At 56.3% G+C, this 69524-nt stretch overlaps 1 protein-coding gene across 2 annotated transcripts; it reads right to left on the minus strand.

Moving 5' to 3' along the window:
• Positions 1-7649: 7649 nt before the first annotated feature.
• On the minus strand, positions 7650-59516 carry FOXP4 (forkhead box P4). Of its 2 annotated transcripts, none has more exons than XM_060111612.1 (17): positions 59037-59516; positions 40099-40339; positions 28595-28690; positions 22228-22350; positions 21642-21728; positions 19922-20069; positions 19567-19777; positions 19184-19288; positions 18349-18436; positions 17219-17302; positions 16909-17080; positions 16752-16828; positions 15856-15957; positions 12066-12187; positions 10587-10653; positions 10022-10191; positions 7650-9585 (listed from the first exon to the last, which is right to left on the minus strand). In XM_060111612.1, the coding sequence occupies exons 2-17, from the start codon at positions 40321-40323 to the stop codon at positions 9438-9440; spliced, it is 2025 nt and encodes a 674-aa protein (XP_059967595.1). In that variant the 5' UTR covers positions 40324-40339; positions 59037-59516; the 3' UTR covers positions 7650-9437. The 2 variants fall into 2 exon arrangements, with proteins under 2 accessions (XP_059967595.1, XP_059967593.1); XM_060111610.1 differs by having other exon boundaries at positions 16909-17113.
• Between the last annotated feature and the right edge of the window lie 10008 nt (positions 59517-69524).

A 69524-nucleotide genomic window follows, 5' to 3' on the forward strand; every position in this document is an offset into this window, starting at 1 on the left:
CTTACATATCTGTCTCTCTTTGGGGTTCTCTGAGGGGAGGGACTGTGTCTTATCCATCTTGTACATTCAGGGCTTAGCTTGGTGCCTTGTATACATTAAGTTCTCAATAAATGTTGAATGTATGAATGATTGACATTATAGTTATACTTCATTATTTGTGTCTATTCTTTTCTATGCTGCTGCCTTCATTATCACCATATTAATAACCCTTTGATAGGAAGATCGTTTTAATAATTAAACTCCCTGCAAGTGTCCTTAGAAGGGCCTTCTTTGTACCAAAGATTGCTCACAGCAAAAGGGGAAAGAGTATGTTCTTTTTGCATGTCGCCTAGCTTCAGTTATTATTTTACTTCTTTACATATCCATGTTCTTTCTCCAGCTGCTCTGTAAGCCTCCCGAGGGCGGGGCCTGTGCCTAGCTCTTCCTTCCAGCATTCTCCATAGCACCCAGCACCAGCCTAGGTAGAGAGGAGGGGCTCAGTGAGGATTTGTAGATGGAACGCGTGTGCTCTGAGGTCGGGGAGGATAAGTGGGCTGGTCTGGGGTGACTCTCTGATGTGGAAGCAAAATCAGGAAGCCCAGCTGGGCCTGGGTCAGGCCTGGGAGGAGGGAGATGGCAAGGACCAGTGTGGACTATGGAAGAAGGAACAGCCCATCACAGCCAAGTGTTCTCTGGGAAGCAGGGAGAAGAGGAAGATGAGGAAGGAGGGAGGGGGAGGGAGGAGAGGAATGTGTGTGAAGAGAGTGGCAGCGGGGTGGGAGGTGGCCAGTGCAGTGGGGGAGGAGCTAAGTGGGTGGGAAGGCCTCCAGGGTCAAGGCCTCAGGGCAATTTCTTCACTCTAGGGGCTGATCAGCCCCGGTCCCCCCACTCCCCTGCCTCCCGTTCGCCTCCGGAGCCCCACTTTGTAGTGTGGGCATCAGAGCCACCTTCAACTTCATTGCTGCTGAACCTTCCCTCCCTGAAGTGAGCACCACCAGGCCCAGGCCTCTGCTCGGGGATGGTGTGCCCTGCTCCCTCCCTCCTCCCCTCCCTCCCTCCCCTGGTGGGTCCCATGACCATTCCAGACTCTCCCTCCCAAAGGGGGCCCCACCCCTCTTCCTGAGCAGCTGTGGTCGAGTCCTGGGGGAGATCCTGAGAAAGGAGATGTGAGAAACACCTAATCTGATGGCGCAGGGAGGGTCCACTCACAGACACTCATGGGAGAATCAACCTGAACCTCTGCTGCACTCTCCCCACCCCACTTAAATATGTATCAGAAAACACAAAATCATTACAGCCGAGAAGACTAATAGCAAAACCTTTTCTTGACATTCCATGGCGCTGTCTCCTCCCCTCCACCTCTGGGGTCCTTCTTCTCTCTCTCCCTTTGCTGCTAAACTCAGTGAGAGAGAGATTCCCCCCTCGCCTCTGTTTCTGCTTCACACAGGGACTCCTTCACGCAGCTCTCCTGTGCTCCTCCTCTCCTCGGAAACTATGCTGTCCTAGGGTGTCAGGGGCCTCCTGTTGCCAAGTCCATGTTGGTGGCGGTGGCATGGAGCCTGAAGGTGTCCCTGGCCTTGCCTTCCGTGAGCACTGCGGCCCTGCCACTGCAGAGCCCCTGCTTCGGTCTCGGGACCACCTTCTCACCAGTTCTCCTCCCTCCTTGCCCCCTGACTATCTCTGCCTTCCTTCACAGCCATGCCTCTTGCCCCACGACCAGATGTGGGCCCAGATGTGCTTCACCAAGGTCCATCTCTCCAGCCCCTCTGCACAGGGCCAGCTGGCTGTCCTGCCCCTCCCTGCAGGCCCAGTTGAACATCGAACTTCTTCCTTGGCTCTGTCTTGAGCCCAGAGGGGCTGAAAGCATGAGATTTCTTCCTCTGGCCCAGGACCCAAACCTTGGAATCATTCCTCTTTTGTTTTTAAATGAAATATTCCAGCCACACAAAGGTACAGGGAATAATGGAATGAACCCCTGTGTTCCCACCAGCTGGCTGAAGAATAAACCATTATCGATATACTTGAAGCCCCTTGAGTACCCCTCCCCATCGCATCTCCCCTTCCCCAAAGAGGCAGCCACCATCCTGAATTTGTTATTTATCATTCCTACAAATTCTTTAAATGTTCGCTGCATGTGTATGTGCCTTACATGATATATAGCTTTCATAGGCATGGCTTTATGCATTATGTAAATGGCAGCACTATGTATCTTTCTTCCATTTTCTCCCCTTCAAATGTACCCAGCTGATGACAAGTAGCTCTGGTGTATCCCTTTTCTTTGCAGTCTAATATTCCATTGTGAAAATGTGCCACACTTGACGTCCCCCCGTCCTGTGAATAGACATTTCAGATAACACTCAGCTGAGGTCATTCTGGACCTCTCTTCTCTTGTGCAGTCACCCGGTCCCAGTTTCTACTCTGTTGTTCAAAAAACCTCCTGATATCATTTTCCAAAGCAACCTCCCTATTTGGGACTCCTTCGCCCATCCCCTGGACAACCCCAGTAGCCACCTAATGGCCCCCGCAGCCCCAGCTTAGCCCACTCGCCCCACGGCTACTTTCTCCCCGCACCTGATGTCAGTCGGTTCCCCTCTGCTCTAAACCCTCTCCTGAGTGCTACCCCTGGCCCCCCAGCCTGGACTCCCAGCTTGCCTTTGGACCCTCCAACAGTCACTCCCACTGGCTTTCCAGTATCATCTCCCAGTCCTCCAGCCTCTCTGCCCTTCTTTTTTTTTTTTTTTTTTTTGCTGTATACGGGCCTCTCACTGCTGTCCTCTCGTGTTGCGGAGCACAGGCTCCGGACACACAGGCTCAGCGGCCATGGCTCACGGGCCCAGCTGCTCCGCGGCATGTGGGATCTTCCCGGACCGGGGCACGAACCCGTGTCCCCTGCATTGGCAGGCGGACTCTCAACCACCACGCCACCAGGGAAGCCCTCTCTGGCCTTCTTGACTCTCCCCTAAATGCCCTAACCCATCCCACCCCTCTTTCTCTGGGTGGTTGCCCTGCTTGCCAGGCTCTCCTACTGAGCCTCATCTTTCCCTCGAGGCTACTACAGTGCCGTATCTTCTCCGAGAAGCCTGCTCTGGACACCTCTGCAGGCCACAGCATGGCGTGATGGAATCACGGATTTCACCCCTGCCAAGCTCACTTATGTATTTATTGAAGTACCAGACTGTCCCCCTCTGATGTAAACTCCTCGGTGACATGGGCCACAAGTTTGAATCTTCAGCAGCAGCACCAGCAGCATCGCTGCTGACAGGGTATCAGCAGGCGTGGGCCCGTGTGCATGCTTCACATCCACCGTTCCGTTTGATTCTCCCCTTGATCTTCTGAGGAGTCAGGGATTCTGATCACCACTTTATAGATAAGGAGACTGCACCACAATTCACATGCCAGGGGCCTAGCCCGGTGCCAGAGGAGGTAAATGTGGGGCGGCAATGATAGCGGTGGGCTGGGTTTCTGTCAGTCCACTGGCTTCCGGGCCCCTGCCTCTCTCTCCTCACTCAGCCCCTTGTTTTCTGCCACGTGAACCTTCCCAAAGCTCCATCTAGGTCTACCTACAAGCTTAGAACGTTTCTCCTCTCCCCACTTCCTACCCAAGTTTCCCCCTCCCAGCTGCAGCCTCTCTTCCAGGGAGTCCTCCAGGAGTGCACCGGTCCCCTCACCCCCATGGTAATTGGCATCCAAGACCACATTTTGTTAACAGCTATTATGTGCTGTGGGCCTAATATGCACTAGACATGTTTTGATATGCTGTATAATTAATCTTCTCAACAAGCCAGTGATGATCGCCCCACCCCAGTCTACAGACGAGGAAACTGAAGCCCAGAGAGGTCAAGAAGTTGTCCCAAGGCCACAGAGTCAGCAAGTAGCAGAGGCAGGGGCTGAACCCCTGCAGGCCCTGAGTTTTCTCCCCTGCAGTTCTCGGCACTTGGCTGATCACCGTCAGTTTCCCAGCCAGAGAACCAGCTCTCTGAGAGCTGAGTCCCGTGCGTCTCTGGTGTCTGCCCACCTGTGTTCCTGCATTTGGCCTGCTCCTGAGCCCAGGCAGTGCCCTATGGAGACAGTCTGAGTTCCAGGTATGAGAGCAGGAGGGGCCCTGACCCCTAGCAGGGGTAGAAGTCTTCTACTCAGGGCCAGGAGCTCCAGAATGCCCACCCCACCCTGTACCAATCTTGCTAATTCGACCCATCTCCCAAAGGTGGCCAGTGCCCCCTCCCCACACCCCCTCCCCGGACCCTCTTGGGTAGGACAGAGGGCCTTTCAGCCTTGGCTGCCACCGTGACCATCTTCTTGGGAGGGGCTGTTTTTCTAAACTTTTGAACCTGAGGTGGAGGCAGACCGCAGGCGTGGAGGGGACCTGGGCCTGTGTGATGGCATGTCACTGTGACTACCGTGTGGTATGTGTCCCTGCCGTGGCTGGCCACAGGATAATAGCAGGCTTTCAAGATGGAAGGGACCTCTTGGTGTAAACGTAGCTAGCTAATTAGCAGCACGTGTGTGTGTGTGTGTGTGTGTGTGTGTGTGTGTGTGTGTGTGTCTGTGTGTGTGTCTGTGTGTCTGTGCGCGCGCGCGCGCCTTGTGAATCTGCACCCACTCCCACCCCTGCCCAGGGGCCTCTTTGCCTTCACTGCTCAGACTCACTCCGTTTTCCAGCAGAAGGCCCCCCAGTACCCCGCTCCCACCCTCATTAGTTTTATAGAGCGTTTCAGCCTTCTTTCTCCGGTTCCCTCTGTCCCTTAGTGACATTCCAAGCCCCAACTTACCTCATTCTGCCTAGAGAAGAGCAGCATCTGGGGAACTCTGAATTCAGGGCCTGATTCCTGGCTCTGAGGCACTCTGTACCTCAGTTTCCCCTTTGGGAGTCTCCAACAAGGGGTGGGGGGAAAGCCAAAGTGTATAGCGTCACTAGAAAGCTGAGACTAAGGCACGGAGCCGCTGTCTTCCCTTCCCCCACTGCAAACCAGATTCCTCATTCTTAATGCTTTATCTGTTAGCCTCTGAGTCCCTGAGTCTCAGTTTCCTCATCTGTCAAATGGGGATAATAACAGTATCTAACTCAGAGCTGTTGTGAGGATTACACAGAATATAGGGCTTCTAGAATAGTGTGTGGTATGAGATAGGGACATTAAATGTTAGTAATTATTGTTACAATTAAAAATCTTTACTGAGCCCTTTGTGGTGAGCAGTGTACTAGGCTCCAGAGGCGTCATCTCTCCAGATCACGCTCATCTCTCTTCTCCTATTTCTACTCGGGGTGCTTCATACGTCACAAGTTGGAGGGGGTCTGGAAGCTCCGAGAAACAGCAGGAGGAACCCTTTTCTGCCCGAGGCTAGAGACTGTTCTCAGGGACATGAGGTTGTAGGGCTGTGGTTGTCACAGGAAGCTGAGCGCCCTCTCCCCACACCCCCACCTCCCATCCTCCCCTGGAGGGCAAATTTGCCCAAAGAGGAGCAGAAGCTCGGCTTTGTCTGAAGCGCCCTCTGCTGGCCATCGGCGAAGGCCTTGGGCAAGGGCGGCGAGTTAAATAGAAGGTTGGGGGAGGAGAGCCTTCTGAATGTGAGGGGGAGGGGACTTCTGCCCGATGCGGAGCCCACAGTTTCACCTTCTCACCCTCAAAATGCCTGGCTTGGAGTTGTTGTTGTTTTTTTTTTTAACCAGCCTGAGAACAGTTTCCAAAGACAGTTTCTCTCTCCCCTGGTAAATGCTGAAATAGACCAGGGCAAGCAGCCAGCCAGAGCTAACAACCTGCCCCCCACCAGCTGCACAGAACAGTAGGAAGGATAGCAGCTAGACAGCATGCAGAACTTCCTGACAGCAAAACATGATTGGGGGCGGGATGTGGGAGGCGGTTCTTATTTAGAAGAAGGTAACGATGTAATGACGGGGAGGAGTGTCCCGCGTGGGATCTGTCAGATCAGAAAGGAAATTATTGAGTCTGTGCTCAGAAGATGGAGGCCCACAGCAGCCTCCTGTTTCTCATATTGTAAGACCTTCTTCTCTGCCAACACCTGGGATAGATCTTCACCCCATGTCCAAATGTACTGACCAGACATTTGCCGGATCCCTGTGGGGAGGAATCAAAAAAAAAGGACTCAAGTTTGAAGCAGGAGTTAGATCACTGGACGGACTGCCCTGGAAGTGAGGCTGGGTGTACCCTTGTCCCTCTAGTCTCCCATGTGGGAAGGATGCTCCCAGGGCCAGCCTAGAAAACAAATCTTCTTCCGTGGGTGGAGTAGGGAGTTTGGCAGCCAACACCTCTGGATTTTCTAGAAGGCTGGTGGGTTCCAAGGGGAAGGGGGGAGGGGAAGCGGCGGCTGCAGTGAAGCTGAGGGTAACTGCTTTATTGCGTTGTAGAGAATGCCGTTGTCCACACCAACTATTCTGTTCTACCGTACAGAACCCTGGCGGCCTCCACGGAGAGCGAGGTGGGGCAATTATTATCAGTGCCACTTGTTCATGGCGTCTCGTGGGCGAGCTGGTGGGTGGAGGGTGGGGATTCTGAGCCCCCAGGCTGAACTCCCCTGGCCTGACCTGGCCGGGCCCCTCCTGAGATGCCCTCTGAAAGGAGGGACAGGGTATTCACCCTGGGCTCTACAACAATGTCCGGAGGCTTCGAGCAGGGGGAGGAGGCAGGGTGGACAGAAAGTGGGGAGAGTGAGACAGGACACAGATGATGGCTGACAGGAGTAGGAAGGGCCTGAGACCCGTCAGTCAGCGGAGACTCCACCTCCGGCTCCTGCTGGCTCTCTTCTGCTCGACTTCCCTCAAGCTTGGCTTTCAGAAAGTTCCAGCAGTTTGGTGATTTGTGGGGTTACTGATTCCAGTTCTGCTGCTCTCTCAACATCTTCCCCCCTCTCTCCGCACTTCCGCCAAGTACACACACTCCTTCCTGCGCCCTGCTCTGGAGGAGGGAGTGTCTGGAAGGTGAACACAGTGCGGGGAGTAGAGAACTGGCCGATAACCCAGTAACGGCACTGGGGTCTGAGGAAGGCGGAGGGGGCTCCCTTGTTGGGGTGGGGCAGCAGATGGGGAGCCAGGACTTAATGTGGGCTGGTGTGGTGGTGCCCCCCACCCCACCCCGCCTTTAACAGCCTGCACCTTTTCCTCCCCCAGTTGTCGGGGTCCAGATTGCATGGGCTAGAATAACCTCTTTTTCAACCTGAGCCCACCAGTGCTATGACATTGCACACAGGGGTGGGTGAGCATTTCAATGCCCCCCCCACACCTATCCAGGTAGCCCCCAGGAAGACACGGGTGATGGGCCCAGAGGCCACCTGGGCATGCGGTCCTGCAGCAGGAACCCTCTCCATCCCTAGAGGAAATCTACTCCCTGATGAAAACATCCAGGCCAGGAACCTGGATTTCAAACCCACGAAGGAACCGGGGCAAGGAGCTGTGACTTTGAGAGAAAACAGGAGAACGATGGAGAGACCTGGTTTGAAATTTCCGAGAATACTAAGATGACGGATGGAAAAGGGAGCCAGGCAGAACAGAGAGGAGCCAGAGCCCTGGCTGGGATGAACGTGGAGGTGCCGGTGCCCGGGGCTCAAGCCCACTCCTGTACGTGCAGGAAGTGCCCCTTCAGGAGCCCCCAACTGTCCAGAGCCATCTTTGTGCTTCCACGCCCCTGCCCTCCCTCCCCTTGCTGACACACGCAGGGCCCTGTGAATAGAGGACGTTTAATATTTCTGTGCTGGTCAAACAGAACACAGGTGGGGAGTACACAGGGGAGGGGGCGGGGGGCCCCCTGCCTCTTGGGAGGGGTGGCTTGTGAAGGGGTGCATGTGGGGGGTTTCTTGGGAAATAGTCCAAGGAGTCTTCTCAGCAAAGGGGCCTGGCCTGGGGTGTCATAAGCATCAAATACACCCAGTCCTTGGCCTTAAGTTGGGGTCCCCCATAGGGGGTCTGTGGAGAGTCTCACTTTTTTTCCAGCTCCTTCGCTGGAATCCACACTCCCAGTGTGATGGGGGACTTGGTCCTGGAGAGAGGGGTCTGGAGAGCCCCCAGTAAGCAGCCCAGGGTTGGGAAGAGGGCTCCCGTGCCCACCGCCCAAGGGGCCGAGAACCCCGCGGGGTGCCGAGGGCTGCCCATCTCCTCCTCTCTGCCTGCTTTCCTTCCCCCCGGCTGGGCAAGAGCAGAGGGGAGGTGAGTAGGGCCGCCAACCTCTACTGAGTCCCAGGGTCCTCAGGGTGGGGTGGAGGGAGGGTGGAGAGAGAGGGTCTTGGCCACCAACAGACACTGTAAACTTTGGTTTAAAACAATAACTTAAGTTGGGGAGGGCTTCCAGCCTGGGGCCGGGATGGGAAGCGGGATGAGCAGGGGGTATGGGAGGCGACAAAGGAAAAAGCCAACAAAAAGTTTTGGTTTTTGCTTCCGGCATAAGAAAGGTCTTTGGTCATCTGTGTAACTGGGGGGAGGGGGGCACAGGGAAGGGGTGCTGAGGGCGGGTGAGGGAAGACTGCGATGGGGGAACCTGAAGGCTGGGATGGGAGTGACCTGTCGGGTCACAGCAGCCACCGTATTCATCCCACCCGCCCCTCAAGCCTGGTTTCAGCCTGGCCTTTCCCTGGGACACAGGCAGATGCTTCCCGCAGTCCTGGCACCACCTGGTGCCCCAACTCCAGCCTCAAGGGCAGCTCGGCCGCCTTCAGCGGGTCCACTTCCACGAGTGCACCGGGCCACTTCCTATGCTCCCTGGCCTGGGGGGCAGCACCCAGCAAATGGGGGTGGAGGCCCCGTTCGGCCCTGTGGGGGGGGACCTGGAACCAGGCATCCCTGCTCCCACGGAGCCCCCCAGGGCACTCCACTTGTCCCCCCCACCACCACCAGCTGTGGCTCTTGATCGGGCACAGCTGAGGAGCTGGTTTTTTCTGAGGCTGCTCTGAGACTTTAGCTGCCCCCAACCCAGGCCAGGGCAGGGGTAGGAGCGGGGGTGGAGCTACTTCACAGTAAGGACAAGAAGGTGGAAGGGAGCACAAATTACGGAAACGGGGGCCTCTGGCCAGAGAGTACTGCCAGAGCAAGATTGGGGGGCCCTGGGTGTGAGAGGGTGGCTCAGCCCCGCCTGCGGGTCTCCATGGCACTGAGGGGCCCTGCGGGGGCGAGCTGGTGGGGGAGGAGGGCCCTGCTGCTGCTGCTGGTGGTTGGGGGGCGGGGGAGGCAGGATTCGGATGTGGGCGGGGGAGTCTGAGGAGGGGTCTGGGCCCTCCGTGTCCTCTGCCAGTCCCAGACCAGGGGTTCTGTGTCCCCTCGGGGGGCGGCCGGTCCCTGCCCCCCCCCCCACGACTCCAAGCGTCGTCAGGTCAAGTCACCTTGGGAGTTGCTGGCCCAGCCCCCCATCTGAGTCCTGGAAGTGCCTTGAGGTTGGGCGGGGCGAGGAGTCGGGGTAGGTGGGGCCTGGCTTCCGGGAGGGAGGGGTCTCACCCCCTGCCCTGCCTGCCCCTAGAGGCCCTTAGGACAGTTCCTCTCCAGGCAGCTCCTCCTCCAGGTCCCTGTCTTCTGGAGGCCCCGAGGTGCTGGGGTTAGGGGGCCCCAGGGGGGGTCCCGGCCGCCTGTCTTCCTCCGCCTCAGCTGGCTCCTCTTTCACCTGCACCTGGTGGCTGTGACAGAAGGGATGATGTGGGCACCCTTGAGGTCCTCTCCTGCCGGCCCCAGCCCAAAATGCATCCAGGATCTGGGGGCGCAGGGATGTGTCCAGAGCTTGCCTCCCCAGGACCCCCTCATCTCTGAGCCGCTGGGGCCTGACGTCTCAGGTCTGGTCTCCCTTCAAAGGAAAGGAGGTCTTGGGATGGACAGAGATTGCCTTTGGTTGGGAAGGAGAGAAGAAGGGAGATGACAGAGGATGGAGAAGGGAGGGAAATACAGAGGATACGGGGGGCGGGGCGGGGAGCAATAAGGTGGGGGCCACCTGCCCTGGGAAGAGAGCTGTGCTGAAGGCGACAAGATGGGGATCCCAGCTGCAGGGGGAGAAGACTCTGCCTTCCTGATGTTTGCGGGGGGCACGGCGGTGGGCTGGGGTCCATGCCATGGGCTCACCTGTACTGGGGTGGGGAGAGGCGAGGGGGGCTGCTGCTGCCATTGCTGGGCAGCGGCTCCATGGGGGCGCCCATGTCGTCATGGCTGAGGGGCAGGAGGCTGCTGGCGGAGCCAGGGTTCAGCATGCCAGGGCTGTTGAGGAGGGGGAAGCTGCTCTCGGCCAGGGCAGCCTGGAGGGCACAGAGTTGGGGCCTGTCAGCGGGCTCCACCCAGTCAAGTACTGTCCCTTCCCCAGCCCTAGAGCACCTCCCATGTGTCCACGGGCTGGCAGATCTCTGGCACCCCCTCCCAAGGCCAGAGCTCCGAAGCTGAGCTGCCTCCCAGCCTTCCTGAGAACCTGGGCCTGACTTCTTCCCTTCCCGGGAGACAGAGGACCCCCACTCCCTGCCCCCGCTGCCACCCCAGATCTGTAAGCCAGGGAAGGGATCACCACTGGCTATGCCAACCTACCCGCTCTGTGTCCCGTCTCTGTCAGGGAGGGTGGGGGAATGTCTCTTCTGAAGACCAGTGTGCTGGAGGGAAAGTGAGGGGGTGGGAGGGCACTGGGCGGGGACCAGTCCACTACCTGGTAGCTGGCGTTAAGTGCTCCATAACTGAGGCCCGAAATCATGTTCTTCACCAGGGTGGGGCTCCTGGAGGAGAAAGAAGGCAGCGTCTGCTTCATTCATTCGCTTGTTCCTCACTCAGGCCTTGACCCCAACTGAGGGTGTGCTCTGTGCCAGGGACTATTCCGTTCATTATCCTGGGAAGCCAGAGTTGGCTGTGCCCCATCTTATTCAATCCTCCCACTGACCTGGCACATCTGGGACCGAAAGCCCCCTTCACAGGTGAGCTGCCGGGACTCCTAGGGGCCCTGGAATGTGCCCAGGGTCTCAGGGCTGAGAAGTAGGACCCAGATCCCTCCCTGTGTCTGTCTCCACGTCAGGTGGCCCAGTATTTTCTCTCCAGTCTAGATTTCTCGATGTCTGGCAAGGTCTGAGTGATAACCTCCATAGTCCCCTACTATAAAATCCACTTTCTTGCCATCCTGAATTTTGGGACACCCAATAAGCCGTGTGCTCAGCCTGTCCCCACATGCTCCACACCAAAGGCTTTTCCGCACAAAAAAGTGTTCAGGAGTTGGGTCAGGAAAAGCAACGGCTTAAGGCCATCCTTCCACAGTGACTACCCCCAGTTTAGAGGGTGTCTCAGAGAGGTTAAGGAACTGGCCCAAGGTCACACGGCTGGTGAGAAGCAGAGGTGTAATTTGAGCCCAGGTCTTCTGATTCCAAGTTGATAACAGGATATAAAGATTCCAAGCATTGTGACTGGCACATGGGGGTACTCAGAAGGGAATGGCTTTCCTTTTCGGGTCCCAACCCTGCCCCAGCACCCACAGCTGCCTGAGGGTAGAGAGGCTCTTGTCTGGGGTGAAGGAATCTTTGAGGGGCACAGGCAGCCACAGAGAGCCATCTAACTTGCTTCAGAGGCCCAAGATACACAGGCAAGCCCATGTGGGGTGCTCAGAGTGGGGAGGTGGTGGCGCTGGAAGGGAAGCTGAAAGAGGAAACCTCCCCCAGGTTCCTCAGTTTCCACTGGAAGCGCTGCGTGGTAGAGGTCAGAGACCCAGCTCTGCCAGGAATCTGCTGTGTGACCACCCTCCAGCCCCTTGTCCTCTCTGGGCCTCCTCTCCCTGTAAAGTGAAGAGGTGGGGCCTGGAGATCTCACAGACTGGCTCATCCTGCAATAAGATGGGGGAGAGTGGCCCTGGGGATGGCAGCCCCCTCCCCAGCGGCCACACTGGCTGCCATCTGCCCATGCCCCAGCTCCGGCCGGGGCTACTTTGGGCTTCTGTCTCTCTCTGGTGCCAGGTTCCCCTCAGCTCCTTCCCTCAGTCAGAAGCAGAAGACAGAAATGTCCTCTTCCTAATCAACTGTCACTTCCAGATTCCAGGCTCTCCTGGGCTCCTTCAGCCCTTTTCTCCCCCGCCCCCAACCCCACAGTGGGAAGGATCCGGGGCAGAGAGGTACCCTGGAGAGGTATGGGGGGGTGTGGGCCCACGTACCCCGTCATCTTTGGTGGTCTCCGCTTCTGGTATTCCCGCTCGTCCACAGTCCACACGGCACCCTTGACGTTCTCCACACGCACAAAGCACTTGTGCAGGCTGAGGTTGTGTCGCACTGCATTCTGGGGGTGCAGTGACAAGAAGCAGATGCTCAGAGGTGGCCCCTCCTCCACTCAGGGGAGCACAGACAAGAGGGTCCTCAAGTCCCACCTGGTCCCACCTTCCCCAGCAACAAGCAAGGGGAGGGCCGGGCAGGAGAAGATGCAGCCGGAGCCGAGGGAAGACCCCTCTCGGCCCTTGGAGCCAGGGGCTCCGGCATCCTCACCACCGCCAGCCCGTTGTATTGTCTGCTCCCTTCTCCCTGCCACGTTTTGGAAAACTCTGTCTACCAAGTGAATGATACCTCATTAGCAATAATCTGTTTTCTCAACATCATTAGTCAGATGCATGTAGCTGTTAGGGCTTCTGAGCGGCACGAGACCATACTCAGGTCCTGGCACCTCAGTGAGCCTGGGACACCTTACCTCAGGTGCACACAGAGTTCCCATTAAGCCTTTAAAAGTTTTGGAAGTAACTCAGGAAGCCTCACTGCAACCTTCCTTGACCACCTTGGAGCGTGGGAGCCTTGACTTTGGGCTGTGGCTCAGAACAGACGGCTTATTGAGAGCATGAGGTATACAGTAGAGGCCTAATACATACTTGTTAACATAAAGAAGCTGAGAGAAAGGAGAGCCCGGGTTTAGTGGCTGTACAGCAGGAAGAGGAGGGAAAAGTCACCTTGTCGGTCCCACCTCCTCCCAGCAGGATAACTTCAGGAATTGAGGTCATGCAGTTTGTAGGACACTTGGGTGGGGGCAGGGGTGCTTGGCCCAATCCCCCCACCCCGGGAACCTGGGCCAGGGCCCTAATCCACCCCACCACCGCCCACCATGTGCTTCGCTCCTGTCCCCACGCTCTCCTCTCGCAACTTCACAGCCCCAAACCGTCCCTGTCCCTGTTACCTGTCCCCCCCTCAGCCTCCCACACCTCATCTCCAGCCTTGTCTCCTCTTTACATTTCTAAACGGGGAAGAAAGCAGGCTGGGCAGGCAGCCCATGCCCCTGGAGATCGATCCCCTCTCCCTTTCTCCCTTCCAACTCTTGCCACTTGCAACTGGCCCGATTTCATTACCAATTTTAATTTGCCTCTAATTAAATCCTGTGTATTTTTCCGACTCGCTTGCTAATCCACGAGGGAGGCGGGCGGCTGGAGTGGAATCTCTTGGAGCGATAATTACAAAGGGCCTAATCACGCCGGGGCTCCTGCCTTGGAATAAATTTGCCCGCATTACGGGGCTCCGATCCTCTGCTTTGCAAATGAGAATGACCCCAATTTCCGAGGATGGCCTCACTGGGGCTTTTTTCCCTCATTTCGAAGCCTGATTCGTGATGAGAGACTAATTCGTTACGCTGAAACATTAACGGCAATTTAAGGGGTCTGGCAGGGGCTGCGTAAACAAAAGGACAGGCCCACAACATGGGCCCTGGGAGGGGACAGACACAGGGGAGGGCTGGCGAGGACCATCAGCTTGGCAGATGGCAGCTCTGTCCCCGGATGAACGGCAGCTGGCCTGGCCCACGCCGGCTCCCAACCCTTCTGCCCTGGTCTGAAGTGGACAGCATCCCAGGGTGGGGGCCCAAGAGAGTAAAGGAGGAGGAAGGAAAGGGAGCTGAAATAGTTGAGGAGAAGAGGAGGGACCTCAAGGGGCCGATAAACAGGTCGGAAGCGGGGGTGGAAAGAAAATAGAATTGGGAGTAGACAGGGTGCATTTCCCAAGTGACATGAATGGAAGCTTGGCGGCAAAAAATCCTGAAGGTCAGAGTGGTCCGCAAGCTGAGGTGAATTCTGCTGGGCCACAGGGAGGGCGCAGGCAGTGCCCCCAGTGGCAGAAACAGCAGCAGAGCACAGTTAAATGGGAAGGTCACTCAATGAGCTGGCTTCTTGCTGGGACCTAGACTAGGGGAGGGGAGATGGAGGTGAAGACCTGGGAGGGAGGCACGCCGCTGAGATGACCAAGGCTGGGCCACCAGTCAAAGGTGGTAAGAAGGCCTAAGGGGGCTGGGCTACAGGAGAGGTGGCTTCATGATGGTCATCGAGGGGTTTAAGAAAGTCACCTAAACCAGCTCCTCCCGACCTCACGAAAGGAGAGAAGTAGAGATTGCAGAGGGTGATGCAGTTAAGAGAGAACAAGAATAGAGAGTAGGTGGATGAGAGGCACTCTGCCCCCAAGGAGGAGGTTGCCTAGGGCAGTGAGGCTCCACATTGACTCCCCTAAAGGTAGAGGGTTAATATACAATATTAAAGTGAACATTACGTAACAATTGTAATGATCCCTAAAGTTTGTATAGGACTCTATCATTAAGAAACCTGGTATCCAAACTGGCCTGCAGGTTGGAGACTGAACCAGGTGGCTCCAAGAAGGCTCTGATGGCTCAGAGAGAGGGCAGGACTGTGGTTGGCAGGAAATGACATCACTCGCAGCCAATCACAGCAGCTGTCCCAGCCTTGCAGCCTCTTTGCCAAGCTTTGGGAATTGGGCACGGGGATACAGAAGGTCACGGAGCAGTCTCTCCTGCTGCACTTAGCACAGAGAAGGCAGAGAAGGCTGGGCCCTTACAGAGCCCACCTTGTCCTGGTCGCTGGTAGGGAGGGAGCCCTAGTGACACTTGTTGAAACCTGGTGGGATCGGGGAGGTACAGGCTGTTTAACTGCAGCTTCTGCACTGGCCAGCAGAGGGACTCAAGAACCAGGGATCCAACTCAGATCCTGAGATGTGGGGGACTCCTTCCCGGTGTCCATCCTACCCGACACTCCCTTCTCCTTCCCCTCACCCCCTCCCACCCTGCTGCACAGAACCGAATATTCTCACCCATCAGACAGCCAGACAGACTCATACCCCCCATGCTGGCTCTAGAAAAACAAATGGCTTAGTGTCCCAGCCCACAACTCTTGTGTCCCATTTTCCTAGGTTCCCTCCCTTGTCTGTTTCTGATCCCCCAGGAAAACTCTTATGGCTGAAGGTGTTAAAATGACTAATTGGATGAAGACAATTATCTTCCTGCTACTGATGGCAGAACTGGGGAGAGTGTGAGCGTCTCTGTTTGTGCCCCAGTGTATTACAGTCCAGGGTCTTGGTCCACCCACGTGTCCAGGCCTGTGAGCCCCCTCTCTCCACCGATCCTGGGCTTCAGAGCATGCGCCTTTAGGCGAGGACTCTGAACCCTGAGGGTCTCCTGTGAATGTAACCCAGGCCTCCCTACCAGGCTCAGGCACTACCGACTCCTGCAGGCCCTACTTCAGGGGGCTGGGGTTTTTGGGCCCATGGGGGGAGTGCTCCAGAGAGGTGGAGGTAGAGGGGCCCAGGGCCCAGAGCCCAGCCTGGAACCTGGTGGGGCCACTTCTATAGAACTGCCTCCCCGAGGGGACTGTTAGGCAGCCTTGGTCTCAAACAGATCTGGAGGGGCTTCCCTGGTGGCGCAGTGGTTGGGAGTCCGCCTGCCGATGCAGGGGACACGGGTTCGTGTCCCGGTCCGGGAAGATCCCACATGCCGCGGAGCGGCTGGGCCCGTGAGCCATGGCCACTGAGCCTGCGCGTCCGGAGTCTATGCTCCGCAACGGAAGAGGACACAACAGTGAGAGGTCCGCGTACCGCAAAACAAAAACAAAAACAAAAAAACAAACAAAAACAAAGAGATCTGGAGATGTCCAAGGCCGCCTGGGACCCTGGCAAGGAGGAACGGGCATGCCTCACCTTCCAGGTGGCCGTGTTTCTCCGGAAATAGGCGAACATCCTGGTGAACCAGTTATAGATCTCATTCAGGGTCAGCTGCCTGTCGGGGGTTTCCAGGATGGCCTGTGGACAAGGAAGAAGTATGGGGACCCTCTGTCTGGGCCTGCAAGGGCCACAGGCCTGTGTGCTGTGCTCCAGCTCCCCTCAGCCTGGCCCCTAACTCATCTGAGAGCAGAGGAGACCCGCTGCGGAAGCACGTGGACAAGGCTGGGGGTGCTCGATGGTCCCCTGAGAGGGGCAGGCTGGTTACAGCCCAGCCAGAAGCTAAAGGGAACACGAGCCTCGAGGGCCATGCACTTGTGCGAGCAGCACGTGAACTTCTGCTGGAGGGAAAATGGCTCCAAGGGCCCCTGCCCTAGACTGGGAAGGAAAGCAGTATTCTTGGGAGAAAGAGGTCCGGGGGTGGGGGATGTTTGGAATTTGTCCTGGTTTTTGTAAAGGGCACCCTAAACATGAGATGGCGTGTGTGTGTGTGTGTGTGTGTGTGTGTGTGTGTGGGTGTGGGTGTGGGTGTGTGTGTGCGCATCTGAGAGAGACAGAGAAAAGGAAACAGACTACAAGTGACCATAAGTCTATCAGAAAATTGTCTCATGGGAGTGTGTGTACGTGGAAATGAGGGTATGGATGACACAGGGGGTGTAAGTGGCATCAACAGTGTGTATGCTCCCACACAGGTCTGAGTGACCAGCAGGATGGCTCAGCCGAAGCCCACGTGAGGGGCCGTCTGGCTGAGAAGGAAAACGCAGGTGTGAGTGGGAGATGGAAAGTTACGTTCTCTGGTCCCAGGACCCTGAGAGAGGGGTGCAGACTGTGTGCCTCCCCCCACCCCCCGACTCCGTCTACCTTCCCACGCTCACCTGGCGGATGAGGGAGGCGTAGGTGAAGGGGGGCCGGACGTCGGCATTCTTGTAGAACTCGTGATTCTGGGCCAGCTCTGGGGGAGACAGGCAGAGGCTGAGGTAGCCAGAAGGGGGGTCCAGCTTGGGGAAAGACGCCCCTCCCCACGGCCCTTACCTGAGGAGATGGGGGAGCAGAACTTGTCGCTGGCCCTCCGCCGGGCGGGTCCCCCACTGTGCAGGGAGGCAGAGCCGAGGCCAGGGGGCCGTAGTGGGGTGACAGGGGCAGCGGCCGAGGTGGGGGGGTGTACGAGACCATCTGGGAATGAGTCCGCCGCGGAGACGGTCACCTTGGAGAATGAGGAGCCGGAAACTGGGTTTAGCTGTGAGCAACGGGGAGGATGCTGAGACCAGTGCCGACAGGATGAGGGGTCCGGGGTGGGGGGGCGCGGTTCTTGGAGGGCCGCAGGGAGGGGAGAGTCACTCACTGGCTGGCTGAAGGGCTTGGGCTCCGAGGGCCGCATGTGCAGATGGGCCATCATGGCCTGTAGCCGCTCGCTCTCCTTGGCGAGCTGTGGAGAGGTGGGAGGTAAGCAGGGGTTGTGCCTGGTGTCGGGGAGCGGGCGGGCGCAGCCGGGCCCTCCTCCTCCACATACCAAGCCCGTCACCACCACGCGCCCCCGCCCTTGGCACTCCAGCTCCCTCCGTCCCTTGCTCCTGGAGGACCTCGGCTTTTCCCTGCCCCTCTGGCCCCTCACACCTGAAAGCCAGGACTGGGGGCTGCCTGCTCCATGAAGCCCTCCCCGCTTCTCCAGACTGTGTGTCCCCAGCCTAGACCCCCGCACAGCCGCTGCACTCTGGGGGGCCTTCTTCCCAACAGCACACGCCTTTCCTCCCCATCAAGAGCAGAGGCTGTGGCTGAACAACACCCAAGTTCAGAGGCACTTGTGTGTGAGAGTGCCCTCACATACTGAATGGAGATGCAGGAATGGATGAATGATTCATTCACCTCTATTCATAAATTCAATAGATCTTTTACAACCACCCTCTCATGCAGGGAGCTCTGCTAGGTGCCAGAGGGAAATGGGTAAATATTGATTGGCTGCCTGATGGACTGTCCTGAGGAGCCTCCTGAGTATTCCGTGCTGTAGAGTGTAGACTCCGGAGCCAGACTGCCCTGGTTCCAATCCCAGCTCTGCCACCCACTGGCTGAGTGATCAGAGGCAAGTTACTTCACCTCTCTAGGCCTCTGCTTTCTGTATCTGTAAACTGGGCATAATAATAGTACCTACCAACCATATAAGGTTGTTCAGAGGATCCCTTGAGTCACATAGGTATTTAGTATAGCACAAGGTGAGGGCTCAGTATGTTAGCTATGCATACCATTTTTGTTGTTTGTATGAGTCTCTTCAGGACCTCGCATCAGAGAGGCCCCCAACCCTGGTTTCCCCCTCAGAATCTGGCTGCCCTCACCTTACAACCATGGTAACAAGGACCTAGAAAGCATTAGGTGACCCTTCCATGAGACCCCCCCTAAATCCCTCCTGGAAAGTCAGTGCTGTGGGTGAGGCAGGGGTGGGAGCCCCCCACGCCCCTCTCCCGCAGCCTGAGGCCACACCTGGATCTCCAGCTGCTGCACCACCTGCATCTGCACGCGGCACTGGGCTGTGCTCCGGTCGTCCAGGGCGTGCTCTGTGTTGAGGTGTCTTCCGGGGGAGGAGGGGGTGGAGAAGAGAAAGTTGGCCCTGGTTCTCCTGCTGTCACCACCCACCCCATCCCATCCTCTAATCCCGCCCACAGCCTGGAAAGCAGACAGACCAAGAGATACAAAGAAGGGAAAGAGATGGGGAAAAAAACAAACACAAAAACGGGGCAACGGAGGAAGCCGCCTTCTCGTCAGCCTCCTTTGATGTCTTTGCTAAAACCCCAGCTACAGAGAGATCTAACTGCAAATGAACTAATTAAGTAAACCTCTGACGAAGCGTGAAAACAATTTGTTTGACCCTGATGCTGCAAGGGTCTGGGAGACAGTGGAGTTAATCAGTCAGTGACAGAGCCTGGCACGGCTATGGCAGCTGGCCGCCTGCTGCCAGCCGCCTGTCCGCCAGGCCTGGAGGCCGTCGCTCTCCGGGGCTGGGGCTGGGGGAAGCCGGGGAGGGCGGTGGGGGAAGTCTTCTCCTTCTCCTCACACCCCCAACCTGCTGGGCTCAGCAGCCTGGGGTCGGGGTTGGGAGGCTGCTGGCCCAGGAAATACAGAATGCAGACGGGGTAGGAGTGACCGGGGAGTTGATGGGGGGCAGAGAAGGATCGAGGTCCCCCCCTGGGGTGAGGATGGCAGGACAGCTGGTGGCTGAAGGTGCAAGAAGTGGCAAGCTAGGTGGTAGGCTGGGGGATGAGGGGCCCTGTTAGGGGAGGCAGGCTGGGGGGCAAAGGAGAGTGGGGCTGACACCTACTTGATAAACTGGCCCAGGTCTTCACACAGGGTCTCACAGCCTGGCCACTTGCACTCTCCGTGTCCGTAGAGGGGGTGGGAGCCGGGCGTCTCCTCGTGGGAGGAGCTGCGAGGGCAGGAGGGAGATGGTGGTCAGGGACCCTGAGGACCCCGGCAGCCCTGGGTCCCGCCCAGCCCCAGCTCCCCTACTGATGATGACGCTTCTGTCCCTAATACAGGTTCCCCAGAGGCCAGGCACAGCTGTGCGTGCCCCGGGAGAGGCAAACCTGCGGGTCCCTGAGCCGCACAACCCCACCCCAGCCTCTACCACGGGTGCCAGCCTTCAGGGTCAAGGCCAGTCCCCGGGCAGGTCTGCAGCACCTCCTCCCAGCCGGAGCCCCGTACCTGTCTCTCCGAGGTGTGAGCACAGTGGGCTGTCCGTTGGGCAGGGTGTGGTGGGAGAGGGGGGGTGAGACTTTGGGGGGGGCGGCGAACGAGGTAGCGGTGGTGGCCGTGCCGGTGAGGTCCAGCCCCTCCTGCTTGACGCTGTCCTCGGCGGGCTGCCCGGGGGCACCCTCACCCTTCCACAGCTGGGGCAGGTCCGTCGGGCACACGGCTGCGATGGGAGGGAGAGAGAGGGGAGGCTGGCCGGGCCCCAGGAATGCATGGGGCCCCCACCTCACTCCTGGGAGCAGGGGCTGCCAGCCTGCGGGGACAGCGAGGGCGTGGGGCTGGGGCTGGCTGAGGGGTGGGCACTCACCTTGCGGGAGGGTCTGGAGGGGCCCCGAGGCTTGGCTGGGCTGCAGGCTGACCAGCCCCTGTCTCTGCAGGTTGAGCAGGTGCTGTTGCTGCAGCTGTTGCATTTGCAGGAGCTGTTGCTGGAAGGCCAGCTGCTTGTTCCCCAGGGCCTGGTGGGGGGCCCGAGGGGGCGGGCAGAGAGGGGTGCCATCAGCCTCAGGTGTGCCATCTGGCCCCCACCCTGCGGCCACCCCTTCCCAGGGCCTGTCGGCCCCCGGAGCTGTCGTGGTGGTGTCAGCAGCTGCAGCCTCCCTGCTCCCGGCCCAGCTTCCATAGGGCTGCATGCCTCCTCGCAGGAAACACACACGCACACACACACGCACACGCGTAGGCACGCACGCGCGCAGACACACACGGCCAGACCCAGACACGCAGCACGACGCCCTCCCCGCTCCCGCCTCCCTCCTTCTGCTGCTTCGGCTCGGCTCCCGCACCACAGCTGTGCTCGCCTGGGGGGCGCGGGGGGCTCTCATCACAATGATGGATGAGCCTGTCAGACTCCAGGGGCCACTCCCGCCTGGCGGGCACCCTTCCCACGTGCCCGGGGTGCCCCCCTTCCGCTCTCAGGAGGGGGCCTTCTCCCCTCCAGCTCCTCTCCTCTCTTGCTTCTTAGATACAGAGAATCAAGGCATTTGATGGGATTTTAAAAGATCAGCATCGACAGGTCATCAGGACCCAGGCTAGGGAACAGTCACATCACTACTGCCCAGATGCCCACCGCCTGCCCGCACTTGCTCACTCTGCTCTTGGTGGCTCCCTCTCTCCTGCTCTGGCCCCGCTCCCCCCGCCCGCCCCTCCCCCCCTCCAGATTCAGTACTTCACACAAGCACTGACAGTCAGCCTGTCAGCAAGCCTCTTCAGAGCCCCAGGAGCCAAGCATGTCCCAGGCACTCTGGAGGCAGGGATGGCTCAGCCCACCTGCCCTGGAGGTGGGGTGGTGGGCTGGCTATTCAGCCTAGAGACAATGCAGAGAAGGAAGCAAATAGGAGACCTTTGAGGGGGAGGCTGAGGGCGGGAGGGAATGACTGGGTGTCAGCAGGGCAGCCTCCTGGGAAGAGGCAACTTGACCTCGGCTGTGGTCTGGCCAGCAGGAGAGAAGTGCGTGTCTGGGACATGGGGTGGGGGGCACTGCAGGGCCTGGTATGGAAGCTCAGAAGGCACTGTGGCCCAGATGGGGCAGGGGGTGCAGGCTGGGGAGTTCTCTGCAGAGGCAGGGCAGGATGTTACAAGAAGCAACAGAAGTTGGGGCAGGGCTGAGGGGAGGGACTGCAAGATTTTCAGGACCAGGCTAGAGGGCTGACGTGCTGGGACACTAACAGACAAGCAGGCAGGAAGAGGGCATGACCACGAGGCAGCCGCTCGTGAGTGCGGACCATCCGACACTCACATACCCGTCTACGCGTATGTGCTCAGATGACACAGGGCTCAGCCCTTCTGCTCCCCTAATCCAACACCACGAGGCGAGGAGAGGAGGACTGAATGCGGCTGAGGGGAGGTGCTGGAATGTGGGCCTCCATCCCCCCATCCCGCCCCCCAGCCTTTGCTGGTTTTTCTACTATCCCAAGGCCATTCTGTCCTGACCACTTTGGGACTCCCAGCCCCTGGCTAGGAGAGGGCTGCCGCTGCAGGTGAGGGGCTGGGGTCCTTTGAGGGGCACATCCGGCCCTGCCTGAGCCCCTTACCTCTTTGGGTTGCTGCTTCCCAGCCTGCTGTTGCGTGAGGAGCTGTAAGTGGAGTTGCTCTTGCTGTTTCTTGTAATATTCCTGCAGCTGGGGGTCGACAGCAGAGCGGGAGTGGGTTAGCGCAGGCGGGGGACTGCTGACCCCAAAGCAACGGCCAGCCCTCTTGTGACTGGGCTGCCGTCACACAGATGGTCCAGCAGGGAGATGTCTGCTCCGAGAGAGGCTCTCCCAGAGCAGAGCCTGGACGGAGAGGGGAGAGGGGAGCCTCCCCCTCCCTTGGTGGGGGAGGATGAAGTGCCAGGATGTTCTTTGTCCTTCCCCGGGGTTTGGAGATACAGGTGGGGCGCTGTGAGGGCGCATGGGGGTGTGTGGGAGTCTGCTGTGGGACAGGCCTGACCTCTGACCCCTCCCCAGCTGTCTTGGAGGAATGCAGGTCAGTCCGGCCAGAGCGGTCTCTCTGGTTTTTGCCACTGCTTTGGCCTTTGGTGATGTTGGTAGTAAACAGGGTGGGAGTGGGGAGGCCAGTGCCTGGAACACCTCGCCCTCCTCTCCCTGCCCTTCCGGGCGGCCCCGGGGCCAGACTCACCTGCTGCAGCATGAGCGCCTGCTGCTGCTGGAGCAAGGCCTGCAGCTGTGGGGGTGACAGGATCTGCTGCATCTGCTGGGGGGTGAGCATCTGCGGCGACATCATGGCCACCGACACGGGCACCTGTGAGATTCGCCCCGTCAGCCCCTCACCTCTTCCCCACCCCGGGGGAGGGTCCGCGCCCAAGCCCCTGCCCACAGCGGGGCACAGCGGCTGCGCAGTGAGCTGCCTGGGCTCACATTCTGGCTCTGCCACCTGCTAGCTGTGCATCTCTGGACAAGTGACTCACCTCCCCTGTTCTTGGTTTTCTTGTCTCTGAAATGGAAGTAGCGATAGCGCCTGCCTCTTAAGGTCATCACGAGGGCTAATGAGTTAGTACTTAGAACAGAGCCTGCAGGCGGCTGGACATTACTGCAGGATGCGCTGTCTCTGGCACAGGAAGGTTAGACCCCAGTGACACTGGTTAGTAGAATCCATGCTTTGCAGGGTGTCTCCCCCAGTGATGGGGAGGGGCAGCACCTAGCCACTGCTGACTCCTGCTCGGTCTGTTCTGAGAACACGATCCACAAGGTGGGCCTGGCCAGGAGGGCAGCCTGCAGCCATGGGAAGGTTTCAAAATGTAGCCCACATGGCGTGAGGACCTGGACTTTGGCCCCTCTCACACGCGTGTCACGTACTCCAGCACACCTGTCTAGACGGCACACACAGTGACCGGGAGCTGACGGCCAGGGAGCACCATGAGGGCCACCCTGTGTGAGTGTGTACGTGTAATCACCTAACTAGGTCCAAGTGGGGTGGAAAGAACACCACGCAGAGACGCGGGGAGAGGCAGGCTGCTCCTCCTCGCTCTGCAATGAACTTGCCAAGTGACCTCCAGCCATTCACTGGCTGTCTCTGGGGTCAGTTTCCTCCACCATAAAACAGAGATGCCTCCTTCCAGCTGGAACTTGCAGGATTCTCATAGTAGGGCAGCTTTCTGCCCTCTGCCCTGGGTGAGGCCTCTATAGGAGGCCCAGAAATCTAGCTACAGGGCTTCCCTGGTGGCGCAGTGGTTGAGAGTCCGCCTGCCGATGCAGGGGACACGGGTTCGTGCACCGGTCCGGGAAGATCCCACATGCCGCGGAGTGGCAGGGCCCGTGAGCCATGGCTGCTGAGCCTGTGCGTCCGGAGCCTGTGCTCCGCAGCGGGAGAGGCCACAACAGTGAGAGGCCCGCGTACCGCAAAAAAAAAAAAAAAAAAAAAAAAAAATCTAGCTACAGGCAAAAGGTTCAGGGAAAAGCAGTATCATCATTCTTTCCCCAGTTCCCACCTCCCCTGAAACCCCTAGCCTGTGCAGTCACAGCCTGGGTAGTCCAAGTTGCAGTACTGTCTTGATGCCCAGGACAGGTGTCCTGACAGGGCAATTGGCCATCCCCATCACTCTTCAAGCTCCATGTGCACAAGTCTCTAATCTCCCATCTCACTCCCCAGCCCAAGCAGAGCTGACACATGGCAGGCACTCACTAAGTGTGTGCTCCCCCCAGTTGAGTTACCTTCCTGGCAGATCAACCTTGGGGCAGGGAGGGAGGGGTGCTGGTGGGCCAGTCCAGGGGGAGTGTCTTGCAAGAGACTTGTCCTGGTCAGGACAGCACAGGTTATGTCCCCAGCAGATTCCTGGGCCCTTTCACCTTCCCCCAGCCCCACAGGCGGGGCAGAAGAGGAGGAGTTGGTTCCATTCAGGATCCTTGGCAGGGGCAAGGCTCAGCCTCCAGCCACCAGTGAGGGCATCCCCAGGCAGAGGAGCAACGGGGGGAAGTGCAGTGGCTCCAGGGACATCGGTAGGTCTCACTGCCCCCACCTCTTCTTGCCCCCCTTCACTAGTGGCTGAGCCCCAGCCCTGGGCTCCCCTCCTTTACTGCAGGCATCTCTGTGCAAACATCCCTGGAAGGGGCACCTAGCTTTTTAGCCACGGCCACACCGTGTGAATGAAGGCTCTGAGGGGCCTCTAACGAGGAGCCCTAAGCGCCAGGGTTGGGACTCATGCCCAGGTCTGTGTGCTCTGCAGTTCCCGCTGTTCCCACATCCCGCACCGCCTGCCCACACCCCGCCGCCCAGGGCAGGTCTTGAGAAGGGTTAGGAGAGTGTGTGGAAATGGAACCGTCCAGGGAGCTCAGGGGTTCAATGAAGCCAGAGATCCCCAAGGCCAACCTCTCTCTTTACAACTGTCTCCTGGGGAGGCTCGGGAAAGTCAGGCTGCAGGGCTGTTCTGGTCCCCACTCTTGGAGGGTCAGGCCATGGCACGGATCCAGCCCCCCCCCCCCCCCCGTGCAGAGCCAGCCTGTATCCTTTGCTGGGTGCCCCCGAGGCAGCTGCATACCTGTCCTTTGACATGGGGGCCCCCAACATGGTGGAGCTCAGAGCCCTGGATTTCTGAGTCAGATGACCCAGGTTCTTATCCCTGACATTGACTATCCCTTTGAAATCGCCAAGCCTCACTTTCTGCATCTGCTAACTGGGTTTGGCACAGCTGCCCTCCCCGCTTCACAGGACTACTCAAGATGACGTTGGTGGCGGCTGATTACATGCCAGGCGTGCCAGGTGCTTGGCTAAGCCCTTCATGTGTATTATCTCCCTGAATCCTCACAGCAGCCCTGGGAGGAGGGTACCATCATCGTCACCATTTTAGAGGTGAGAAAACCGAGGCCTAGAGGGACAGTGGGGGAAGAAGTAAGTGAAGGTGATTTGTATGGCCATGAAATTCTACACAAATGTAAAGAAAATTACTTTTTAAAACATTCTGGATTCTCCTTTTCCCTTCTTTCTCTCCCCTCCTCCACGAGTGCACCTTAGGCACGCCAGGGGCCCAACGTTCCGGCCCCAGGGGCATTACGTGGCAAGGGTCACTTTGGGCAAAAGCTCTGGGCCTCCCATGCTCGTGGCTGTGAGAACTGAACTAGAGGAGATGGACAGGGCCCCCAGCCGAGGAGACTGAGCCTAGACACCCAGGAGGTCTTTCCAGGCACCAGGGGTGTGAGTCACTGCGAGTGGCCTGCAGGAAAGGATGTGGTATGTCCTTCCTTGGGGCTTTCCTACTTGGAGGCAGGGGAATGGAAGAGATGACCTTGGAAGGCCTCCCCGGCCCCTGCTGTTCCTGCCAGTTGGCTGAGCCGCAGGCTGGAGAGGTGGCCGCAGTGATCTGGATGGATTACCTTGTGTGTACTTGTCTTGAAGGTGGCCCAGCAGGGTCAAGAAAGGTCAGTGAAGTGGCAGCTGCCTGCTATCTCCTGAGCTGCCCATCCCTTCCCCTCACATCCCTTGGGGGTTCTGAGGACTGAGCTGGAGCTCCCCTGGTGTCCCCACTGACCCCTCACCAGGCTGGGATGTGTCAGGATGGGCACCGTCGGCTAGTCAGCCCAGCGAGGCCCGTGAGTCACCATCTGGAGGGCGGCCAGGGCAGCTAAATGCTTACAAAAGCCCTGGCAGTGTGAGCCCCAGGCAAAATGCCGACAGCTGCCTCCAGCCCCTCCCTCGGGGACCCTGCTCAGGCCTGGAGCCCTCCAACCACCACGTAAATCACCGTGGGGCAGACACTAGGTGATTTACAAAATCATCTCGTTTTATCTTCACCATCCTACGGGATAGATGCTGTTATTAGCCCCATTTTGCAGATGAGGCAAACTCAGGCCCAGAAAGGTTAAGAAACTTGTCCAGAGTCACACAGCTGACAAAGGGCAGAGCCAGGATTTTAACCCGAACAACTAGCTTCAGGACTCACACTTCCCTGCATACACTCTGATGCTGCCGCGTGCTTAGCACAGTGAACTGCAGTCCCCAGTACAGAGCCCTGGCCTGATGGTTCTCTGGGGGTGGGGAGATGGGGGTTCTTGGGGCCATGTCTGAACTTCTCCAGGAGCCTGGAGCCCCAAACCCTGGATACCTTCCTTGCCTCTCATCCCCACCCTCAGGTTCAACATCTCCAAGGAAGTGGGGCTTCTGACCCCGCGTGGGGTCCAGGGCCTAGAAATAGCTTTTCTAAGAACTCAAGGCTGGTGGTGGGATAGGGGAGAGCGTATTTTGTTGGTCTGGAGCCTGAATCAAGTGGGTAATGCAGATCTATGGCAGCCTCTTTCCCAGTGGTCCCCAACTCAAGGCAGGATTGCCTGCCCACTCACCTCCCAGCCATGTTCACCACCCCTCTCTTAGAGCCAGCTTCAGAAGAGTTTCTAAAACCATATTAGGTCTCCAGCTCCAGCCTGGAGATTGCCTGGCTTGTGCCTGGGCCTGGGCCCCAGGCAGGGAGAGCTCAATCACAGAAGGCAGCACAGGTATCTGGGAGTTTGGGCAGAAGGTTGGTTAGAGCAGGCCCCTTAGCTGGGCCCAGCCTTCGGCTCACCTTCTCAGCCCCCTTGCCATTTCTAGAAGTTCTTCTTGGTGTCTCACCACGATCTTTCTTGCTGCAGCTCCAGCCAGGACTGAGGACTACCTTCTGGTCATTTGCAAGGGAGTTTAACCTAAACTAAGCTCTGGCCTAGTCTCCCCACTCACCCAGGGACCCCGATCCCCATACTTAAGAGGTTGAGTTTGGGTCCTTGATTCTGGCACCAAATTGTATCCATCCCAACCTGAGGGAACCTCTAAATAGGCTTCCTCTGTGTCCGGTACCATCCCTGCTCCTCCCAGCCCAGCATACATGGTAAGCACTCTGCAAATGTTGTCAGTTTAGGAAGTACTGAGTAAGCTTTGTTGAGCGACCCCTCTCGTTTTTGGGGGGTGCGGGTGATCTCCGAAGGAAGATTCCACAGCCTCTTTTCCTTTCTTAATTACTTCAGATCCTACCCTTCTTACCCTGCTGCAAAGTCCTTCCTGATGTCTGACCTCAGTCCCTCCAACCACCATCCAGCGCCCTCCCTCTTACTTGGGTCAGGAGACCCTCTCTGGGTTGGGGAACATTCCTACTGGTCCCCAGCCTACCCCTCCCTGTTCTTAGAAGGGGGTACTAGGCTGGGCCCAGGGTAGAAAATTCAGAACAGATTCAGAACAGTAGCCCGAGGGCCACTCCAGACCCAGGGAGTGTATGGGGGGCTCCTGAATTCAAAGAGACCCAGTCCTGACACTACGGGGGCATGAGAACCTACCACCTCATTCCAGTGTGAGAACTTTCTCTTCCAGTTCGTGGCTCTCCGAACTGTCCTCCCCTTCCCCGCCCAGGGCACTACCCCTCTTTGCCCAACTCCTCCCCCTGAGGCCTGTCTCATTAGGTTGGAGACTTTTAAAAGAGGGTCACTGCTCAGGCCCCACAACTGTCCGGTCCGGCACCTTCAACTTCTTGAAAGCACTTTCGGAATGTAAGCTTGTTTCACAGAAAACCCAGATATGCCCTCGGAGCCGCAGAGCACTGGAATCTGCCCCAGGACAAACCCAGTCCCGGGTCCTTCTCTGGCCACCCTGTACCCCCTCCCCGCCCTGCTCCTCTCGTCCCCCCACTCCCTCAGCACCCCACCCTTCAGGCTTCAGCGCTTTGCGGATCTGATCAGTGCTCACCCTTCCTCCCTTAGATAAACTTCCTTCCAAAGCCCCGCTTAGTCCCCTCCCCAATTTGGAGCCACCACCCCTCCCCCCGCCCCCCCCAAAAGGGGTGGGGAGAGCGAGGAAGCCCGGCTGCCGGGGGGGAGGGGGAGGGGAGCCGGGGGGAGGGGAGCAGGCTGCCCGCGGAGCTGCGACCCACCCCGACTCAGACGGCAATTCTCCCAAGTTCTTTGTGACACAAAAGGTAAACAGAAGGCCTGGCTTACCCCTGCCCCCAACCCCGTCTCCCCTCCCCTCCCCTCCCCCAGCCAGCCAGATGGGCCGGCACGCTGCGGGGAAGGGACAGGGGGACAAAAAGGGCAGATTGTGCAAAGGAAAACAAAAGAGACAGAGAGACATCAAGAGACAGGAAATGTGGGGAGACAGAGAGAGTTGGTGGGTGAGAGACGAGGAGGTGGGGGGAGGGCATAGTGGCCTCAGCAAGTGAGAGCGCCTGGGAGGGGAGCAGAGAGGGACGGGCCCAGTGACCCAGAAGTGCCAGGGAGAGACCCTGAGCGCAGAGCCAGGGAAGAGGAGGCAGGCAGACACGTACAGAGACAGAGGGCTCAGACAGACTCAAACTCTGGGCGACAGACGCGAGGCTTGGTGGAGGAAGGGCTGGGCGGTCAGGTGCAGATGAGAAGGTGGTGTTTCTTCACCTGCCCCTGCAGTGACTGCAATCCCCTCTGGAAAGCCGCCCCCTCTCTGGCACTGGGGATGGGGCCAGAGCAGTTCTCCAGCCGGTCCTTCCCCTCCCTCGGTGCCAAGCCCACCCTCCGACCTGGCCCCAGCCCAGCCCAGTACAGCAGGGCATCCTCCTCACCTGCACGGCAGAGGCCGACTGCTTGCTGTCATTGTTCCCTGGGGAGCTCAGGCCTGAGGCCTGCTGCAGCAGGAACTGCCGGGCCACTTGGAGAGCCTGCAAGACAGGGACGAATCAGTGCTCCGAGCAGACGTGGGGGGCCAAGGGTCAGTGCAGGATCCTGGATTCAGGGAGCGTTTGGAGAGAATAAAGGGGAGGAGGTCAGGGTCATGTAGAAGGTCTTCGGGATGAGTGAGAGGGTCACAGGGTCCACCTGGGCTAGGGGATAAGGATAAAGGTAGGAGTCACTGAGAGAAGCTGCCAGGCTTTGGGGATCAGAACCTGTAGGGACTCACTCTGGGACCTGGGGAGGTTTTGTTGGGACTCAATGGGGTCAGCAAATGGGTCAGCGGTCAAAACAAGGACGCAGGAGAAAGTCGTGGTGGACTCAGGCTATTAATAGTAGGTACAATTTGTCGAGCATCTACTATGTGTCAGGCACTTTACAGGCAAGATGTCATTTAATCCTCTCCTGGGAGGGTGTGAGGTAGGGATTATCAGTCCCATTTTGCAGAGGAGGAAGCTGAAGTAATACGCCCAAGGTCACACAGCTAGGAAGCGTCAGAGCCAGGATTTGAGGCCAAGAAGCCTGGCTCCAGGCCATCTGCCTTACTAGGTGGTCGGTCTGGGGGCTATGGGAGTAGCATTCACTTGGAGTCAAAGCACACAGTTGGGGGGATGAGGGTGGAGTCTCAGGGTCTCAGGGTCTGAGCGCTATGTGGCTTTATGAGTCAGTGCAGGAAGTCTGGGAGCAGGGCCTTGTGGCACTGGGGGAATTGGATCAAGTCCTGAAGGGAGTGTGAACTATCAGTGAGTTACACCGACTGTAGTGGTCGGGGCTTGGAAGCCACGGTGGCTCAGACTGGACTCTGAGCCAGTGGGATCATGAGAATGGGAGGTGCATGGAGTCTGCAGGAGGAGCCTCTCCGGCCAGGCAGTGGGCCTAGGAGGTGGGCGGATGAGCAGTGAGAGGTTGAGAAGGAGAGGTCAGGTAGGAGACAGAGGCCAGGAAGTTCTCTGTAAGGTCAGCCAAGCAAGCCCTCCATCCCCCGCCACTCCAGATCAGTAGAGGGCTCAGAGGCAGGGGATGTGGGGACCTGTCCTGAATCCACATTTCAGGAACACAAAATATACCCAGGTTCCTCAAAGATCTCCTTGGGGGCCAGAGCAGTTGTGTCCAGGCCTTTGAAGGGGGGCCAGGCATCAGGTAGACCTGGCTTTGAAGCCCAGTTGTGCCGCCTACTGGTAGTGTGACCTTGGGCAAGTTATCCCCTACCTTTGTGCTCCAGTCTGCTCTGCAAAACTGGGCCACTACCTAACTCTGAAATACGTGCGGGTGGGGGTGGGGTGTTAAAGGACCAATGCTTGGCACTTGGTCGGCATTCGAGGAGCGTATCCTGAATCTCTCACCTCCTCCGGCCTCTCCCCAGCGCACCTATTAAATGCCACAGGCCACCTGCGGCTTCCTCGCACATCTATCCACACACACTTGTCTGTCCTCACGTGGACTTCCACTCTCCTACCCACCGTGAGCACCACCAAGGCAGACCTATAAGGTGGGACACGGATGCACTCATAGCCCCCCACCCTGCCACTCAGCAAACACTTAGGGGACGCCCACTGTACACCAAGCATACATACACACCCCCTTCGCAGCCCTTTCATTGAATAGCTGAGCCTCCCTGAGGCTTAGACCTAGTTTACCTTAGGACAGTACCTAAATACACCCTGGTGTATCTATGGGAGCGTGTCCCAGGGCAGAACTGGCGTCCAGATTGGCACGCCCCTCACCAGCGCCCCAGATCCTAGGCCTCTTCCACACCCCTCCTCCCCAGGACCTCACACTGGGAGGAGTGGCCCGGGGTTGCTTCTCTTCAAGATTCACATCAGAAAGCAGAAATCTGACCTGAGTCAAGGGCTCTGAGAGGCTGTGGGAGGAGGTGCAGGGTGAAGAAGAGGGGAAGGAGGTGGCCAGCTGGTCATCCGGAAGGGGCCCTGCCTCTATGTGCCTCGTTTTTTAGGGACCCCGCCCCAGGTCTAATGACACGGGCTGGACAGATGCTCTTTGTCCTCCAAAGGTAGAGATGGGGTAGAGGGGTCAGAGATCAGGGGGCAAGGTGGGTGAAGGATGGCTCAGAGGGGCTGGCAGCCCAGGTGACCCAGAGGGGATGCTGGTCAGGGTGGGGGGGAGGAAGCCCCCGCCCAATCCCTGGTGGGAAGAGGGGAGCCACAGGGGAGGGTTTTCCAGGGGATGTTGGAGGGAGTCCCGAGCAGTCTCCTGGTGGGGGGAGTGGCCTGGGGGGCTGGATTCTCTCCCCACTGACTCACTTACTTGGTGGTCCCCTGGAGCATGAAATTACAAGATTTACAGGAAAAAAAATGACAGGGCCTTGCAATCTCATTCCTGTGAGACCTCCCTGCGACAGGCCCCGCCCCTCCTATCACTCTGAGCCTTTCCTCCCCCCCGTTAGGCCAGGTGACAGGGGACCAGGTGGGACTCTAGGCCTGGCCAGGTTGTCACCTCCTCTGACCTCCCACCCTTCCCGCCACACTCCTTCCTTCCGTTTCCTACGTGCCAGGGATGGTGCTGGGTGCTGGGCATACAGAGAAACAGAACTTGGCCCCTGCCCCAGGGCTCAGGGCCTGTGCTGTGATGAGACGCCCGTCACAGACTGAGGTGGAGGTGGACACCAGCACCGGGGCCCAGACGAGGTGGTAGCACTAACCGGAGGCTGGAAGGGCAGGTTCACCAAGTGGACCAGGAGGGCGAAGGGTTCAGGGCGCTCCAGGCGCAGCGACCCTCACACCACAGACTGAAATAGCTGGTGAGTCTGGGGACCTGGAAACCACTTGCAGGGACAGAAAATTGAGCTGTGCTGGAGGCGAGTAGCCAGAGAGGCTGGAGGAGCCCACGGGGCCTGCTCCTCTAGGCACTTCATTCGTTCATCCTTCACTCATTCCTTCATTCACTTTCATGGCCACCCACCTCATACTGGCTTGGAGAAGATGGGGAGGTGACAGTGGGCAGCACACGCTCATTTCATGGACTTTACTTACAGCCCAGCCTTGACCCAATTAGGGACTTGGTACCACCTGAAGATCACCCTATAGGTGCCCAGTGGTGAGGGTGATGGGCAGACCCTGGGTTTGGGGCCCAATCTCCTCTCCCCAGATGGCCTGGACATGTCACTGACTGCTCAGTGCCCTGTAATGCTGCTCCATCCCCCACCCCCATCTGGACCCCTAACCAGGGATGGTGCTCTGGGAGGAGGGGCGGGGGAGGCCCTCTGGCCTAGGATGTCCTCCTCCAGGGTGGTCACCCAAGGGATCAGGTAGGTCTAAGACTTTCTAAAGCCCCATCCGAGTCACAGTCGCCACTCTGGCGGCACCAGGCATGTGTCTGCACTGCCTGCTGTGGCTGGGGACTGATACACGGGGTTCAGTTTCTCTTCCTTGTGGGCCAGATACAGCTTTGAGTAGGAAGAGGCATTGAGAATCCCACCAGGGAGAAGGCATGGGGGGGCTCAGGGTAGAATGGGAAATTGGGAGCCATCTGGCCTTTTAAACCTTATTTTCCTGCTCCCTCCACCCTTCAGACTGAAAACCAAATGCCCAGCTCTGTGGTTTGGGGAATGAAGTCTAGTTTTCCTCTAAAGGAAGCAGTACTGGTCCATTCAGGGCCCGGACCCTGGTCAAAGGGATCTGGATCCAAATCCTGGCTCCACCAAACACTGAGTGACCTTGGGTAAGTCACATCACTGCTCTGAGCCTCAGTTTCTTCCTGTGTAAAATGGGAATAACCCTGTAGTCGGCTCACAGGTTTGCTGTGAAGAATACAGGTGACAGTGTACATGGAGTACTCAGCACAGTGCTGGCAGTGGGTCCTGGATGGACATTAACTCTTGTGATTGTGATTATTGATCTTTCACCTTCCCAGGCAGCTCCTGATCATTTGTCCAATGCCACCCAGAAGGACTTGTTAACCAAGCCCTCTTCCGTCTACACCCACCCCCATTCCCCCTCAAGCCTAAGAACTCAGTCTCGCTAATGAAGCCGAACTCTCCTCCCCCAACCGCCCATTCAGAAGTCATTAGCAGGAGCTTCACAATTAGGAACAAATGGCTTATAACGGATGGCATCCAGGGAGGGCGGCAGGGTTGGAGGGGAATGAAGCTAGTGCTTTGAGGGCAACAGGGAGCTGCTATGAAAAGAAAAACAAGTCTTGGGGCAGATGCATCTCTCATCTTCGGGATGAGACTACACCCTCATTTCTGTCTTGGAGAATTTGGGGGAGGACCAGCATCCTCTCTGTGGAGGCCAGGTGCAGGGCTGTTCACTGGTTCTTTCTCCAGGCTGGAGGATCCCAGGTCTGTGTCGGGGTCCCAGCCTTACTCTGTGCGTTTGGGAGGGCGGGGACGTGGTGCTCAGGGAGACAAGCACGAAGGGCTGAACTCTGAGAACAGAGAAGCAGAGTCACGCAGGTCACAGACCTGGTGAGCTGGAGTGTTAGAGGGTATCTAGTCTAGTGTTTTCCCAATTGCTGGTCATGAGCTAATGGTGGGTCATATAATATCAACTTAGATGGTCAAAAAAATAGGAAAAAATACACACACACACACACACACACACACGAAAACATCAGAGTTACTAGGTAAGCATAAGCATTGTTTCGTGAAACTCTTGTGCGCTGCCACTCCAAATAAAAGGCATTTCTTACGGCAGATCTCCAGCAAAAAGATGTGTGAAACACTTATCTAGTTCACTTTATCGATAAGGAAACGGAGATCCGAAGAGGGGCAGCGAAGCGCCCAAAGTCACACAGCGGCAGAAGCAGAACCTGAGTCCCCCGGGGCCTGACACAGGGCTCTGCACAGGGACGAGGAGCCAGGAGCTGGGCAGACAGGATGGAGGAACCCCCGCCCCAGCAAACTCTGGTCTGATCCCGATGGTGGTAAAGAGCAGCCAAAATAAACAAAACCCAAGCTTCTTTTGTCTGCATCTAGCTAATTTTGGCAAAATTGGGATCTCAATTGTCATGATAATTTCAACTGGGAGCTGTGGCTAGATTTAGGGGAAGGGGCCCTAGAAGGGTGTTTGGTGGGCCGGCCCACCCCAAACCTGAAAAGCCTTCCCAGGAAGGCCCATCACCTGCCCCCACCCCCCCGGAATATGACTTTTGATTCATTTATCTATAATTCATTTTTGTGAAGCCCCACAGGGCACTCACACTGTCCTAGACACTGGGGACATGGCGTATTTGCTTTAATGGAGCTCATGTTCTAATGGGATGAGAGACCCTACAACAAAGCGAAGCGAGCTGTGAGAGACGGTGGCCAGCGTTACGCAAAGGACGGCTGGCCGGTTACTTAGATTGTGTGGCCAGGGAAGGCCTCTCCGAGGACGCATTTAGGATTAGGGGGCTACTTTTTCAAGGGAGGGTATTCACGGCTGGAAGGAGCTGGTGCAAGAGCCCGGAGGTGGGCATATAAGGTTGGAGCATTATGAACCAGAAAGGCTAGTGTGGCCAAGCTGAGTGGCCTGAGAAGAAGTCCCAGGGGTGAGCAGCAGCCACATCACTGGGACGATGGCTTTTTATTGCCTTCTACACTCAAGGAAAAACAACTGGTGGATTTTAAGCAGGAATTGATACAATCTCTGAGAGGAGATACCCAACCCACTGCTAGTAAACAGTAGGTACCTAATAAGTATTTGTTGACTTGAATTAAACAGGAAATGTCTCTCCATCTACCCCTTGAAATATAAGTCCTCTGGGACCAGAGTGTGGAGGGAAGGGGTGCAGGGAGAAGGGTCAGGGGTCCCCACCACTAAGGGTGCTGACCTGAGGAGATCCAGGTTCTCCACCCGCCAGGCTTTATCCTCCAGCAAAGAGACATAAAAATGAAATTACACAGAGAAGGGGGGCAAGGAGGATGGGGGAGAGGAGACCATAAAACCCCCGAAGTGATTCTACACCTTTTTCCCTTGGAAAAAAAAAAAGCTTTTTGGAAAAGGCTGTAAATTTTTTTTACACCAACCTCGTAAAAATGACATCGGCGCATTCTCAAATTAGAACCATTAAAATGAAAACCAGCAACGCGCAGATACAGACAGGCCCACGTGGGTGGGAGACGCACAGACCGGTTTTAGGACCCCTTCACCGCCAAGCGAGCGTCTTGAGAATGCCTCCTCTCCACAGAACAGAAGAATTAACAAATGAACCCAACAGTGCCCAAAAGGGCAAGGCCCTCCCCAGAGGCTCCTTCCTTCCCTCCCTTCGTGCCCCCAGCGGGGAGCAGCCCCAGGCCCATCCAGCCCCTCTGGGCCAAAACCGGCTCCACCAGAAAGGTCCAGCAGTGGCATCTGGGAAGGAGCTGAAACAGTGCGGGGCAGTCGCGGGATGGTGGCGCTTCCCCTCAGAGAGACTCCTCCCAGATGCGTCCCAGTAACTGGAGTTCTCCAGAAGGGTGTCTATTCCCAGGCCTGGGTTCAGCGCCACCCTCACGCTCGCCATTCCGCAGGGGCTGTAAGTGTGGGGTTTAGAGTGGGGACTGTGGGGGGCATGCAGTTCCCTCCCCACTGATTCCCACAGGGGCTCCTCAGAATGAAGGGGCTCCAGTAGGAGAAAACCTAGCTCACCCGCTGGGCGGTGGCCCTGGGATGCGGCCTGTCCCGCTTCAATCCTTCACCCTCAGAAGCGGAAACACTCACTCCCTTTCCCCAATTCTCCCCAGTCCCCGAACTCCTATCAGGAAGGACAAGAACTCTGGTAATAAAAAGGGGGTGAGAGGGGGAAAAAAGAGGGGGTGTCAGAACTCCACAGCAGAAGGGAAACCTGGGAGCACAGTGGACTTGCTCTTCCCTAGTCCCAAGGAAGCAGGGGCCTGAGCATCCCTTTCCCAGGCCCCAGGCCCTCTCCTTGACCTTTCTCTCCCCTCTCAGGGAAACTTCCTTTTTTGTTGGACTAGGGGGCAGACACACAAAACAGGGTGGCCTTTGGTTTAGTAACCCAGGAAGGGTAAGAGAAGGGGGGTTAGGTCCTCCCCCCTGAGGCATCCTCTCAGGACCCTGTCACCTTACTACCTGGGCCCACCTCTCACCTGCTCTCTGTTCCCAAGCAGGAGGGAGCGGTCGGTCTTGTCTAACACTACCCCACAGCTGTCCCAGGTCAGGGACCTCACCCACGGGAACTTTCTAAGTCTCGCCTCTGAGGAGTTCGGGTCCCAGCTCTCCCTCCAGGCCCCCAGCACTTCCTTGGAAGGGGCTGATTCTACGGAAAGAAAAGGGGAGTTTGGAGGGTGTAGGACTAGAGATGAAGGAGCAGAATCTGGGGCAGGAGGGTGGGAGTCCCAAAGACTGAAGAAACGGGCCCCAGACCTGAAGACGAAACGCAACCGTTGACAGCGTGTGTGAGGTGTCTGGGCTAATTCACCTCTGAAGCCTCCCCTTTCCACCCCCTCCCCCCAGAGGAGAGCCAGATGGGGGAGGAGAACAGAAATCTCTTCCATTCTTCTTTCCCCAGCTCCCTGACACTCCCCTCGCTCCATCTCTACGGAGGGGGGTGAGTTAGAAGCCCATGGATGTGCAGAGCCCCCAAACCATTTTGAATCTCCTCACAGGATGTGAACAGGGTGGGATTTGGCCCCAGTTGCCAAGGCAACTGCGGTGGGAGTTCCCAGACGCTAGGCAACCCTCCTGTGACCCCCGCTGACCTGTCACCCCCGCAACCAGAGGACAATAGCAGTGCAGGCTCCGGAGGCCCAGGACGCCTTTCAGCTCAGCGCAGAGCCAGCAGCCCTGCCCGCCCCCACTGTCTGGCCCAGCCCTCCTGGCCCCAAGTCCAGCGAGCATCCAGCCTGGCCCCCAAAACCTCCCCAGGCCCTCCACCTCACCTCCCCAGAGCTGGCACACACTTCTCCCAGCCCTGGCTGCCCCCCATCAGGGATATTTGTGGAGTCTATGCGGAAAGCCCTACACACTGGGAACCTTTTCATACAGGTGAAATTAGATTAGGAGAAAATGCAGGGGCGACCTTCAAAGAAAAAAGCCATCCTAGAGGGGAAATATGTGGCCGGGGGCCACTGAGGAAGGAGACTTTGTCTTGGTGAAGGAAGGGAGGGGGTTGATGGGCAGCTGGCACGCCTGTTCGGTCCAAGGCATTCTTTAACAGCAGCTGGGGATCACCAACTCCAGCGGGCCAGCAGGGTGCCAGGTGCAAAATAAGGTTCGATGCGTGTTTGCTGAGTGAATGCACGCTCCAGGGCCCACAGCGCTCTCCTCTCCACGCTTCCTTCTCAGGGGTGAGTCTCCAGGAGACTGGAGACCAGATGAAAGCCCCAAGGACAGAGTGGAGGCGGTGTGGCTCTGTCACTCACCAAAGAGAGGACTGGGAGGAGGGAGCGGGAAGCTGGGGCCTTGACTGCTGAAATGGGGCAGCCAGAGGGGGACCCTCTCTCCAGTCAGACAAGAGCCTGGCAGCTGAGCCCTGTCTCCCCTACCCCGCCTCTGTTTAAACAAGCTCCCGGCCTGCTGTTGCATGGAAACAGGCGCCTGCTCTTGTTCCAAAGTGACGTGGCTGCCCTCTTCAGCACTGTTTGTTTCAGCCTAAAGTCCTGTCACCAGCCTGACTTCTGACTCGCCCTGTTTATCTCTCTCTCTCCTTTGTCAACTCATTACTCCCAAAGGCCAAGACTGCATTTCCAGGGCTTGTTTATCCAGAGCAGAGGGGCAGGGACCAACAGACCGTCTGACGGACAAAGAGGAGCCACGGAGGCACAAGGAGGAGGGACCAGGGCATTGCCCGAAGACCCACTCACACCCTCTGCCTCTGGAGTGGCCACTTAGAGCCGGCGGCCATTGCTGCTTTTGTTGATTTGTTTTAAGAGCGCTTTTAGATTGGGAGTGGAGTGCTCTCATTCACTCACCAGCAGCGGTTAATTTAGCACCTACTAGGCGCCAGGCCTTGCTGCCTCCATTACCCTCAGGGGACTGTGAGTGTGGTGGGAGCTGAGCCCTGCACTAGGAACCGGGAGACCTGAGATCTAGCCTTTCCCGTGTCACCTGGACAAGTCAGTGCTACCTCTGGCTGCCCCCTCGTTGTGACATGGGAATAATAACACCCATCTCCCCAGGATGGTGAAGCAATTAAAGACCCAAAGCACCAAACAGAGGCAAGGTGTTTGTTTGTCCTCGAAGGACTTCCTGGTGGGGGTCGAGGAGGAGGGGGCACTCGCTGGGCCACGGCCCTCTTTCCTACATTCGCTCTACCCCACAAACAGTCAGAGACACTTGTTGGGGGGGACCAGAAAGTGTTACCCTCAAGCTCCCCCCAAAGCCTCGCTCATATATTGGAAGGAGAAGGACAGCCCATAGACTGTTTCCTTTTAATTGAAAATTTTGTAATTTTAATTTTGCAGGGTTCTTTTCATAGTTTGGAGCCAAGAAAACCTTTTTTAAGTCTCAAATATTTTCCTTGGCCCCAGGCACTACGCCCATAGTGAGCCCAAATGGATAAAACAGCCCTCCCTCCACCTGCCTCCAAATCTCCACCCCAGTTTATTTGTGAAACAGATATAGGATTTTCCAGGACTTTGGGATATTCACCAAAACAAACAGGGATAACTGGAACGTGGAATATAGATGGTAAAACATGGCCTGAGCGCGACGCAGAACAGAGAAACCTGATCGGTACAGACAGTTCCGTCCCTCCCCACCCCACACCTCTCCCCACTTATCCTGATATCTGCGTTCAGTCTTCTCTTTAAATAATTTTTTTAAAGAAACTTTCCAGTTTCAGTATTCCTCCCAGCCCTCCCCCCCGACATTCAAACTTTTTCATAGCTCTGTCTGCATAGAGGTGCAGGAGGGGAAGAGTTTTCACCCATACAAAATGGGTGGCCTTGGAGATTCCTGGTGGGGTGTGTCCTATTATTATTTTGATGAAGGGCAGGGTTCTGCCCTTTGACCTTCTGTCCCCCGTAGGTGGTACAGATTCTGTGGGTCTCTTCCCCAGACAACCTGTTTAGGAGGGCTTGGGAGATACCAGCAAACTCCCAAGGACCATCTCCCTGGAGAAAGGAGACAGGCCCTTACTGCTCAAGTTTCCACTGTTTGCAAGAGGAAGGAATTTTTTAAAGTCCTCAATTCTGTTCACATCTGTACTGACCAGGGATTTTACCCCAAACTGCATCTGATCCTAACAACTCCTGTACTTTAGGTGCCAAGAGGTAAGGGAAGCCCAGGACTGGCCAAGGTTGACTGCTGGAAAGGGGCAGGCTGGGACTTAACCTGGGTTTGTTCAGTTCCTGCATCAGTGCTGGCTGACCAGCTCAGTGCAGAGCGCGGGGCCGAGCTTCTGTCGGTGCTGCTTCCAGTCTGACCTCTAGCTTCAAGAAGTGTGGTGGTAAAGGACCCCTTAGGGGCTATAGAGTCGGGGGAGGAGCCCCAGGGCAAACCTGGGAGAGAGCATGAGGGCGATGTGGGTACACACATCTGTGTGCACGAGGCAGGGGTGGGGTACGGGCAGGGAGGAACATGCAGTACCCGAATTTTCCACATTCCCAGCAGAGCCCCCAAGGGGCAATGCCACCAGCAGTGATTCGAGGAGCAAAGTCAAATAAGAGAAGGAGCATCCCAAGGCCAGGGCTGGCTGGGCCGGTTCTCCTGAACTTGTCAGGCACGATTCTCCCTTTTTCCCAGGTGGGGCCGGGACCTGGGGCCCCTGCTCTGTCATAACCCAGCTAGGCTTCCCCACCCCCTAAGGCCTCTCGATCCTCAGAGACGCTGGTCTTGGACTCCTGAACTCTGCAGTTTAAGGTGGGAATGATGAAGGGGAAGAGGGCGGGGGACACAGACAGGGCTTCCAGTCTGAGCGCTGAAAATGGAGGCCTGCCTCTGCCTACTGCTCTTGACCTTTTCCCAGCTGCCTTGACCCTTGGTGCCTGGAAGTTTAATCTCACAGCTAGCTTGCATCAGGGCCCCAGGCAGAGGTGGAGGTGGGGAACATTTTATAATACAAATAAAATGAAGATACCACTGTGCACAGCCCCCCTCCCCCAAAGAGCACACACCTAGAGCAGGGTCTCCCTACCCCAACCCTGTTTGTTAACTTAGTGGGAGTGCGGGAGGAGAGCCCAGGCGCCCACCCACCCAAGACGCACACCCTCAAGCCTGCCGCCCAGGCGTCTGTCTGCCCTTGTGGGCGTTTCTGAGGCTGCCCTAAGGTCCATGATCTCAGGGCGCCCAGCCCCACTTCTCTTTCTGGGAGGGCGGCTCTCCCCCTGCCTTAGTGACCACTCGAATGGGAGCGCACAGAGGGGGTCCCTGCAGGCTGGACCTTCTCAAGAATGTTAAAGTGAGGCTGCGTGGCAGGGAGCTGTGGCCCCCAGGTGGCCAGGGTGTAGTGGGAAGAGAGGCCTGGCGCCCCTCTCCCCTCTCCTGGGTTGCTGGGGAGAGGCGCCAGCTCCTACCTGTTGCTGCTGGAAGTGGAGCAGCTCCGCAGGGCTCATCTCGCCGTTGCTGTCTGCGCCCGCGGCCGCATCCCTGCCTGCGCTGCCTCCGGCGGGGCCCGCAGTCCCGGCCCCGCCGCCACCGCCGCCGCCGCCGCCGCCATCGGCCTGCCCGGAGAGGCTGCCCACGCCGTTCTGACCAGACGGAGCCGACCTGATTGTCTCCGAGGCGGATTCCACCATCATGTCGCTCTAGCGGGACCTGGAGCAGGGAGGAGAGACACGGGGGAGGGGCTGAGGCTGGACAGGCAGGGCGGGTTCCACCCGAGGAAGCAGGCGGTGCCCCTCAACACCCCATCCCTAAACAACACAACCCCCACCAAGTCCTGGGGCGGCTTCTCCCTCTCAGTTTCCTGGAGGCTGATCCCCGGACCCCTGTTGCGGTGCAGACCCTCCCTCCTAAGGTCAACCTCCGCCCCAGGCAAGGGAAGCTCCAGACTAAAGCGGAGGCCGCCCCGTTGCCCCCGCCCCCATTTCCGCAAGGAGGCGCTCCCCCCACAACCCCCCCACACACCCAAACCGGTTCAGGCCTCTCCCTCCAGGCTAGTGTGTAGGGAAGAGCGAGGAGGGGGCGGGGGTCCTGCAAGGACTTGAAAGCAGGTGAGCTAGTCCCCGAACCACCATATTGCCCGCCCCCGCCCACACGCACCTGTAATGGCCTTTGTGTTTGTCCCCCCCCAGATGGGGAGTTCCCCAAGAGAAGGGCCTCCTTCCCGTACCCCCCACCCCCCCACACACACAGCAAAAGCCGCTGCCATTTTCCCAGCAACTATTGGGTGCCAGACCCTCCGCTGGGCCTGGAGCTGTGCAGGGAAGGCAGCTGGTGGTCCGACTTCTCTGACCTTCCATTCTAAGGCCCTCAGACCAGCACCTGGCCCAAAGCAGACACTCAATATTTACTGTCTCTACAGGCAGCAAGATCCCTTCTCACAAGAATTGTGGGAGAATAGTTTTTTGGGGTTTTTTAAAATTTTATTTATTTATTTTTGGCTGCGTTGGGTCTTCGTTGCTGCACAAGGGCTTTCTCTAGTTGCGGAGAGCGGGGGCTACTCTTCGTTGCGGTGCGCCGGCTTCTCATTGCAGTGGCTTCTCTTGCTGTGGAGCACGGGCTCTAGGCGCGCGGGCTTCAGTAGTTGTGGCACGTGGGCTCAGTAGTTGTGGCTCGTGGGCTCTAGAGCGCAGGCTCAGCAGTTGTGGTGCACGGGCTTAGCTGCTCCACGGCATGTGGGATCTTCCTGGACCAGGGCTCAAACCTGTGTCCCCTGCATTGGCAGGTGGATTCTTAACAACTGCACCACCAGGGAAGTCCCGGGAAATATAATCTTGATTTAACAGATAGGAAACTGAGGGTCCAGAGAGTCAGAGGATTTACCCAAGGCAAAGTCAAGGCCTGAATCCTGTATCTTCCCCCATCTCCCCCAATTGCCTCTCAAGGAGTGGCTGAAACATGCTCAGAAAGAGAGAGGGTATGACTGGGATAGTTATGGTTATAGCGAGGAGAAGGCCTGGGTTTCCTTCTACAACTCACGGAGGCTGTACTATCTCAGGTACTTGTACACAGACTATGAAGGAGATGGGGGACTTCAGCATGCAGAGCTGTTCTCAAAGTCTGGGGTCTCCAGCTATCCCTAGATTCACAGCCCCTTGAGAGGAACAAAAATTTCAGCCAAACAGGACAGTTGGTATTCCCCACTGATCTCTGACATGAGTCTTAAAACTCCCTAAACCTCAGTTTCTTTGTTTGTATAAGTAATGACTCCAAGCCTCTCAGATCCTGTGAGGAATAAATAAAATAGCACATACAAACCACCCGGCAGAGTAAGCGCCAATAATGATGAGTCCCTTCTTCACCTGCCCTATTTGTAAGGCTGAACACCCTGGGCTCAGAGAGGTCAAAGACTTGGCCCAGATCACACAGCGATCGGGCTGGAAGTCAGCCAGCGTTCTTTCCTCCCTTCTTGATTACCTTTTGGCCTTGGCAGACCGCACAACCACACGGTGTCCCTGACCCAATAAATAGGTGCGGGAGGGCCTTAATAGAGAAACTGCTGGAAGGATTATTTCCCGAGTTCCTTCTCCGAGGTGGAAGCTCCCCAATTCTCTTTCACTCTGGAAGAACTCTTTGCTCCTCACTCTATTGGGCCACTTGCTGTTTTTGTCCCTGCTGTCAGCAGAGTGGGCAAGACAGTGAGGGTATCTAGGTGTGTGAAAGGCCCGTGGGGAGGCCACTAGTTCACGTGTGTGCCGTATCACCCTGTTCTTGTGACTCTAGGTGTCTGTCCCAGTGGACCTGTGTGGCCTCCTGGGTGACTGTGCTGCTGCTGGAGTGTCCCACGTTTGTGCATTTCTCTGTGTGTTCCCAAGGGCTTGTTGCTCCCCCACCCCCCAGCTGCTGCTCCCAGTCCTGGGTTCTGCGAGGAGCTGGGCGAGGGGCAAGGGCAAGGTTGGGGGCAACGGTTCAGAAGAGATTGAGCACTTGGTCTCCGGCCTTAATGGCCGTGTCAGCCCCAGGGCCAGTAGCTACCAAATGATGGATGGGGTGGGCACCATCCTCCACCCACCAGAGAGCAGGGCTCCAGCCCCTCCCCACAACCGCCCACCCGGATCCCTCCCAGCAGCCTACAGAGCACCTCACTCAGGCCTGGGCCCCAGCTACACGAGAGGGTGGGGAGACAGCAGGGGCCACTCTGCTCCCCCTCTGCCTGACCCTGGCCCTGCTGGGGGTGGCGAGCAGCTGCCTGCCCCATTCCAAGTCGAGCTTCCCTGAGATCTGAAAACTCCTGGGCCCCAGGGGACAAAGACCAGAGCCTCAGGGGTGTGTGAGCACAGGAGAAGGAGAGAGAATCCAGCAGTTTCTTCTTGGGGTAAAGGGAGAGTGCCCCCCTTCCAACATTCGCACACACCATAAAGTTGCTCAGACAGCAAGTTTGGAAAAGGGAGAAAAAAGGAAGGAGGACGCAAACAGAGGTGCCCTTTTCTTTTCTTTTTATTGGGGGGGGGGGAACAGAGTGACACCCAGTGAACAACATAATTGCTGCAATGTGGCGTGTAATAACAGCTATTCAAGGGCCGATCATTCATATGAAACAGGGTGAAGCCAGCCTCTCATTTGCATGCTTGAGATTATATGCATTTGAAAAGTCATTTCCGCAGGGTGTACGAATAGCATTAATTCCCACGTGGCGCGCTGCTCTGCCCCCTCCCGGGGCCTTCACCTCTTTCCAGGCTCGAGCCTGCCTGTCCACCAAGACCAATCCAAACCTGCAGGTGGGTGCTCCCAGGACTCTCCTCACCTCTGCCCTGAGACACCTGTCCTCCTGAGGAGGAGCACAGCGGCAGCCTCAAGCCTCCTGCCTGTCTCTCTGCAGGTGTTGCAACAGCACTGGGTTGCTCCCTGCACTGTGGGTGAGCAGGCTCTGGGTGCCTGGCGCCCAGCCAGGTAGGGATGGGGTGGGGTGGAGTGGGGTACTGGAGGCAGGCCTTGATATCCGTGCCCTGCACCCACAACAAGGGTGTGGGCTGGAGGGGAAAGGCAGAGTCCATGGGAGCCTGGACTTTGGCTAGAGAAGGCAGGGGACTGGGTGTCAGGGGGCCTGAGCTCAGTCACAACCAGCTGTGACTTCTTTGCCCCCCTCCTTCTCTGGGCCTCCATTTCCCCATCTCTACATGGAGAGGTGGTCTTGAAGGTCTATTCTGACTTGGGAGCTCCAGGAGGAAAACTCCCTAGTCAGTATCTACACAAGAAGCCACAGTGTTCTAGCGGCTGGTGAGAGCCACCGAGGCTCCACTTGAATCACAGCTGTCCCTTTCCCAAAGGGAAATGTAGGCCTCACATTTCCCAATGGGGACCGGGGCTGCCTGCTCTGGTACTGAGGGGGACCCTCCAAGAGCCCCCTCCTCCATTCACTCCCACCCTTCCGCCTCTCTCCACACCCTCCTATCCTGCCAATCCGCGCTCCCACCCCAGGCACCCATTTCCTCAGTAAAGAGCTGCTGACTACCTGCAGAAGTGGAGAGGCGCTCTGGGAATGAGACCAGCTGGTTTCAAGGGCCTGCTGTGTGACCTTGGGCAAGTCACTGGGCTCATACCAACAAGTAAGGAGAGGCAATTAGAAGGTCTTTCTAGTATTTGCTAATGAGGGCCACCCTTCCCTGCACCCTCTCCTACGCTGCGCTGGGGGCAGAGGCCGAGTCATTTCCCGTGCTCTAGGATTTTTGTCTGGGGTGCTGGTCCTGTCCTTGGGTAGGTCCTGGTCTTCCGTCTCTCAGGGTTCCCTTGGGGAGCCAGGGCACCTCGGAGCCTTTGGCCAGTACCCCGACGTTCCCGACGCTCCCGCAGACAACGCCGTCGAAAGGAAGGAAGGAAGGGAGGGAGGGAGGAAGGGAGGGAGGGAGGAAAAAAGGAAGCAAGCAAGCAGGGTCAAAGCCACAGCCGCCTCTTCCGCTCCGGGGGAGCCTGCGGGCCGCCCGGGGGGGGGCGTGTGTCGGGGGGGTCCCACTTCCCGAGGCTCCTGGCCCTTCGAAGAACGCGGGCTCGCAATGAGGGCCGCCTCGGAACGCGCCCGGGTCCGCCTCTGTCCCCTCCCTGGCCGGAAGTGACGAGTTCCACCTACCTTGGGGCCAAAGGGAGGACCCAAGGGCTAGGGTGCTTTCGGGGGAGGGGAAAAGGACGGGGAGCCCCACACGCGTAGAAACTTTTTGTGCCTTTTCCGCGGGCCCATATGGTGTACGGAGTATTAATTACCGTAGCTTTTTAATTAACAATCGCTTAATCTGAGCCGTAACATTTGCCACGACACCCTACGCCTCGTTGCGAACCCGCGCCGCCCGCCCTGCCAACTCATCAATTAATTTTTATTGACGTTTTCTTCCCCAAACAGGCACAATACCAGGGTTTTCCAATTAACACCTCCGCGATCTCTAATTAGTGCAATTAACAGACTGATGGATGCCCGGAGTTTACCCGCGAGGGAGGGAGGGAGGGAGGGAGGGAAGGAGGTAAGGGGCGGGGCAGTCCCCAGCGCGCTCTCTCCCGGCGCGCGTCCCGCAGGGCGCACACGTGCATGCGCTCAGCCTGAGAGGGGGAGCACCCCCAGCACTTGGGGGAGCACGGCGGATGGGGGCGTGACCACAGGTAACCTGTACCCAGAGCAATGGTGGTGATTTGAGTTGAAATAGCATATACAGTTTCCAGCCCTTTCGGAAACCTAGAAACTAGTTGGAGAGACAGCTGAAAGCCTGAGACTAGAAGTTGGGAAACTGGCTTCTAGCCCCAGCTCTATCACCAATTTGCTGTGTGACTTGGGCCAAGTTAGTTCTCCCCTTTTCTTCTCTGTATGATGGGGGAAACTAGACTAGATGTAGCTACCTATTTATAATGCATACCCCTATCAACTTCCAAGAAAGACTGGGAAGCAGACTGCAATAAAAGACAGATTAAGCTACTTAAAATATAGTATCGTGGGGTAGTAGGAAGGGAGAATAAATAGGCCAAGATCTTAAGCCAGAGGATCTCACACTTGAGTGCATCAGAATCACCTTGGAGGGCTTGTTAAAATACAGATTCCTGGGCCCCAGGCCTGGAGCTTCTGATTTTAGGTCTGGAATGAGCCTGAGAATTCATTTCTAAAAAGTCCCCAGGTGGGCTTCCCTGGTGGCACAGTGGTTGAGAGTCCGCCTGTCGATGCAGGGGACATGGGTTCGTGCCCCGGTCCGGGAAGATCCCACATGCTGCGGAGCGGCTGGGCCTGTGAGCCATGGCCGCTGAGCCTGCGCGTCTGGAGCCTGTGCTCCGCAACGGGAGAGGCCGCAACAGTGAGGGGCCCATGTACCGCAAAAAAAAAAAGTTCCCAGGAGATGCTGATGCTGTCTGTCCAATTCAACAGGGCTTCAACGATGAGCACTGGCTTTCAGTTATGAGCTTCCTGGTGGCCAAAACGAGATGATCTACCTCCGAGACCATTCACTCATTCAACATGGATTTAGTGCCCGATTAAGCCAAGCACTGAAGACCTATCTGCAGGAAACTGAAATTCGGTCCTGGCCCCCTACAGGCTTACAAAACACAAACAAGCCAGTACAGGTGTCCTGGCTGCTTTTGAGGGCAACTGGTAATAATGGAGGTCCTATTCCCCCTCCCTTTTTTTCCTGGGTAAACCTGGCATTTGCCTTTTCGAAAGTTTAGCCACTAGTGGAGTTATGGTCATGAACAAAGTCATTCTTCTCTCTCCTCTGACGCTGGCCAGGAGAATATTTCACCGGCAATGACCCTTCATCCATTCATCGGTTCAACAAATATTTAAGCACTTACCCATGTGCCAGGCTGTGTGTGTGCAGACCTGAACAGAACAGGGCACAGGCCCTGCTCTCCTGGAGCTAATGTTCCCAGGAGGTGAGGCAGATGATAAATAAGGACACAAATAGATAAGCTCAAATAAAATAAATTCTATCAAATATGAGTGCAGGGAATAAACAGGGGGATTTACACGAGGGCAGGGGGCAGGGAAGGCTTCTATCTATCTATCTATCTATCTATTTTTTTGCAGTACACGGGCCTCTCACTGCCGTGGCCTCTCCCGTTGCGGAGCACAGGCTCCGGATGCGCAGGCTCAGCGGCCATGGCTCACGGGCCCAGCCGCTCTGCGGCATGTGGGATCTTCCCAGACCCGGACACGAACCCGCATCCCCTGCATCAGCAGGCGGACTCTCAACCACTGTGCCACCAGGGAAGCCCAAGGCTTCCTTTTTAAATGGCGTCTATACTTAGAAAAGAATGAGCAGGTATGGGTCAGGTAAGGTGTACACTGAATGCAGGGGAACAACATATGCAAAGGCCCTTATTTTACAAGAGAAGTCACTGGTTTCAGACTTTCTTCGGAGCAAAAAGTCTTTGAAATGGACACATTTCTAGATTATATAAAAAGACACAAAAGTGGGTACCACATAGAACAGAGCATGAGGATGCCGTCTATTTCCTTCTTTCTCTTTCTTTTCCTTTCTTTCTAGCTGTCCTGCTATCAGCTCTTACTTGTGTCAAGGGACGTAAAGCAGAGGGCTTTTCAGAGCAATGAGCACTGGCATTTCAAGTAACTTGGGATACTTCCCAATCTGTCATCCCAAGACCCAAGGATCTCCTTCCCCATTCAGCTCAGGCCCCAAAGGCCCACTGGCTTCAGGCCACCAGGTGAGGAAGGGCTCAGGGAGGAGCCACTTTGGGCCTCAGCCTTTCTTATCGGCCCCTCATTTAGCATCCTACCTGCTGACCCTGCTCTGATCTCTTATTACCTCTGTAATTAGAACATGAGCAGTGAGGTCACCATTCTGAACCTTGGTTTCCTTGTTTACCATACGAAGCTAATACCAATAACCCTTCCCTTCAGGGTTGCTGTGGTATCAAATAAAATACACTGCCAGAGAAGGTGTTCAGAGAAGGGTAGTTACTACAGTTATGGGGACCTAGCAAGTCCAGATCCCATCCCCTCATCCTAGCCTTATGGTTTGGCACTTGAGGAAAGTGAGACAGAATCCAAGGGTTAGAATGTCTCTAGCTCCAAAATGGGTCCCCACACCAGAGCAGGGTGATGCGAGTCACATGACTACTTGGTTCTCTGATCAGCCCGCCAGTGTCTCTCCTCAAGCAGATGGGGCTGTCAGAGTTCCAGAAAAAGCTCAAACCCTCTCCAGGCCCAGCCCTCCCTGTACTTGGGGACTCTCCCTCGTGTGGGTCAGAGGCTGGCACCCTCGGTTTTCTCCCTAAGACTCCCACTTCAGCCTGAGAGTCTCCCTAAATGATACACTAGGAGCTATCTGGTCCACCTGTAGGGACCATTCAAGGCCTCTTCTTAGCACAAAACTTCCAAGCCCAAGGAGCTAGTGCACATGGCAGGGTGAGGACACACCTCTCAAAGGCTGCAGCAACCTCTGATTTGGAAGGGGAGCCACCATCCTGGGCTGTCTGTTCCAGGTTCTCCCCCAAGTTGTTTTTTTTTTTTTTTTTTTTTAATTTATTTTTGGCTGCATTGGGTCTTCATTGCAGTGTGCGGGCTTCTCATGGCAGTGGCTTCTCTTGCTGCGGAGCAAGGGCTCTAGGTGCGTGGGCTTCAGTAGTTGTGGCTTGTGGGCTCTAGAACACAGGTTCAGTAGTTGTGGCACACAGGCTTAGTTGCTCTGCAGCATGTGGGATCTTCCTGGACCAGGGATCGAACCTGTGTCCCCTGCATTGGCAGGCGGATTCTTAGCCACTGTGCCACCAGGGAAGTCCTCTCCCCCAGATTTAAATAACTTTATTTTCTAATCATAAAAGTAAGACATCGTGGTAGAAAAGTATGAAGAAAAAGTAAGTAGACTTATAAATACCTATAAGTCTACCAGCCAGAGATCCTTTTGGGATCCACCCCTTCCAGTCTCATCCATCTTCGCTCTCTTTGGGCATATAAACATTTAAAACGTGAGCTTGGGTTCATAATCTGTACATGGTTTGAATTTTTCTGTTTTCCCACTCACCACTTATGGTCATAACCATTTCCACATGACATCAAATATTTTAATTAACAGTTTTTAGTGGTCACAAAGTTGTTTGAATGGGCTGTGTGTTCCAGAATTTATTTAGCAAATCCCCTAAAGCTGGACATCCAGACTGCTGCCTATTTTTTCACTATGACACTGTAATAAACACCCTCATGCGAACAGAATATTCTCCATTTCTATTTGCTTAGGATACATGTTTAGGTGGAATTGCATATTTTTAAGGCTCTTGATACATTTATTCCTTAATTGATGTCCATAAAATGTGTGCTGACTTTGCCCTACCTTCAGCAATGGAGTCCTGTCCCAGAGGACTCCATTCTCCTCAGCTCATTCTCCAGAGGATTCTCAGATTCTGCTTATAGTATTGAGAGCCCAACACTACCGACCCCGTCAAATCTGGGCACATAGTTGGGTGATGGGCCTCTGCCTGCAACTGATACTGGGCACAGTGGGTACTGGCATTTGGACATACAGAGGGTGATAAAACACAGCCCTTGTTTTTGGGGGGTGGGTTATAGTTTGGTGGAGAAAGACATACAGACAAACACAAGCATTTAAAAATACCCATACTGGGGCCTCCCTGGTGGCGCAGTGGTTGAGAGTCCGCCTGCCGATGCAGGGGATACGGGTTCGTGCCCCGGTCTGGGAGGATCCCATATGCCGCGGAGCGGCTGGGCCCGTGAGCCATGGCCGCTGGGCCTGCGCATCCGGAGCCTGTGCTCCGCAACGGGAGAGGCCACAACAGTGAGAGGCCCACATAACGCAAAAAGGGGAAAAAAAAAAAAAAAAAAAAAAAAAAAATACCCATACTGGGACTTCCCTGGTGGTTCAGTGGTTAAGACTCTGAGCTTCCACTGCAGGGGGCGTGGGCTCAATCCCCTGACAGGGAGCTAAGATCCCACATGCCATGCAGTGTGGCCAAAAATTTAAAAGAACCAAAAATATACCTAGGTTCCACTCCAAATCAATTTAATTGGATTATCTGGGATCGGCATGGATAATTTAAAAAGCTCTTCCAAGTATTCTCAACTTCAAGTACAGCCAGGGTTGAGAACCTCTGCCCTACACAACACACACAACTTTACAAATGTTAAGTAGATACTGGGGGGGGGGGGGGGCGTGGTTGCTGGCTATGGGTGCCTAGAGGGAGTGGGGACGCTCCGGGAAGGCTTCCTGTAGGAGGTGACTTCTGAGCTGAGTCTTATGGAAGTGAAGCCTGGGCACACAAGTTGTGAATATATTTTAATAACAACCATTCCCCTCAGGGTCCTTGAAAGTTCTTTCCCATACCCTGTCACACACAACCTGCACTCACTCTGACAGATGAAGGAACCATACTTCAAAGATGCTTAGTGATGTGTCAAGGTCACTTGGCTTCTAGGAGGTTGAGCCAAACTGAAACCCTAGAGCTCTTCTGACTCCCAAACCAGTGCTCTTCCCCAGAATTCCACCTCAGACGTGGCAAGGCCCAGAGGGCGGTCACTCTGTAATTTCCCTGGAATCTGAACCTTTCCCCACCACCATCACCACACCCCAGCGCACTTTCACTGGCTCTGGCCCCAAAATGCTCCCAGCAGGCCCTAGCAAGGTGGCCTCCCTCAACACTGCCTTCCAAGTAACATGACCAAAAGGAAGAATTAACTAAAAGAAAAAAAAAAAAGAAAAAAGAGAACCAAAGATCCCACTCCATCTCATTAAGAAAGTAAACATAAGAGCCATCTAAGTGTCTAATTAAGCTTCTAATTAGTCCCTGCTTGTTACTAATGCAAATTAGATTACTCCGCTTAACTACAGCATGTCCACAACACCCTTGTTAATTGCGGCCTTTTGAAATTAAATTACTCCCTAATTAGCATATCAAAGCCATTGATTCGGAGCTGGGAAAGATGAGGGCAAAAGGAGCCGAATGCCAAGTTTGGTTAATCAGAGACGGCTAATTAAATAGTGCCGTCTTTCGTGGGGGGCCTGCTGGTTAAGAGGTGGGGTACTCATCCAGGGCCCAAGTGGCCATCTGGAGCCTGGTTCTGGTAGTGCCCTTGGCACCAGGGGGCTCCAGCTGGCCTGGGACAGCCCAGTAGTCTGGCCTTCTCTGGGGCCCTGGCTGCTCTGCCCAGCCCGCCTCTGACATGCCCTGGCCCCTCCCTTTGTCTCTCCTGATGATATCTAGGGGTGGCATTCACAGGGATCTTGGGTACCAACTCAGGGGCATCCAAAAAACACACCCATATTCGAATGTGCAAGATTCAGCAAGCATCCTTCCACATCTCTCTCCCTGTTCCAAGATGAATTCTGGAAAGGTGACTGCTCCCAGTGCTTCTCTAATCCCCACCTGTGGTTCCATTCTCGGAAGAGTCTCCTGATCCCCAACAAAAAGTACATAAATTTCGGGGGGGGGCAGGTAAGAGGGTGATGACTTTCATAAAGGGGCTCACCTGGGCAGGCGTGGGCTGATTTCAGCTTGGAACAGACCCCTCAAGACACAAGATCCTGTAATTCCCTCCGTGGTAGAAGGAAGGGGAAAAAAAATCACCCACCACCATCAGTTCTTATGCAGCTGTGCAAGAATTAGATTTGGGTCAGGGTGTCGTTAAAGGTCTTCTCTGAGCTCTTGTACAGACCCTGCAAAGCCTCTCAGACACCTGCCCCTCCCAGCTCTTCCTAGAATACAGAGGATGGGCAAAATCTCCATGAAAAAGTTGCTAACTGAAATGCCCTCAGGGGCTAGGCCGGTCCCCAAGGGGGCCAAGTGGGAACTGGAGGGTACTCAATCCCAGTCTATCTTTACCCCACAGAAATGCAGGCTCTGTGTTTGATAGGGTTTGGGTTTTTCAAAAGCAGCCAAGTGGGGATATTTATGTGAAATTTACCACCGTAATAAACTTTGTGTGAGCCAACAAAACACATAAGGGGTGAAGTTGGTCCATTTGTGACCTCAGCCCTTATGGCCAGCATTCTAGACAGGCAGGTTCCAGTCAGCTGTGTGACCCTGGACAAGTTACATCACCTCTCTGGGCCTGGGGACCTCACCTGTCAAACAAGAACAAGGAGGTATGTGAAATGGCAAAGCACAGCTCCTCAGTCAGGGTCTGATGACCACCTAGTTCTACTCTGTACCTGCCATAATCCCTTCCCAGACTTCGGATGTCTTCTAGAACCTTCTTCCATGCAGAAGGCAGAGTCTGGGCTTCCAGGTGTCCTTGGAAATGCTGAGGGCTTGTTCCTACAAATGCCTGACTTGGCAGCTGGGCAGCTAGGAGGTACACACCTATGCTCTCTGCCCTACATTTAACAGATTAGCCCTGGTGGGTGCAACAGATCTTAAATGCCTCTTCTAAAAACGACAGAACTTTCACAAGAACAAAATCTTGATGACTGACAGGTCCCTAGCCTGGTCCTTCAGTGTCCCCCTCCCCCAACTTGGGTGTGTATATGTGTGTGTCTGTGTATGTGACTCTGTCCACAGCTCTCCTCCCCCCAGTTCTCCTCTCCAAGTTTCTCACCAGCAGCCCCCGCAGCACAGAGTCAGGGTCATGGCCAAATTCCCAAAGCGTTTGGTTTTGCTGATTTACGTACGGAAGGATCAACCAGGGCCCAGGGGAGAGGAAGCCCCCGCCCCCACCCCCCAGTGCCCAGCTCAAAAGGGTGAATCTCAGGCAGTGCCCAGTCCATGGGTATTCATCCAAACTAATTGGTCTAAAGGGTCCATAGCAGTGGTTTTATTTTAGAAAACAAGCGAAATTTAAAGCAAAGCAGAAAAAGATAAATGGGGAAGGGGTGAGGCTGTCCTGGTGTGAGGGGGAGGGCGGAACGGTGGCACAAGCGGGCCAAGCTGCAGCCCGCCTCGCTGAGCTCTCTCTCCCAACGAGATTCAATTAATTGATAACAAGAGGCATCAAATTAATTTCTGGAGGATGTGAGATTTTGATGAGGGGAAATCTCGTAGATGGGGATCGGGTGGGAGGCGGCGGGCAGCGCCCCCTCTAATCAGGCTCCGCTGCCTAATTGGGGAGGAGACTTGCCTGGACCGCAGGGTCGTCTGCCCCACGCTCCACAGCGCCCCTTTCGGGCAGGACACGAGGAGGCAGTGAGCTCCGGATGCGTGGAACAAAGGGGGCCGGTCTCCTCTCACCCAACGCCCAACTCCCTCCTCCCCGCCACCAGCCCACAGCTGCGGGGAAGGGCGGGGGCAGGGAGAGGCGAGTGTGGGTGCTCCCTCACCAACTGCACAGTTATGAAAACCAGGGCCCAGAGAGAAGACTGTCATGCCTAAGGTCACAGAGGGAATGAGGACGCTGGTAGCAGTGCGCTTACTGGTGCCCTCAAGGGTGAGTCCCAGACCCGCGTGACCCAGACGGGTGAAGTCATCCCCAAGCTCAAGGAGGTCGGCACACAGCGTGGGAGACCCTCCCTGTAGCTAAAAGATAGAGGCCACCCGCCCCCTCTTCCAGAGTTCCCTGGACCCCCAGACCCCAGCATCTTAGGGCCGAAGACACCGGGCGCGTGAGCTTCCCGCACCTCGCAAAGATGTGCTCAGGGTAACACTGGTCCGGCTAGCAACCCAGAGGTAGTGCCCCCAGCTGGGGGGTGAGGACCGGGAGCCCTGGCTCTCCTGAGAACCCTGGAGGCTTCCTAAAGGAAGGATTCTCCCAAGTGGACCAACTGTGCACCCTCAATATCCGACCTTCACAAGTGCCTCTGTGCCTCCGGCTCCAACCCAGAGATGTGGAAGCCTCCAGAAGCACTGCGCCCAAGCACTTACAGTAGCCGCCGCTCCCTCGGTCTCCTGCAAATCCTGAGTTCCCATCTCTCCCCCAAATTCTCCTCAGCTGCGCCCGCCCTTTTCTTTCAGGGTGTGATACACATCTGCCCAAAGAACCCCGTGAAGGAGTGAAAAGAGAAAGTATATGCTACCCTCTTTTGGACCAACTTCTTTCGGCCTGGGTCTCCTGGAAGCCTGAGCTCCAGAGCTGGGGAAAGGAATCCCAGGGAGCCCGCCCTCCAGCACGCCCGGTTGAAGAAACAAGAACAGAAGCCCCTTCACCAGCCCACGGGCCAGTTTCCCTTCACACAGTTCAGCCCTCCTGAAGGCTCTCAGGGCCAGCACCTGCATCCTGTGCCCGCTGCGGAGTGTGAGGACCGGAGCCTGCCTCCAATCACCAGAACTTGCGGGAAAGATCCTCACTGGGGCACTTGCTCCATTTCTGATTTTCCAAGTTGTAAGCGAGCCACCTCTTATTAAACCTCTTCACCTAGACTCCTGTGGGCCACTGCACACAGCGATGGCTCCACAATATTTGTGGAATGGAGAGGAGGAGTCCCGCTCTCCATGCCCGGATCCACCCTGCCCTCCTGTCGCCACCATTTGTCCCTCCCTCGTTGCCGGTGGGAATTCTGGGTAATTGCCACCCGCTGACCCTGCCTACCTTGAACAAATGCAGAGGGTCACTAGTCTACACACCTCACTTTGTTACTGTCTGAGGAAAAACCATCTCACCTCCCCTCCCTCCCATTTGCACCGTAGTCCAGGTCAGGTGCCATCAGAAACTCCAAGTAGGGGAGGGGACTTTCCCCATGCCCTGCACCGCCAACGACTCCACGCACCCTCAGGTCCCAGCTTGGGAGGCTTCAGCTGGGCAGAGGATGGGGCCTGGGGAGGTGGGCAGAGCTGCTGGGATTTTGGGGAACAGGCTGCATGGCTATGACCAGGGCTGGGGAGAAGAAAGGCACCGGGCTGCACTGGAGCAAGGGACAGCCAGGTAAAGATCCCGGGAGGAGTCATCCTGGGACAAGGAACAAAGGAAGGAAGGGCATGAGCCTGGCCCAGGCTTGAATGGCTCACTCCTTTGAGGGACCAGATGCTTTGACTCTATGGCTCAGCGCCCTGTGGCCTTGTCCAAATGGGCACCTTTTGTGCTAGGAGCTCTTGATTTCCAGCTCAGGCAGGCATGCCCCGAGTCCAGGCTCTGCCCAGGGTCCACGAAACGCCATCTCACAAGGCCACTGCATCTGCAAGCCTCAGCGTTTGGAGTGGAGGGTTCCTGCTGTAATCCCAGCAGGGCAGAACTGGCCGTGGGTGAAGGTGTGCATTTCCATGGAGAATCCAGGAAGGCAATGTTGAAAGAGGCAGAAACTTCGCACTCAAGGGAAGTTTCTTTTTGCTTCTTTAAGCTGGTCCATCCAGGAGTAGGTCCCAGATTGATCTGAGACTGCCTGCCAAGCTTGTCTTCCATAACGCTGCATAAGCCAGGGTTCCAAACCATACAAAGTCTCCCTTTTTGGAGAAAGGTGGTGCCAGCCATTTTTCCTCCTCTGTGTTCTAGGGAATTATCCCTCCCATTTTTGTTTCCATGAGCACCTTAGGATGCTGGGGGAGGGGGGATGACTGGAGCTTCCAGGGTCACGTGCACGTGGGAAATGTCAAGTTCTGAGCCCAGACCTTCCCTTAAAGGGAAGACAGGATGAGGAAACCCAGCCTTCTCGTTGGAGGACTGAGGGGGGACGCAGGCCTGAGCTTTTGAAGGAGGGATGGGGAGTGGCAGGCCCTCCCATCCCCTCCTTTCTCCCTTCCCCACAGCAGAGGCTCAAGCCCCACCGGTTACACTGGGAGTCCTAGGAGCCCACATGTTAATCCCAGCCCTACCACTAACTAACTGTGTGACCTCAGACAAGTTGCTTCTTCTCTCTGGGCTTCATTTTCCAACCCCCTAAAATGGAGATTAATTTCCAGTATTCAGTCCAGCATGTGGCCTGGCAGTGCTGGGAATCTAATAATAAAAGCTACCCCTTGGTCAGCACTACCCTGCGCCACTCACTATGCTAGGTTCTTTACATCTGCTCTTCCACCCTACTCCCAAACAGGCTCTAAACGGCTATCATTGACCTACTTTACCCGTAAGAAAACTGAGGTTCCAAGAGCTTAACTAAGTTCTCCAGAGACCCATCACCATTGGCAAGTTCCAAAGGCTTTTCCCCTGTGACCCATGTTCTGCCCTGGGGAGGCCTGAGTTCCTTGCCCTGGGTTCCAGAGTTCTGGAACCAAGTCATAGGAAGTCATTTCAGCCATCAGAGCCTCAGAATCCTGTCAAAAACAGTGCCTGCCCTGCCTTGGTCTGGGAAGCTGGGAGATTTTGAAAGGAAACTGTGCAGAGCTCCTTGGATGGAAGAAATTATTACTTTGCACAGTTTGGGTTACTAGAAAAGTAAAGAAAGACATTGTGCCTGCTTGGGATGGGCATGGAGGGGTTTGCATTTCAGCTGGAGAGACAGGAAAGCCACCAAGGCAGTGGGGCAGCAAAGGATTAGGATGGAGGGAAGGAGGGTGCAGCTACTCCAGGTGTGGAAGATCAGGGAAGCCTTCTTGGGGAGATGGCCCTTCCCCCCTTGCACCTCATACCCTTCCTCTGAAACAGACACCCTGCTCCCACCCTCCTCTCTCTAGTGTGATATCTTATCTGCCTCTCCTACCCTGACAATGTGCAGACCCCAGCCTTCACTGCTTGGGCACACCAGTGCCCAGCCTGGGACCTGCCCAGACAGAGTAGGGGCTCAGCAAACCTTTGGGGAATTAATGGATTAAAGGATCCCCCCTCCTTTCCTGCCCCTAAGGAAGAGGTGTGTTTGGAGTAGGGGCCCAGCAGGATATGCACATTCCTGGCAAGAAGGGATCTACCTGCCAGCAGCCAGAAAGGAAGTTTCTGGCTAAAGGCACAGGAAAGGAGGTGGGGTAGGGATGTCTAGGTGTGAGAAGTGTACCTACACAGAAAGGGACAGGCACAGGTCCTTTTTCAAGTTAGGCCCAACCTGCCCTCCCCCCACCCCCCAGCACTGGTGTCAGGCCTTTCTCCCCGCAGGGCTCACGGGTTCACCAACTCCATAACTCCTGCAAAACCTGCCCAGGACCGGGAGAAGGACAGAAAACCCCACCCAGGGGCCCAGCACTTAGTGCCAGAAGAGAAGGTTCCCATGGTCCCCCCCAGTTTAGTGCCAAGGCTGGGATGGGGCTAAGGTAGTGGCGGGGGGATCCAGGAGAGATTCACATCTTACAGGGGTCCTGAGTTGGCGGGGAGCACTCGCTACAGCCACCTCCTCCCCATGCCACGTTGCCCCACTGATGAGAGGGGGAGTGACGCCAAATGGGGAGCCCCACGAGACACAGCCCTGCTTTTGAGAGGCTCAGATCTAAGGGTGCCAGAGCGAGCAAGCTGTCCAGGTGCCCACAGCACAGTCTCAGGGCCCTCCCTCCCTCCTGCCAGGTGACAAAGAGCCCCAGAACCCAGGCAAGACAAAGTTAAAACAAAAATAAAAACAAAATAAGCCTGCAGATTTCCCATCTCCTGAAGCGGTTTTCTGCCAGGTTGGGCAGGGGTTGTCTGGGGCAGGGGCTGTCTGAGGTGGGTGGCTCTCCTTAGGGCAGCTGGGGCCTGGCCAGCTTGTTGGGCCTTCGGCCCCCGCACCCACCCGCTAGCTCACCAGGAGGATCATCGGCTTGAAATGCCCAGCGCCAGCAGCGCTCAGTCCCAGAAGTGAGCTTCTGGGTTCAAATTCCTGGTGTCGAGGTCTCCATTACCCACTGTGCTCCACAATGGGACTGGTCAGACCCTACCCACTGTGCTCCACAATGGGACTGGTCAGACCCTCCCGTGGCTACAGGCGGTACAGATGATCCCACAGCTCCTTCCTTCTGGGCGGGAGAAGGGGGCACCCAGGTGGGCCTCCAGCTCCGACCCTAGCTGCCTCTCAAACTGCGCTCCCAAGGCCCTCAATCCCAGACCCAACACGGTTCGCCCTAGGACAATCCAGGCGTGTGCTTTAACACGGGATGAAGATGCTGAAGTTCAAGTGAAAACCCGCATTGGCCAAAATGCTCCTGGGCTTTCTCAGCAACCACGGGGATGACAGCTTCAGACTTGGGTTTTCTCCTCCGGGCACCCCACCTCCAACCCCTGCTCCAGGCTCCGAGGTCAATCAGCAGGGAGACCCGGCGCTGGGGTGCGAGACACGCGGTGATCTCCAGACGCCTTAAACCCCAGGCACGGAGTGAGCGAGGAAATCAGTCAGGCGGGGGATGGCAAGAGAGGCCGGCGGTGCAAAGGGACGAGCCGGGTGTTCTAAGGGCTCAGTGTCTCCGCGTTCCCGTATCCTCTTCCCCTAACCTAGACAGTCCGGGTGAGACGCCGATGTGTTCACGAGGTCGCCCCAGTTGGAAAGAAAGAATCCGCAGCCGTCAGGGCCTCTGACTCAGAATCCGCCTCCCGCGAAATCGCATGGTCCTTTGCCGGGGACGCCGGGACCCCAGGTCGCTCAGGGCGCCCCGCATTCTAGCGCCTCGAGCTGTAGCTGGGCTCAGCTCAAGTTAGTTTGGCGTTGATGGGGAGCGCAAGACTCGAGCACTGCCGAGGTGACCGCCTCTCAAAGAGAGGTGTCTGCCAGGGGGCTGTCCAGGGGAGAGGCCACAGTCCTGGATCTGAGGGGGGGGTCTTGCTTAGTTATCCCGGGGCACTCTTCCCTGGCGGCCTCCGAACCCTGCTGCCGCCCTCTCTCCCCACTACATGGTGAGGCGGGGCTCTCCCCAAATGCGGTGAATGAAGATATCGGCCGGGTCAACCCCCCCACCCGCCAGCACCGGCGCACAAAATCACAAGGAGCCGTTTCCAGACGCTCTCAAGTCCCCAAGAAGTTTTCCGCTCTATCTCCCAGCCGACCCAGGTATGGCGGAAAAGCGTTGACTGGCCCCGGAACCTCCGAGGTGCGACCCCAGCAAGCCAAGTCCCCTCCTCACCTAAGGCGACGCGTTGGATAGGACCCCGGTGCCCCCCAAGCTATCTGCCTCCGGCGCGTCCTGGGGAGTCCTGGACAGACTGGGGTTGGGGGAGCCCACTTCACCACTTCCCTCCCCGGCTCAGGAAAGTCCGGGCTGGGAAGTACTCTTTGTCTGACTCGGGGCGGGGGGGTGGTCGCACCCCCAGACACCCCATTCCCCGCGGCCAGGCCGGGAGGAGGCCGGTCCTAGATTCTTGGGGGGAGGGCGGGCCTTAGTAGCCTTTCCAGCCCCCCCAACCCCTGCCGACCTCCTCTGCCCGCCCCCCCGGCGCCGCGCCGTAGCCCCCACCTGTTCCCCAGGCAGCTCCGGGCCGCGGGGGCCTGAGCCGGGGCGGCGTGGGTGTCGCGGCTGCGCTGGGTCAGGGCGCCGCAGCCGGCCCCGGCTGGAACAAAGTGCGCCGGCCTGGGCCCGGCTCCTCCCGGCGCGTCTCCCGCGGGCAGTTTGCAAACACAAAGTGAGCCAGTGAGCGGGCGAGAGAGTGCGCGAGCGAGGGAGTTGATCTGGTCGCCGGCCCAGCCCCCACCCGCGTCCCCGAGCTCGGCCAGCCACCTACCTGTCCGGCCCGGCCGCTCCGTGCGGGCTCCGGCCCGTCAGCCCGCGCGGGGCATGGGGCTCGCTCCGGTCGCCGCCCGGGCCCGCCGCCGCCCGCTGGGACTGCCCCTCCGCGCCGCTCGGCGCCGCGCAGCTCCCGGGCGTCCTCCCTCCGCGCCGCGCCGGCCGGCCGCCGCGCGCCCTACCCTCGCCGGGGCATCGCACTTTGGGGGCAGCTCGGCTTGCTCCGGCTGTGCTCCTCCTTCCCGATCCTCCCGCGACGCTTGTTCGCTCGCTCGGGCGCCGGGGCTCCGGGACCCCGGCGTCCCCGCCCCCGGCCCAGCCCTGGTTCCGGCCCGGGCTCCTCCCCGCTGCGCCGCCACCGCCTGCGCCGCGCCCTCCTCGCGGGCTGGGGGCTACGTCCCGGCCGCCGGCCGCACAGTCCGGTCCGCAGGGGCGGCCGGCTCCGGACTCCGAGGGGCTGCGACTGAGCCCGGGCAGCGAGTGGCTGCGAGCGGGCGGCGCGCGGGCGGGGCGGGAGGGGGCGGGGAGGAGGGGGAAGGAGGGAGCGCGCGGAGAGCGAAGGAGGAGGGAGCGAGCGAGCAGCGGAGGGAGGGAGACCAACTTCTAGCGCTACCATAATTCACCTAAAGCAGGTGCAGCAACTTTCACCCTGCCCGACAGCCAAGTCGTGAGCGAGAGGAGACCACGTGGACCAAACTTTAGGGGAAGGAAAAGTGGGGATCTGGGGAGAAGACGTAAGGCTGCGATCCTGTAAAAAGGGGGGGTAGGCGGAGAGACCCCAGGGGTTCACCCTGGCCTTGCGAATCCCTTGGCGCGCTTTGCAAACTCCAGCTTTTCCCTGGAGTCTGGAGGTACGGCCAAGCCCTGCTCACACACGGTTCATTGGTTCCCGGCGGGCTGCGCCCTATGCAGGGAGTGGCCGGGGGGCCCAGAGCCCGGAGCCGGTGTCCTTCCTCCTCTCCCTTCTGCGCCCCACTGCGTGGGGCTGGGGGTGGGCTTTTGAACCGGGGGTGGGGGAGGTGGGAAGGCTCCTTCTGGGCTTTGTGAACGGTCACCCCGGGCGCGCGCCGCCTCCCTCTCCGGAAGGGGAATTTCCCATAAAGTGCTCTGCGAACCGGTGAAGAAAGGGCCCAAAGCCGGACCCACGCGGGCAGAGCGGAGTGCAAAGTAGAAGCAATTATCCGGACAAATTAGATTGTAAACAAAACTCAACGTCTTTTGCCTGAGGGCGGGGTAGGGTGCGGGGAGGAATCGGAGGGATTGTGGCGGTAGCCAAGGTGTGTATTTGGGTTGGGAGGGGGAAGTCTGGATGAGGAAAGGCCCCAGATCCAAGGCGGAGGGCTGTGCTGGTAGCAGGCGCCCCACTCAGAGACCCGTGGAAACCTGAATAAATCCTCCCCCCCGCCTTCCACCCCCAGAACATCTCCGGTCTGGCTCAGTGTGTTGCAGTGGGGAGGGGTGAGGGACACCTCAGGGGTTGTCAAGGAGTGCCCATGACCAAGGGATGACCCTGCTGTGGGGGGAGGGCAGGAAGACCGTGGCTCTAGAAGGCTCTCCTGCCCCACATCACCCGAAGCAGGTGGAGACGGGCAGGCGCAGGATGCTCCCGTGGAATGTGAGCTGGGGGTGCTTCAGGGATTGGAGCTTAGGGTATGCCAGGGCTGTGCCCTGGGGAGAGAGGATTTCTTGGAGGAGAAGCCTTTCCAATGGGGCTTGGAAGAAAAAGAGAGGAGACTCCCCCTTGGGTTCTCCATCCCTTATTCCATCCCTTTTCTGTGGGTGCAAATAGCCAGAAGGAGCTGTAATGTCAATGCTCTCTGTCCAGGCCTAGATCCTATGTATTGCCCTACACAGGGCAGGTGTGACAGGCATATTCAGCTTCTGCTGGTGTATTTCAAATAGCTAGGTGTGAAATTGTTGGGAGGAGGACCCTAAGCACCATTTATGTGGATACCACAGGGTCCTTTCCAGTGTAGTAAGAGCAGAAGCAATAAGAATAAAAGAACCACAGCTAACCTTTGAGTCATACCACATGCCAGGCCTAGGACTCATTTCATCTTCACAATAACCCTATAAGTAGATAGTACTGTTACCTCCATTTTACAAAAAGGTTAAGTCACTGTCCAGGCTTACCCGGCTGGTAAGTGATGAAGCAGGATTTCAACCAGAGCTACTTCTGTGGGGCCTTTAAAGCAGCACTGCCTGCTTGTGGGTTACCTGAGGAGTATAGTTTGGGAGAAAGGAAGCCTTTGGTGGTGTGACTCTATTTATTTTCTATGGAGAGTCAGCGCTGGTGGGAGTCAGGGTGTGTGGACAGGCCTGGGCGTGGCCTGGAGTTGGCAGGTTCTTGTGTAAGCCCAGCTGGATTATGACCACGCCATGCCCCTCAGGTCTCCTTACCATCGGTCCTACAGAGGCTTCAGGTCAGGTGAGAACTAGGGACTTTCAATACAAAAGAAGGGATGAGGTGACCTCCAGTGGGCTTCTCTGGCTGTCTGTCATGCCCACTGCATCCTTTCCCATCACCTTCCTGCGGCAGCCCTCCATACCTCACACGTGGATTCATGTGCCCAAAGGGATTTCCCTAGGAAATGCTTTGGCTTTCATTTCAGTTTACCCTCATCTCCAGGCCAGTTCAGTTCCCAGCACCCTGTGAGTCACAGTGGGGGGCCCAAGGGAGGCAAAAGATCCTGTCTGGGCCTCACCTAAAGGGCATTTTAATGAGGAAACAAAGCCTCAACGGGAGAAGTCTCACAAACAGAATGTTGAGCATAAAACCAAAGAAAGATACAGAACACACCCCCCAAAATTAAAGCAGCCCTTCCTTCTGATGCAGGCCCTCTAGGAGAAGGTTCAAAAAAGTGGCCCTTGGCTCCTGAACCAGAGTGCCTGGGAATAGGACGGTCCTCTTTCTGCCCTTGTTCCTTCAAAAGGTCTAGGCTGTGGTGGGGCAAGAACCAGGGCCCATGGCGTGTCCTACTACGGAGGCCATGGTTAAGAGCACAGAGACTGGAGTGAGACAGCCTAGGGTTGAACTTCAGTGCCTGTCACTTACCAACTGTGTGATCCGGGCAAGTTACAGGATGGAGCCAGTTTCCTCATCCACGACATTGGGAGGGTGCCTCCTGGGGGGTTGGGAGGGTAGCATGAAAAAGCCTGGGCAAAGCATCTAGCTCTGTGACCTGTTCATCAGATACTTCCCATAAACACTCATTTTCCATTTTGTGAGCTCCAGTTTCCTCACCTAAAAATGAGAATACTGACTTCACAAAACTGCAAGTCATACATACATCTGCAGTTGATACTTAGTAAGTGCCTGCTGTGTGTCAGGCACTTGATTCACGTGCTATTTGGCTGCATCACCCCTGGCATAGTTGCTTTTCTCATTTTACAGTGAGGTACTCAAGCTCAGAGAGGTAAGGCAACTTGCCCCAGGTCACACAGCTAGAAGATGGTACAGCAAGGACTAACTCACAGGTCTTCCTGCTCTGAAGAGTTGCCCTTTCCCAGGGTCAGCTGCCTCCCTGTTGTGGGGATGCAGTGGGTTAGTGGGTGAGCTTGTTCTTAGTACCAGGCCTGGCACTGGGTGTGTGTGTATGTCCAGAAACATTAGTCAGTCCTTTTATTCCCACAGTCCCAACACATCTAAACCCAGGTATTTTATGTTTCCAGTCATCCGATTGCTTGAATTTTACTTCTTTTCCCTCTTCAAAACCTTTTTTTAAGGGAATTCCCTGGTGGTCCAGTGGTTAAGACTCAGTGCTTTCACTGCCATGGGCTCGGGTTCCATCCCTGGTCGAGAAACTAAGATTCCACAAGCCACGTGGCATGGCCAAAAAAAAAAAAGTCAAAAAAACCAAACCGGGCCTCCCTGGTGGTGCAAGTGGTTAAGAGTCCGCCTGCCGATGCAGGGGATACGGGTTCGTGCCCCGGTCTGGGAGGATCCCATATGCCGCGGAGCGGCTGGGCCCGTGAGCCATGGCCGCTGGGCCTGCGCATCCGGAGCCTGTGCTCCGCAACGGGAGAGGCCACAACAGTGAGAGGCCCACATACCGCAAAAAGAAAAAAAAAAAAAAAAAAAAACCAAACCATTTTTTGGTTAATTAAGGAATAAAACTTTACCAGCATGATGTAGTGGCTCAACACCTAAGTATATACCAACAGAAATGCATAATGTGTTCACCAAAAGGCAGACACTAGAATGGTCTTAGCGGCCATTCTACAAATAGCCATCAACAGTGGAATGGGTGAATAAATGCTGGTATTCTCATGCATGGGCTAGTACTTGGTAATGAGAATGAACAGGCCATTGCCACACACAGCAACGGGGAGAAGTCTCACAAACAGAATGTGGAGCATAAAAGCCAGTCGTGAGAGAGAAATTCCACCTATCTGAAATTCAAACATCGGTCAAATAAAATCGAGGTGTTAGAACTCAGGAGGGTGGCTACTCTAGGCAGGGGAGTAAGTAGGGGTTCCTGGGGGACTGGGAATGTTCTGTATTTTTTGAATTTGGGATTTGGTTACATGGGTGTGTTCACTTTGTGACAATTGAGCTGGCGTAGACTTATGATCTGTGCACCTTTCTTTATGCTTTAAAAAATAAAGCCTACAAATTGTTGCTGATAAAGTTGAGAACCTTCCATATCCTTCCCTCCCTTTCTCCATCCTTCCCTTGCCAGAAGTAGCCAGTTTCCAGAAGCTGGGAGGTAGCCTTCTCAAGTAAGTGTTATGCTCTTAAACATTTAGTGTGGCTTGGGTGTCTCGAAATTTTAAATAAAAACTATCCTCCTGCTCCTTGCTTTTACTATTTATTGGTGGTATTATTTACTAAATTTCATGTTGCTGAGATTAATCAGGTTTGCTATGTGCATCTCTAGGTCATTACTTGAAAAGGCTTGTGTTCTATCACGTCAGTGCACTGCCATTTCTTTACCCAGCCTCCCAGTGATGGACGGTTGGGTTGTTTCCAACGTTTGGCTATTGTGGTCACACTGCAGTGGGCTTCCTTCTGAGCAGCGTCTCTCCACCCACCCACCCAGGGCCTTCTGCTTCTCTCTCCTCCTTTGCCTCCTGCTCAGTCAAGCTGACCCCCTTTCCTTTTGTGGTTCCTCCACTCTGGCATCTTCTCCCCTCCCCATCTCCCAGCTGCCCCTCCCCACCCTGCTTCCCAATCTTTCTGACTCAGAAAGACCCAGGATCTGTGCTGGGTGGAGGTGGGGGAGGGATGGAAGGGGGTAGCCTCTTTCTTTGCCACAAAGGCCCCTGTTCTCCAAGATAAATGACGATTTTAACAAAGAAATATTTCATTAAGGGTTGGTATCTTAATGAACTGTGCCAGGAACCTCTCAGGCACTCTCCAGACTCTCCCCCTTTTTAAGGGGGGCTCCTACTCTTGAGGGGAGGCTTATCAGTTTACCATATTGCCCTGAGTAGAGGACCATGCAGTGTGGAGAGCTGTCCCTGGGGGCTGTGGAGGAGGGGAGGGCACCCAGGCCTGGGGGTGGGGCCTGGTTACCCCTCTTGGTGGCAGGTGCTGGGCCCTGGGAGATGTTTACAGACCTCACTTTTAGGGCCTCAGAGACTCAGGCCTTGTCCACGGGGTGGTGGGCATGGGACTCCAGGCTGATTGGTGGAAAATCATTCATTAAGGATCAGGAAATGAACAGTAACCTGACAAGCAGTGAACAATTTTCCATCAATTAGAACACAGAATCTTTGGGTGAAATGAGACCCTCTCCGTGGAGGGATTTCCTAGCAAGGAGAGAACAGGACACAGGCAGGGATGGGCCAGGAGAGCAGACTCGGCACCCTTTCCCTATCCCATGCATCACACCCAGCCATTCACCCAGGGGGCACGGGTGGGGGTGGGGCAGGGGGAGGCCGTGCCCAGGGACAAGGAAAGGCCAAGTAGGGGCACGGAGAGGAGAGCCCCTTCTCCCTTCATGCGGTTCATCCTTCAAGAGCTACCCGAAGTCTTCCTTCCTCAGAAAAATGCTTGGATTTAAATCCCAGTTCTGTCCCTTTCTAGCTTGAAACCCTGAAGCAGGAGGGCTTAATCTCAGTTTCTTCAACTGCAGAAGAGGGAGAAAGATGAGGGTCCAGCAGAGGTGGTGAGTGAGTGTAACACCTGTAGGGTTCTCCACCCCCCGAGGCATCTCCTAGCTCAGGGCCATGATCATTATCTCTTGATCGCTCCAGCCCACTTCCACCTTTTTCCGGCTCCTCCTTAGCTGGCTCTTGTTGATTTTACAATGTGCTGTTGGCTAACTTTTATTTCATAAGCACCAAGTAACTTTTAATACATTGTATTGTTTGTTCACTGTTTAACCATGTATGCCTCATCTCTCTAACTAGATAAACTGAGGTCGGGGCCCATGATTTTAGTCATTTTGGGATTTCCTCTTGCACCCAGCCCAGTGTGCTTTGTAGGGTAAATGCATGTTGAATTGGTTTGATTGTAATTTGATACTTAGTTAAAAAAAATAGCCTGACACCTCAGGGCAAGTTGGTGCCCTGCAGGTAACAGTGAGGGGGGCTGGGGGAGAGTGCGGAGTTTTAGGAGCTATGCAGTAAAACTGTGTCTTCAGTGATTGGAGGGAAAGAGCGGGGGAGGGGGAGCGGGGGGGGGGAGCGGGGGGGGCGGGGAGCGGGGGGGGCGGGGGGCGGGGAGGGTCAAGGTGGGGACTTGGATGGAAAATGGGACAAGGCAGAACCCTCACTCCCTTGGGGCTGTCGCCTCCTGCCAGAGGGCTGTGCCCCCCATTCTTCTCATGACTGCTCCCTGCACGTTTTCTGCTTGTCCACGGGGGATGCCTTCAGAGCTCTGCGCTCAGCAAGGGAAGCATTCCTTCCTCAGGGAACCTGGAAGGCCTGCGTTTTGGGGTCTCGGCCAGTGGCACTGGAGGGTGAGGTGGGATGTGAAGGAGGAAAGTCAAAGCCAAGGTGACCTCACAGTGGAAATAGCTACCACCTATTGAGCACCTACTGTATACCAGGCACTTTTCATATGTATCTCTGATCTCCACAGTAGTCCTAATGTTTGATTCTTTCGTTTGTTATTATTTATTTATTTATTTATTTTTGCGGTACGCGGGCCTCTCACTGTTGTGGCCTCTCCCCCCCGCCGTTGCGGAGCACAGGCTCCGGACGCGCAGGCTCGGCGGCCATGGCTCACGGGCCTAGCCGCTCCGCGGCATGTGGGATCTTCCCGGACTGGGGCACGAACCCATGTCCCCTGCATCGGCAGGCGGACTCTCAAGCACTGCGCCACCCGGGAAGCCCTGTTTGTTTATTTTTAAAGAGAAGGCAGTGCCCGAAATGGCAGAGGCAATCGGTGTAGGGTGGCTATAAGGGGAGAGAAGAGAGAGTCTTTATATGTCTCTGATTGTGTGTGGTGTCTGGCAAGGCCTGTGGAGTGGGGCTCACACACTTTCCTGGGCTCCTTCACACTGGTTTGAGTCCATTCCGTGCTGGGCCTGGACTCCAGTGCCCACCTCCTTCCCAGTTCTCCGGCACCTTCTCTTCTTTCTGGCCTTCTCTCTTCTAGATCCCTCTGCTCTTGACCCCTGGCCCTCCAGCCCCAAAGACCTCTCTCATGGTTGCTGGGCAGCAGGAAGTCCCTGGAACCAGGCATCTGAAGGCTGGAGTGAGGCTGGATCTTGATTAGAGAAGAACCAACTGTACGCCGGTCCCTATGTTAAGCACTCTTCATTCATGACGTCATTTCATGACGTCCCACCAGCCCTCTGAGATGATATAGCAGATGCTGTGAGTGCCCTGTCTGTGTGCCCTCAACCTGACCACTTATACCCCTAAGGCTTCCAATCACCTACCTGCCTATCTTTGCCTGAGGGCTTCCTCTGGGCATTGGACTCTGCTTTGCCACTACTGGGAGACCAGAAGTGCTGGGGAATTAACACCATCCAAGAGAGTCCTGCACCCATGACGGATGAGCCTTGGTGTGTAAATAACTGAGGTGTGTGCTCTACATGCACTCACAGGGTTTCCCCAGCAGGACTGAGCCCACCCGAGGAGCTAACTTGATAACCAACTTGACTGCTTTCCTTCCTTTCCTTATCTTATTTCCCCACTTCTCTACTGGTGTTTCCTTTACCTCCTACATCAACCATGTGTACTGGAATAGTTGTCTCAGGGCCTGCTTCTGGAGGAACCCAGCCTAAGTCAGGTGGGTACCATTATTTTATCCTCATTTTACAGATGACAAGACCAAAGCTCCAAGACATTGAAACTCACACACAGTTCCACAATTATGTAAGCGAAGTGCCTGCATTCACACCCTGGCTTGTTAGACAGCAGAATGTCCACTTCATCGCTCTCCTGTATGCCTTCCGGTTTTTTTTTTTTTTTTTTTTTTTTTTTTGCGTTACACGGTCCTCTCACTGTTGTGGCCTCTCCCATTGCGGAGCACAGGCTCCGGACACGCAGGCTCAGCGGCCATGGCTCACAGGCCCAGCCACTCCACAGCATGTGGGATCTTCCCAGACCGGGGCACAAACCCGTGTCCCCTGCATCGGCAGGTGGACTCTCAACCACTGCGCCACCAGAGAAGCCCCTTTATGCCTTCATTCATTCATTCATTCATTCATTCATTCATTCATTTATAGCTGTGTTGGGTCTTCGTTTCTGTGCGAGGGCTTTCTCCAGTTGTGGCAAGCGGGGACCACTCTTCATCGCGGTGCGCGGGCCTCTCACTATCGCGGCCTCTCTTGTTGCGGAGCACGGACTCCAGACACGCAGGCTCAGTAATTGTGGCTCACGGGCCCAGTTGCTCCGTGGCATGTGGGATCTTCCCAGACCAGGGCTCGAACCCACGTCCCCTGCATTGGCAGGCAGATTCTCAACCACTGCACCACCAGGGAAGCCCCTGTATGCCTTCTTGAAGGCCCTTCCCCCTCTGCCCCCAGTCTTGTTCAAGGCCATTCCCCCTGGTTTCCTGCCTTGAGAGGTAAGAGATGAAGAGCAGGGTGGGTCGGGCGTACACTGGCCGGAACTGGGGAGTGTTTACAGGTCACCCAGCTCTCCCCGCCTCCCCGTGGGTCCCAGGCCAGGAGTCAGAGCCAGTTCTTGGATCTCAGACAGAAAGAGAAGCGATGACCACCCACAGGACTGGACATAGGATGAACAGAAAAAAGTGAATGCTACTTGGAGTGCTGGAAAAGGAGAGGACAGAGACGGGGTACACGGAGGGATGAACTCAGGGCTGAGGAAGCTTTCCAAGCCTTTGCGTTATACGAGGGCCTGTGATCAGACTTCCCCTCATGCAGCAGCCCCTGTAAAGGAGGAGCAGCCAGGGTGAGAGCTAGGACAGGATTTCTTGATAGTGGCGTTTGCTCAGACTTGGGCACTGGAAAGTCCCCTTCTGGGAACCTCAGGCCCAGGGGAGAAATCGGCCAGCATCTTCTATGAGTGTGGAGGTGGGCACAGCATGGGGATGACCTGAGCCCCTCAAAGACAAAAGTTACACGGAGAGAACATCTTGCAATTTTCTACTTGGTTGGTTTTCACGACATCTTTGACTTAGTTTATGTTCTCCCAGAAGCAGACTCTGACGCAAGGATTCAAGCATGAGTTGGGAGTGGGAAAGTGGGGGGCTGGGCGGGGGCTGGGTGGTCAGGAGGCCCACATAGGGAGTGTTAGCATGTACTGTGAGTGAGAGGGGCGCAGGCCTGCTGGGGAACCCCGGAATAAGTTTGAGACACGCCTCAAGTTGTCCATATGATGGGGGCAAGAAAGCTGGGGTATTTATCCACCAACTCCCTCTTTGCCATTGGTGGAGGGCTGCTTCCAGACACATTAACTCTCCAGCACTTCCAGCTTGTCCTGAGTCTGAGCCAAGGGCGTCTCCATGGCCAGAAAAAAAAGAAAAAGAAAAAGAAAAAAATAACCCTCAGGCAAAGGGAAGGTGTTGGCAGTAAGCAGCCTTCAGCGTTTGGAGGTAAGTGCTGAGAGTCATAGGCAGAACGCCAGCACCTGCCACACTCTGCCCTCCTCCTTGACTTCTCCTTTCCATGTGCCTTTGTGAGCTTGTGTCATCTCCCTCTTAAACGCTTCGGGTTCTCAAGCCTTCAGCCTTGACCCATGGCTCTCCTCAAGCTACATGACCTCTTGGACAATCCCATGTACTCTCATGGGTTTAACTACCATCTGTGAGTTGGTCCACGTACCATCACTTTCTTGGACCTCCCTCCCACCCCCATGTCTGTGACCCTCCAGTGATGGCATACACAACATGTCCCAGACCCAAATCATTCAATATCATCTGTATCCAAAGACATGCCCCACCACTGCATTTTCTCCTCAGTGGTGGCATCACAATCCACCCAGTCATGTAGAAACTATTAGAAGTCACCCCTTGACTCTCCCTAGCCCTTTCTTTCACATCCAATCAGTCACCAAGTCCTGTGGATGTGGTTTCTAAAATATTTCTCAGAGCCATTCCCTCCTCTCCATCCCCATTCCTACT

This window comes from Mesoplodon densirostris, chromosome 10 (genome assembly GCF_025265405.1).
Source record: "Mesoplodon densirostris isolate mMesDen1 chromosome 10, mMesDen1 primary haplotype, whole genome shotgun sequence".
Lineage (NCBI taxonomy): Eukaryota > Metazoa > Chordata > Mammalia > Artiodactyla > Ziphiidae > Mesoplodon > Mesoplodon densirostris.

Coding starts and splice junctions, on each gene's coding strand:
- FOXP4 (XM_060111610.1), bottom strand. CDS start 40,323: ATGATGGTGGAATCCGCCTCGGAGACAATCAGGTCGGCTCCGTCTGGT. Junction 19,778..19,921: donor CCTCCAGACCCTCCCGCAAG/GTGAGTGCCCAC, acceptor CTCCCATCGCAG/CCGTGTGCCCGACGGACCTG. Junction 9,586..10,021: donor CTCTCCCCACCCCAGTACAG/GTGAGCCCATGG, acceptor CTTCTGTCACAG/CCACCAGGTGCAGGTGAAAG.